This window comes from Mesoplodon bidens, assembly GCF_964165515.1.
Source record: "Mesoplodon bidens genome assembly, chromosome: 15".
In the NCBI taxonomy this organism is placed as follows: domain Eukaryota; kingdom Metazoa; phylum Chordata; class Mammalia; order Artiodactyla; family Ziphiidae; genus Mesoplodon; species Mesoplodon bidens.
The window spans coordinates 21,699,757-21,768,213 of NC_138171.1; the positions used below are offsets into that span (position 1 = coordinate 21,699,757).

General features: G+C 48.4%; 1 protein-coding gene across 1 annotated transcript; it reads left to right on the forward strand.

Moving 5' to 3' along the window:
• Positions 1-16,722: 16,722 nt before the first annotated feature.
• Positions 16,723-49,295, forward strand: TGM2 (transglutaminase 2). Its single transcript, XM_081255752.1, has 13 exons — positions 16,723-16,811; positions 20,236-20,415; positions 25,201-25,443; positions 29,049-29,167; positions 31,863-31,991; positions 33,003-33,180; positions 35,464-35,599; positions 36,247-36,350; positions 38,152-38,394; positions 40,288-40,560; positions 44,884-45,044; positions 46,036-46,172; positions 46,892-49,295. The coding sequence occupies exons 1-13, from the start codon at positions 16,802-16,804 to the stop codon at positions 47,040-47,042; spliced, it is 2,064 nt and encodes a 687-aa protein (XP_081111878.1). The 5' UTR covers positions 16,723-16,801; the 3' UTR covers positions 47,043-49,295.
• The last annotated feature ends 19,162 nt before the right edge of the window (positions 49,296-68,457 follow it).

Consider the following 68,457-nt stretch of genomic DNA (forward strand, 5'->3'; position numbering starts at 1 on the left):
CATCTATATTGTCTACATATATGGGGGGTATTTTAAGGCATTGACTCATAGAGTTGTGGAGGCTGGCAAGTCCTCCATCTGCAGAGGAGGCTGGCAGGCTGCAGACTCAGAGATGAGCTGATGTTGCAGTTCATGTCCAAAGGCCATCTGCTGGTAGAGTTCTCTCTTCCTCAGGGAAGGGCAGTTGTTTTCTATTAAAGCCTTCAACTGATTAAATGAGACCCACCCACATGATGGAGAATAATCTGCTTTACTCAAGGTCTACCAATTTAACTGTTAATCCCATCTAAAAATATCCTCACAGAAACGCCTAGAATAATGTTTGGCCAAATATCTGGGTACTGTAGCCCAGCCAAGTTGACACATAACAATGTTTTACTTCAGTAAAAAGCTATTGGGGGCAGTGTCTTTGGACAGACAGGGTTGAGAGCCACTAATTTAGCTGAAGCTCATAAAGAAATCCACAGTATGATTACAGTCATCAATCATAAATCCAGTTCTACATTAAGTTCCATGAATAGGAGTATTGTAACTAGATCAAGGGAGGTGATTCATTCAGTCTCTCTCTCTCTCTCTGCTGATTAGTCATCACCTGGAGAGTTCTGGTCATTTCTAGAGGTTACACCTTGATAGTGACTCAGGTTTTCACTGGAATAATGTGGCCAAGAGGAAGATGATTGGCATGTCAGTGGAGCATGATTCATATAACAAAGCAGAAGTCTTAAAAAATGGGTGAGTCCTCAATCTGATAAAGGGTATCTATGAAAAACCCACAGCTAACATGATATTTACTGGCAAAAGACTAGATATTTTCATTGTAAGATCAGGAACAAGACAATGATGTCTTCTCTTGCCATTTCTATTTAATATTGTACTGGAGGTTCCAACCAGAGCAATCAGTTAAGAAAATAAAATAAGAGGCATCCAGATTGGAAAGAAGTCAAACTATGTTTATTTGTAGATGACATAATCTTATATAGAGAAAACCCTAAGGAACCACTGGAAAATTATTAGAATTAATAAATGATTTTAGCAAGGTTCCAGTATACAAGATTGATATACAAAAATCTATTGTATTTGTATACACTAGCAATGAACAAATGAAATGCAATTAGGAAAACAATTCCACCTACAACAGTATCAAAAAGAATCAAATATTTTGGAGTACATTTAACAGAAGATGTGCAAGACTTGTATACTGAAAACTACAAAACATTGTTGAAAGAAATGAAAGATCTAAATAAATGGAGAGACATTCCACGTTTATGGACCAGAAGACTTAACATTATTTAAATGGCAATACTCTCCAAATTGATCTAAAGATTCAGTGCAATCTCTATCTAAATTCTAGCTGACTTTTTTTTTTTTGCAGAAATTGACAAGATTATCCTAAAATTCACGTGGTATTGCAAGGGACACCAAATATTAAAAACAATCTTGAGAAAGAAGAGCTAAGTTGGAGGATTCACTCTTCCCAATTTCAAAACTAACTACAAATCTACAGCAATCAAGACAATGTTGGCTGGCATTAAAGACAGACATGTAGATCAAGAGAATAGAATTGAGAGTCTAGAAATAAACCCTTACATTTTTGGTCAATTGATTTTCAACAAGGATGCCAAGACTACTCAATAGGTGAAAGAAATCTTTCAGCAAATGATGCTGGGACAACTGGATATCCACATGCACACCATACAAAAAAAAATCAACTCAAAATGGATCATAGATCTGAATGCAAGAGTTAAAACTATAGGGACTTCCCTGGTGGCACAGTGGTTAAGAATCTGCCTGCCAATGCAGCGGACATGGGTTCGAGCCCTGGTCCGGAAGGATCCCACATGCCACAGAACAACTAAGCCCGTGTGCCACAACTACTGAGCCTGCGTGCCACAACTACTGAAGCCCGTGCGCCTAGAGCCCATGCTCCGCAACAAGAGAAGCCACTGCAATGAGAAGCCCACGCACTGCAGCGAAGAGTAGCCCCACCCCCCACAACTAGAGAAAGCCCGCCCACAGCAACAAAGACCCAACCTAGCCAAAAATAAAAAAATATAAATATAAATAAATAAATATACTTATTTTTAAAAACCGAGAGTTAAAACTATAAAACTGTTAGAAGAAAATACAGGAGTAAACCTTCATGACCTTAGGTTAGGCAAAGCCTTCTTAGATATAACACCAAAAACACAAATGGCACAAAAAAAATAGATAGGACTTCATCACAATTAAAAACTTTTGTGCTGCAAACAATATCATCAAGAAAATGAAAAGACAACCCAAGAATGGGAGCAAATATTTGCAAATCACATGTATTATAGGGGATTTGTATCTAGAATATATAAATAACCCTAAGAACTATATAAATAATGAAAAGATAACAATTTAAAAATGGGCTAAGGATCTGAATGGACATTTCTCCAAAGAAGATATACAAGTGGCCAATAAGCACATGAAAAGATGTTTAACATAGTTAGTCACTAGGGAAATGTAATTCAAAACCATGACAGCCTCTAATGGCTATAATAAACAAAGAGACAATATTAAGTGCCAGGGAGAATGTGGAGAAAATAGAAATTCAACCATTGCTAATAGGAATGTACAATAGTGAAACAACTTTGGAAAGAAGTTTGGCAGTCTCTCAAAAAATTAAAAAGTTACCATGTAATTTAACAATTCCACTTCTAAGTATATACCCAAGAGAAATTAAAATATACATCCACACAAAAACATGCACACGAATGTTCACAGATGCATTATTCACAATAGCTTAAAACTAGAAACAACCCAAATGTCCATCAACTGATGAATGATATATCCACTGATGGAATATGATCCGGCAATAAGAAGCAATGAAATTCTGATATCTGCTACAGCATGGACAAACTTTGAAATCATTATGCCAAGTGAAAGAAGCCTGTCAAAAAGACCACGTACTGTATGATTCTATTTATACGAAATGTTCAGAATAGGAAAATCCATAGAGACAGAAAGTAGATTAGTAGTTGCCTAGGATGAGAAGGAGTGTAGAGAATGACTGCAAATGGGTATGGAGTTTCTTTTGGGAGGTGAAGAAAATGCTCTAATATTAGATTGTGGTGATGAATCCACAACTTTGAATATATTAAAAGCCATGAAACTGTGCACTTTAAATGGATGAATTTTATGGTACATTAATTATATCTCAATAAAACTGTTTAAACAAAGATTGAATCCTTGATTCCATGATTAGAAATTTATCCTGAGGCAATCATTGTCAACAGGCTCAAAAGCATAGTTTATATCATTCAGAGTTCAGTTGCAGGAAGCAGAAACCACATTTTCTGCTTTAAACAGAAAGAGACTTAATACTGGAAGTTGGGTTCTTGAAAAATTATTGAAAGACCTGGTGAGTGGGCTGTGTCTCTGGGAATGACTCGTAAGTCACCACCGTACTGTCTACCTATGGGAGCTGCTGCCCCTACAACATCCTGGAAGCTTGGTAACTGCTGTCTTCAGAAATTTGTCACTTCAGAGAATTTCTCCAAAGAAGACATACAGATGGCCAAGAAGCACATGAAAAGCTGCTCAACATCACTAATTATTAGAGACATGCAAATCAAAACTACAATGAGGTATCACCTCACACCTGTTAGAATGGCCATCTTCAGAAAATCTACAAACAACAAATGCTGGAGAGGGTGTGGAGAAAAGGGAACCCTCTTGCACTGTTGGTGGGAATGTAAATTGATACAGCCACTATGGAGAACAGTATGGAGGTTCCTTAAAAAACTAAAAACAGAATTACCATATGACCCAGTAATCCCACTATTGGGCATATACCCAGAGAAAACCATAATTCAAAAAGACACAGGCACCCCAATGTTCATTGCAGCACTATTTACAATAGCCAGGTCATGGAAGCAACCTAAATGCTCATTGACAGGCAAATGGATAAAGAAGATGTGGTACATATATTACAATGGAATACTACTCAGCTATAAAAAGGAACAAAATTGGGTCATTTGTAGAGATGTGGTTGGATCTAGAGACTGTCATACAGAGTGAAGTAAGTCAAAAAGAGAAAAACAAATATTGTATATTAATGCATATATGTGGAACCTAGAAAAATGGTACAGATGAACCGGTTTGCAGGGCAGAAATTGAGACACAGATGTAGAGAACAAACGTATGGACACCAAGGGGCGAAAGTGGTGGGGTGGTGGTGGTGGTTGTGGGATGAATTGGGAGATTGGGATTGACATATACACACTAATATGTATAAAATGGATAACTAATAAGAACCTGCTGTATAAAAAAATAAAATAAAAAGCCAAAATTCCAATAAATAAATAAAAATAAGTAAAATAGGGCCCAGGGATCATGATAATCACTCAATTCAAGCTCTAAAGTTCCATGATTAATGATTACCTCATTATCTTTCCCAAACTCAGCCCTAACCACACCACTCGCCCATTTAAAAGCTTTCCCATGGCTCCCTTTGGCCTAAACTGAGCCTGGAATTCAAGGCCCTTCCATGTGGTCTGGGCCCTTCCATGCTTTTCAGCCTTAACGTTCCTTCCAAGTACCCCTAAACTCCAGCCACTCCATTTGACATCCCCTTCCCATGAATTTTCCACTCTTCCTCACCCCTATGACTTTGCCCCGGTATGCACAGATAGGCCCCTTTGCATGAAATGCTCCTCTTTACGGTATCTGCCTGACAAACTCCTATTCATACTGCAAAACCCAGATTAAGTGTTACCTCTTCCATGAAGCCTGCCCTGATCTGCCACACAGAGAGACTCTCTCTCCCATCTGGGTTCCCTGAGGCCCCAAGCTTTCCTCCACCACAGCCCTGAACACAGTACATGGGAATTAATGTTTACACAGTGAGTGTCTTCTAACCTGTTTCCCTCACTGACCTGAGAGTTCCTTGACAGCAGGAACTGTGTCTTATTCATGATTCACCCCATAGTAGGTGCTCAATAAATGTTCAATAAATAAAGTATCCCATAAGTAAAGTAATCACTTAAAAAAAAACCCCACAGCTTTGTCTCTAATGTTTTATGGGTCTCAAGACAAAGAGAGCCCTCTCTGGGCCTCAGTGTCCTTAGCTATAAAATGACAAAGCTGAACCGGTTGGCTTCTGAGGACACGACCTCTTCTCTCCCACAAGCTGTGATGAGCCAGAGACCCCAGGGATGCGGTCAGCTCACGTAAGAACTGAAGAGGATTTGAGACAGAAGAGAGTTAAGCAATCTCCAGGGTCTTACAGCATCTAATGTGGGGTTGGGGGTGGGGTTAGGTTTAGGGTTAGGGCCAACTCTTCACCCCTTCTTTCACTGAGTTTCCTCCAAGCTTATCACTGCCCCCCATTCAGATACAGCACACCCTTCTCGGCACCCACATTGTGCCCAGGTCACCACACCAGAGAAGAGCACCTCAGAAAGAGGGAACAGCCAGTGCCAAAGCTCTTAGCTGGGAGCATGCCTGGCAAGCTGAAGGAGTGGCAGGGAGGCCAGCATGACGGGAGCTGAGTGAGCAGGAAGGGAATGGAGATGGTGGATGGAAAGCGCAGGTCCCTACACACAGCGCGCGCTTAGCGAGCGATGGCCGTGCAGATGTTGATGTGGCAGCCATTGTTGGGACATGTGACCCTGGGGTAGATGTGAAGGATAGACAAGCACAAAGAACAGAGGGCAAAGGCACCAAGGCGTGAACAGGGCCCCACCACCTCGCTAGCCTGGGCCTCCATCCTCTCCTGCCTGGACTGTAACACCAGCCTCTTCTCTGCTCTCCCCACATCCTAGCTCCCACCCCAGTGAGCAATTGGCCCCTTGACAAGGGAAAGGTATTTTGCAAAAAGCATGCGTTTCAGAGCTAGGCGGACCTGGTCCTGGGCAAGTGCCTCAGTTTCCCCATCGGTAAAAGGCGCGGGGGGCGGGTAAGGGACTGGCACTGAAAGGCTTTAACAAAAGCCATTGGAGGTGGCTGAGCTGCTGAGCTGGTGCTGGCTGTTCTCTGTGAACCTGGGAGGGAGGGTTAATGAAGGCCAAAGTCCGGCTGGCTTCTTGGTCCTCAGGGCACCGCAGTGAATGTCCCGTCTGAGCTCCAGCAAGGCAGTCCCAGTGGGTCTTGGAGCTGCTGGTCTGGAAAGATGCACTTTTTCCAGGGCTGCCAGATGGCAGCTGAGAAAGGGTGGGAGTGGGGGGTGGTGTGTGGAGGTGGTCCATTGTGTTCAGCTGGCGGGATGTGTCAGAACGCAGGGCTGGGGGACTTCCCTGGCGGTCCAGTGGTTAAGACTCTGTGCTCTGTGCTCCTAATGCAGGGGGGCGTGAGTTTGATCCCTGGTCAGGGAACTAAGATCCTACATGCTGTGCACCGTGGCAAAAAAAAACCAAAAAAACATGGGGCTGGGATCCTGGGATCCACAGGGAATGGGCAGACCAAGTGTGAAACCACCCGACTGACCCCTGGGTTCAGCCCAGCTCCAGAATTTCCATCCAGTGACCGCAGGCAACCTTGCTGCTCTCTCTCAACCTCACTCTTCTCATTGGAAATTGGTGGGTGGAGCCATTCATCACGCAGACAGAGAATTACCGGAGAGAATGACAACTTAGGGTCTTTGTAGGGCCAGACGGGACTGCAAACAAATCAACAAAAAGCAAGAACATGCATAAGTCTTCTCCACACAGAACTGGCACACAGTAGGTGCACAAGATGCTAGCATCCCCTCTCACCCACACCCCAGAGCTGACTTGCAGGTACAGATGGAATTGAGGCACCTGAAGCCCTTGAAAATAATAATGAGTCATTAAAACAGCCAATACTTGTGTAGCTCTTGCTGTGACCTATGCTATCCCATACAATAGCGCATATATTCTCAAGTCTGGGAGGCTGGAACTGTCATTATACCCATTATCCAGGTGAGAAAATTGAGGTGCAGAGACATGAAGTTATTTGCACGAGGTTGGGCAGCTATTGCACCCGGAAGCTCTCCATCACTCTGCCTCTGGGCTTCCTGATAAGCCTGGGTACCACCCAGGTAGAATGGGGACCTAGGAAGAAGGTGGGTCTTCATGCAGGACTTGATCTGAGATGAGGCATCAGCCACTTCCCTCCTCCCACCTCTCCATCCCCCCAGCAAGGCCAACGGCCTGACTGTCGCTTAGGAAAGGACAGGGTTAATCTAATTTGAGCCTCCAGACCATGCACAAGGTGATTCATTTTATTTTTAAAAGCTTAAAAAAAAAAAAAAAGAACTCAACCTGTCAGGTCTTATTTAGAAACCTGAACGTTGCGAAAATATTGACGAAGAGAGGGGACTGCATCCATGAGAAGATTCTCAGTGAGAGGGGTGATGCTAATCCAGTGTGACAGGGGTATTTTTTTTCTCAGGCCAGAAAGGCAGAGAGTGCAAATTGCTCTTCTGGGGGTCAGCTAGCTGGGGTGCAAGCTCAGGAAGCCATCTAGTGTGGCTGTTGTGGGGTGAGCGCTGGGCTCCACTCCCCTACCAGCTCCATTTCCCAGGAATGGTTTATCAGACGACTCCATCTTAGTCACAGCATGTCAAAATCACAGAATCTAGAGCATCAGAAATTCATTATTGGCCCAACCTTGTCATTTCTCAAATGGGCAAACTGAGGCCAGAGAAAGGGAGTAAAGCATTTATTCTACCAACCGTCAGTCAATCAACAGGTGTTAGAACCTGCATTATGAAGTTGTTCCCCTCCCACCAAGGTGACCAGTGATTTAGAAAGGCAGCTATGGCTCCTCCCTTCATGACTTTGATTTGGATTCAAGTCTCTGCTCCGTGGTCCAGGGCAGGTTATTTAGGCTCTCTGAGCCTCGATTTCCTCCGTAAAATGAGGACAACAATCCCTAAACCCCATAGAGTCGCTGGGAGAATTAAATAAGAGAAATGCCCGTTCCAGTCTTTGGTTACATGAACAGGCACAGACTCAGGGCAGCTTAACAATTTCCCAAAAAATCACTTGGAAGGACATGGGAATGGCTTACATGTATTTACACAAAAGAAATGAAAATATATGTCCACACAAAGAGCTGTACCTCTATGTTTATAGCAGCTCTATCTATTATCACCCAGAACAACCCAAATGTCCTTCAGCTGGTTAATGTAGAAATAAACTGTGATGTATTCATTCAATGGAGTATTTACTACTCAGCAACACAAAGGAAGGTACGGCCAATACTTGCAACAACTGGATGAGTCTCAAATGCATTATGCTAAGGGAGAGAAGCCAGACTCGAAAGGGTATCTATTGTATGATTCCATTCATACAGCAATCCGAAAAGACAAAACAGTAGGAACAGTAATCAGTCAGTGGTTGCCAGGGACAGAGGAAGTGGGGAGAGAATTGCCAGGAAGAGGGCAGGAGGGAAATTTGGGGGGTAATGGAAATGTTCTATATCACGGTTGTGATATAGTAACAGGACAGTATATGTTTGTCAGCTCATTGAACTGTACACTCAAAAAGGTGAAATGGATTGCATGTAAATTGTAACTCAATAAATGTGACTTAAAAAAAAGTCAAACAAAAGCTAAAAAGCCTAGCTTCAGAAAAGACAAAAAGTGACGTAGTTTTAGGAATGAACCAGCGAACTTTAACCATCGTTTATAACTTGTGTCAGAGCCAGAAGATTCAAAGTCCCAGGAGAGCATCTGATTGGCTGAGTTTGGGTCCCAGGCCCACCTTAACTAGAGTTGGGCAGGGCCATCTGATTGACAGCCCCATCAAGCCTGTAGAAAAGGGCAGTTTACCCAGAGGCAAATGAGCTGTGTCTACAAAGAGGACTCCATCAACTGCAGAGGCCTGTAGCCTTGGGGTATATTATCCTGGATACTGAGCTCTGCCTTTGCAGGAATGAGACTAAAACTTGCATCTTCTGTGACGATGGGACATGGTGATGGCAGACTCCCTTCAGATGTGAAAGTTGGGTTTCAGACTAATGGGGTCGAGCTGAGTGCTGCTTCAGACCTACAAACACTGGCTTCGGACAATCTCTTGAGTGGCTCATCAAACAGGCGGGAGAAACAACGATTAGTTCAGCCACACAAGTGTTCAATTTAGCTGGACAAGCTCAGCCACTGCCCTAGACGGTTATTTATTTCCATGAAAGAAAGTGTGTTTGATTCTTATTGACTGAGTGGGGTGTGTCAAGCAGACACAACCAATGACCTAGCCTAAGTGGGGGAGAGGCAGGGTAATGCTACCGAATCCAGTGGTTCATCCCCCATGTCTTCACAGCCCCAAACGGCCATGGGGGCTTAACCAGGTCCCCATGCCAAGGCTTAACTCCCCTGGCATGAGTTCCAGCAGTGTGGGTTACAGGTATGGACTTCAGAGCACTTGCTCTGCCGCTTCTAAACTGTGTGACCTTGGGCTAGTCACTTCACCTCTCTGATCCTCCTTTTAACACAGTAAAAATTTTTCAAGCACTTTCTTGGATTTCACTGGGATTAAGCACTCCAGAAGCATTTAAAGACATAAACAGGATTGTGAAGTAAACAGAAACTCAGTGTACCGTTCTCAAAATTCCAAATTTCAGATGTGGGAACACTTGTGAATTTCTCCTTTACTCATGTGCTGTGATCGTGGGTTTGGTTTTGTAAGATTGTGCCAGTACTAACAAAAGTTTTTTTTTTTTTATGGGCTGATTGTGGATTTTGTTTTGTTCTTTTTTTGGAAGGGTGTGGGGGGCAGATTTCTGTTCTTTTTTTTTTTTCCTCAGTCTATATTTTTTCTACCTTCTTTGCCAGAATTTCTTTATTTTGGAGTATTTCCATTTTTATAAAAGCTCAATTCTAAATGTAAACAGGTTATTCTTTTTCTCTTGAAAAATTAATCTTTAATTACCAAAGGGATACATAAAAACACTTCCCCTCTTAAAAATTTTCCACCTTCCAGGAAATACTGAAACCACCTTTAATCACCACTACTTACCCCCTAAATATGGCCACAGTACTCCTCCCATCACCATCAGCAATTTGGAGAGAATTTTTCCAAACCTTCTTTTGTATACTTCTGTTTACATATTTTACATATATTTACTTATTTGTTCTCATGGGAAATGAACAGTCTTGTGGAATCATAACCTACGTAATGTCCTGCAATTTACTTTCTTTGCTCAACATTACGGCTTGGAATTGTTTTCATTGTCCATACACAGAGGACTACTTCTTCTGGTTTTTAACTGCCATATAATATTCCCAGGCATGGCTTATTTATTCATCCCCCTTTGCTGGGCACTTAGGTTGTGGCCAGTTTTCGCCAGAAGGAAAAATGATGTAAAGACCCTCCCTTTACAGACTCTTTGGGCACAAGTGCAAGTATTTCTCTTAGGTTTAATTTGAAAATGGGACAGTATTTGCAAAGGCTTTCAGAGCTTTATTCTTGTGTTTTGTTTTTTAAATCCACTTTCGTTTTAAAAAACCATGTTGTTGAGATATAATTTACACCCCATAAAATTCATCCATTTATAATGTTCAATTCAATGGTGTTTAGTATATTCACATATTTGTGCAACCATCACCACAATCTAATGGTAGAACATTTTCCTCACCCTCCCAAAGAAACCCCAAGCCCATTAGCAGTCACTCTCCATCCCCCCTCCCTTCAGTCCCTGACAACCACTCATCATCCACTTTCTGTCTCTGTGGAGTTGCCTATTCTGGGCATTTCATATAAATGGAATCACAGAATATGTGGTCTTCTGAGATTGGCTTCTTTTCCTGAGCATAATGGTTTGGAATTTCCTCCATGTTGTAGATGCATCACTACTTCATTTTCTTAAATTGTCAAATAACCCTTTTTTGAGTGTTTATTCTCTACCAGGCATGGTGTTAATCCTCACAAAAAGCCTGAGAAGTAGGCACGATTATTATCATGCCCATTTTACAGATGAGGAAACTGGGGCTTGGAAGTGCTGTGACTTAGCCAAGATCACACACAGGAAAGTAAATGGCAGAGCTGGCTTTGAACCCAGGTGTGTTGAGCCCCCATACCTGTGTCCTTGCAGCTGAATTGCACTGCTGCTAAAAGAAGCAGGGAAGGAGTGGTAAGTGTCTCAGGGGCTCAGTGGGCAGAGCAGACAGTTCCTTCTACTCACAGGATGCCTCTGGGTCACTATCATGACCGCTGATGATTGCCCCATGAGGCTGGATTATTTACCCAACTCCAAATGGCCCTAGACCTTACCAACGTCAGAGCTCCTGCACCCGCCTGTGCAGCTTTTCTGTCGTCTCCCTCTCTCTTGGCACTTCCCACCTCTAGTGTTTCTTCTCTCCAGTCCTAATGTCTTAACGTCTAACCTTTAGGGGCTGTTACTTCCGTGACGGTGTTACATCTTTGCTAGGATTGTATGCCAAGTAAGTGATAATTGGTTGTGAGTAAGGGTCTGAAGTGGGTTTTCCTATGATTAAAGCAAATCTTGCTTCCTGAAATGGTCAGGACTCCACTCCCCCAAAATCCTAAAACTCTCCATTCCCCGGGGTGTCTGGAGAGTTAAGAACTGTAACCACATAACTGTGACAACAATAATAGAATCAAGTTACTCTCCTTGGGAGGGGCTTTCACGTCTATTGGGTCTCCTCCTCTGAGCCAGTGAGCGGGGGGTGGAGGGGAGTTGTCCCTTTTTATGGGAGATTAAGACTTGAGGCCACACAGCCAGTAAGAGGGAGAGCAGGGTTGGAGCCTAGTGCTCTTGGACCCCACGTCAGCCCCTGCCACACCAACTCACCCTGGTTCCATTGTACAAGTCTCTTGTTTCACCCCACTCCCAGTTACAACGCAATGCCCTGTTGCCAAGTTAAATAAAAGCAGCTTTCTACCTTTCCAAAATGGAGAGTAGAGGTACAGGCCAGGACTTGTTTTTCTATTGTGTTTGGAGGCCCCACCCTGACTCTGCCCTAACTTGCTGTGTGATCTGGGGAAAGCTATTTGCCCTCTCTGAGGCTCAGCAGTGAGTCTGCCTACTCCTGGGATTGTAGGAGATATGACTGGAGAGTAAGTTGGGCCCAGACTTCTCATCTCTGGTGGAGGCAACAAGAATTGAAAGATGCCCCAGCACCATGCCCTGGCTCCTGATCCTGCCCCAGGCACCACAAATCCTGCCAATCAAGGCTCTGGGGGTAACCCCCTGAGTCTGGCACAAGCTTGAACAAGTCTCTCTCTCTCTGTGTCTCTGTTTCTCTCTCTCTGCCGCAGGTCACTTATTCATTCAACAGACATTGATTGAGCAGCCACTAAGAGCCAGGTGGGCAGTGGGAGACAGACAGACAGACAGACAGACACACACACACACACACACACACACACGCACACATTGGTCCTTATACAACGCAGACTGTGACTGTGTCCTGCAGGTACTGGGCATGAGGGAAGGGAAATCCTGCTCTAGGAGGAGGTGGCCTTTGGAGGGGCGTGAAGCCTGGGTGAAATTTTGATAGGTGAAGAGGGGAGGGCATCTCAGACGGCACACCTTGAGCAAAGACTTGGAGGTAGATAATTGCAGGGTGCATTTGGGGGCCGGTAGTGTGTCTGGTGAGGCTGGAGGATACAAATGTGAGAGATGCGATTGGAGGGTAAGCTGGGCCAGAGCTGCAGGGCCTCGAATGCCAGGCTGAAGAGCTCATACCTTCCCCCAGGGGTTTCAGAAGGAGAGGGACAAGCTCAGATCACTTCTCAGAAGGCTCCCTTTGACCCCATACCTCCTCTCTTTCTCACATCAGCCCCAGGAGGGCTGGGTTGTGATTCCTGCTTTTACAGAAACAGAAACTGAAGTTTCAGAGAAATGAACTAAAGTACTCATGGTCCCTAGAGCTTAAGTGGCAGAGTTGGGGCTGAGACCTTATGCTGGGGGCAGGGAGTTAGGAGGGGGGCACATTCTAAGGGTGGAGCTGAGGACACCATGGCCAGGTCAGTTTTTCCATCTGCAAAATGGACACATTGGGAGGGTCCTCCCCAGTCAGGTGCCCTGCTCTCTGCTCCCCACAGCCTGGGACACCCAGGTCCTATCTCGGAGAGGCCACCCACCATACTCCCTCTCAAAGGGCCTAAAAGGTCATGCCTGCCCCTTGACACTTTCCCTAAGTCCCCTGTCCTAACACCCCTACTTCAGCCCCTCTCACCTCAGGGGATTCTGGCCCTGCCCTCCATGGGCTTCATGCTAGACTTTGCTCATTTGCCATTAGTCACCAGCTGGTAGAAAAGCTGAGACCATGTCCTTATTACGGTCCCACCCACTACCGCCCAGCCCTCCCTCCCCTCCCAGCTCAGCCATCCAGGGCCATCTCTGGTCTGGGGGGTCCCTTGTCCTTAGGGAATAGCTGAGCCCAGCCAGGGCTTGGGAGCCCAGCTGTGCTGTAACCTCAGGCAGTTTCCCCAACCTCTCTGAACCTTAATCCTTTTCCTTTTCTTCCCTTCCTTCCTTCTTTCCATTCTTCCTTCTACTCTGACTCTTCCCTCCCTCTCTCATGCCATAGACATTTATTGAACATCTACAGTACACCAGACACCCATGGGTCACAAGCATGGACCACTGCTCTTGGAGGCCTCACTTGCCAAGAGCTGTAAGATTAGACAAGCCCCAGGCCCCTGAGACCCCACCCCTGGGTGGGCAGGAATGGGGTTGGGGGGTGCAGGATAGGACTGACCTCTGAACCCTGGAAGAGCCAGCCCAGGCTTTTGAACCAAGCCCAAGTTCCATGCCCCGACTTACTGACTGTGTGACCTCGGGCAAGTCACTTCACCTCTCTGAGCCCCAGTTTCCTCATTTAATAAATGACTAAAATCATATTGTGAGATTTAAACAGAATATCTGACTGGTAATGGGTTATTCCAAAGTTCTAAACATGCACCTCTGTCTCCACCTCAAGGCCTGGAAATCCTTATGGAATGAAGGACTGATCCCTCGAATGGGGGAGTTCAGGCATCCATCAGTGACCCTGAGTCCAAGACTTACTTACGAGGCAGGGAGTTCTTCTAAGAAGCCCCCAAATATTAGAGAATATGCAAATATTCTACCTTGTTTGCAACCTGCTTCACTTACGCACGTCAGAATCTCCCTTTTGTGGGGAACGGGAGCCTTGACTCTTGATGACATCATCATAAAAAAGTTTTAGGTGACATTTACTGAGCACTTACTATGTGCCCCCCACTGCACAGACATTATCTCTAATTCCCAGAAGTGGTGATTCTTATTATACCTGCTTTATAGATGAGGAGATTGAGGTTTGGTCAGGTCTAGTAATTTACCCAGGATCACACAGTGAAGAATGACCTCAGCTGTGCCCTGCCCTGCACGTCCCCTGTAAGGGATGATGAAGGGTCACCTCCTGCACTGTCTGGGGACCTTGAGCTCACAACCACCCTCCCTGGGCCTCAGTTTCCCCCTCAGTAAAATGGTTTTTGAGTTTTTACTTGCACAGTAAGGTAAGACAAGGCAGAGTTTCCCAACCCCTCTGAGCAGATGGGAAAACTGTGGCCCAGCGTGAGGCAAGGGTCCCCTGGTCACCAGGCCTGGAATCCAGGTCTTTGGGCTCAGCCTGTGGTCTGGTCTTGACCTGTCACTTCTTGGAAGCCAGTTCTGATTTGGACTTCCCTGGGATTGCTCAAGAGCCTGAATCACTTAGGTGGTCATAGTTCTACAGAAACAGGGAGAGGAAGGAAGAGGCGGAAGCTGGCGTGGTCAGGGATGGGTCTGGGACTCTGTACCAAGCCCCATGCAGGGCACCAGGAACAACCTGATGGGTAAAAAGCTTCCAGTGTATTCCTGCCCTCCAGGGAACTCCAAGGTGGGGGTGATAAGGGGAGATTAGTGCCAAGTGGAGAAGAAATGTCATTTCCAAACGGAAAAGAATGGACAAAGGCAAAACCCATCCTTTCATGTGGGGCAGGTCTGACTCTTGTAGAAACGCTGAGCCTGCAGCCTTCCTTCTGCAGAGCCTGACTGTCCCCGGGGCCTCCTGTTTCTCTTTGAGGTCCCTACTCTCAGAGCCAGGTTCTGGGACACATGGCATTTTTGCTCCAAAACTCAGAGGCCCCAGTTATTGAGTGATCACTATGTACTAGGTGCCCAAACTCAGTCATTATGGTTGAGTCTTCCTCCAGGCCTGTGAGGGAGGAATTCTTGTCCTCATTTTGCAGAGTGGGAGACTGAGGCCTGCAGAGCCAAAATACCTGCCCAGGACTACATAGCGGGATCTCAAACCCTGGCTTCTTGACTGATGTTCGCGCACTCACTCCTTCCTTTGAGCTCTTTTTAGCTGTAGGAAACAGTTTCTACAACAATCTATGAGATGGGGCAATGACAAGGTTCACCCATTGGGCTATCTTATGGGTCCGCAGGGCCCAAAACTGTTGTAAGTTGGTTCACTAAGACCTCAGGCAGGCTCCATTTGACTCAGGGACACGCATCTACGAAAACAACACAGGTTTGTTCCCTGCGCTGTGTCACACAGGAATGGAAACTGGGGCCAATTGTGTAGCCTAATCCATCCATAAATATGGAAAAAGGGCTGGAGGAGGCTCACAGGCCCCTGCCTCTCTAAGGACCCTCCCTGTTCAGGATTTGTGGTGGCTAAGAACCATAGGAGGCTGGGGGACCAGAGGGAGAAGAATGGGTGATCCCCCCACCCCCTAGGGTACTAGGAGTGAGAGGTCAGAGGTTGAGTCCCTGGGACGTTGGCTTTGTTTCCTTCTGGCACAGGCTGGACTTGAAGGAACATCATCAGTAGAGGGAGGGAGTAGGGGAGGGGTAAGTGGATGGATGGATGGATGGATGGATGGGTGAGTAGATGGATGAATGAATGATGAGATGGATGGATGATTAGATGGATAGACGGATGGATGAGATAGAGGGATGTCTCTGGATTTTGTGACAGAGTCAGGTGTATTGTGTCTGTCTTTGTGGGTGTGTCTGCATGTTTGTACATGAGGCCATGTCTGTCTGTGTGTCCGTCTCCCAGTATCTGCACCTTTGTGTGTCTGTAAGTGCCCCAATCTGATTTTGTGTCCACCTCTGGTGGTGTGTGGTCTGTGTGTCTATGAGCTGGGTGCATCCGGACACCTGCTTATTTGTGTGTGGGTCTTGGTGGGTACCTTGTCCGTGTGTGCCTGGCTGTGACTATGTGCAGTCATGTCTCGGATTTTAATCCGATTTTCTGTCCATGTCACCGTGTCTGTGTGTCCAGGTTTATTTGCCGTATCTGTCACGGTGTGTCTGTGTCTCTGTGCGTCCACAACCCTACGTCCCTGACTGTGTGTCTGTGTCTGCTCCATATGTATCTTTATCTGACGGTGTGTGTGTCTTCTTGATCCCGGGTCTGACCTGACTGCGGGTCCATGTCTGTGTATCGAAGTACGCCTGTGTGTCCTGGTGCAATTGTGTGTCTGTATCTGTGTGTGTGTTTCTGTATGCAGGTTTCTCTGTTACCCAAGATCTGACTCTGTATATCCAGGTGCGTCTGGGTGTCCTGGTCTGTGTGTCCCTGTGGCTGCCGTCCCAGCCCTGCGCTGTTTCCCCAGGGGGCGCCCTTGCCCAACCTTCACTTCCTCCCTCGTCTCCTGACCCCTGGGTGCGCCCCAGCCGGCTGGTGGAGAGGAGCGTGGACCCAGACAGGGCACCGCCTCCCCGCCAGGTCCCCGCCTGGTCCCCGCCTTCCCGCGAGGCCCCGCCCCTAGCCCGCCCCTAAACGGGCCATAAGTTCACCGTCGGTCTCAGCCTCTGCATTGCCCGTCGCTAGTGGTCTGCACTTGGAGAGTCCTGCCACCGGTCTGAGGAGCACAGCCACCACCCGACCATGGCCGAGGGTGAGTATCAGGGTCAGCGCAGTATCAGGGTCAGCGCCGCTGCGACCGTTCAGGGGCCCCGGGTCCAGCCATCCTTACCTGGTCTCTGTGGTCCCACCGGTGCAGTGGGGGTCAGGACCGGGATGGGCTCAATCCCTAAGTCCCCGATTTGGAGCGCAACAAGTGGGCTGGGCTGGGTGAGAGGTGCCTGGCTCCCAGTCCTGGCCCAGGGCATAGTCATTAACCTCTGCCTTCCTGGATCAGATGAGGCGATGGAACACGAAGGCGTGCTATGAACGGTAAAGTACTGTGTCAGCAGACCATTGTCACTTGTCCTCCGGCCGTTAGTGGAAGCTGGCTCCCTGCTGCATGCCAGGCGTGAAGCTGTACAGAGGGTGCTGGCCTGGACTCAAGTACTTAGTTTTGGTTAGTCCGTGGTGGTGTGTAACCCAAGCCCGGCTGTCTCCTTGGCCTCGGGGGCCAGAGAGGAGCTCCCAGCATCCTATGGAGGAAAGGCCTGAGAGCACACTTGCTCTCCTAGGTCCCTCCCTGCCCTCAAGTTCTGCAAACCTGGTCCTTGGCCACTGGTTGAGTCTCAGTTTCCCCTCCTGTAAAACATGGACAGTAATGCCAGTCCTCGGTACATCTGTGAGAGGACTGGAGAAGGGGCTCAATTCACTTCCTACACACACACACACACACACACACACACAAACACACACGGGCAGGGCTACCATTTCAGAGGGATTTCTACGATGGGAGACACGCCTGTACTAATGCTGCTGGACTCAGCATCCTGGCTGACTCTTGGGTCAAGTCCATCTGGAGGTGGCCTCTGCACCACCACAGCCCCCAGGAGGGAGGGTGGGCAGAGCGAACATGGAGAGGGACCCGGGGCACGTGGAGCAGGAACAAGCAGGAGGAACCACCGACGTGCCTGACCTACTGTGTGATCTCGGGCCATCTTTGTCTCTCTCTGGGACCCAGCTCCCCAGCACATGCGATCGAAAGCCAGCTCAGGGCTGGCTGTGATGCGTCACCTAGGCGGCCCACTTGTGCCTCATGCAGTTTCCCACCCTGTCCCCAGGAGTGGGGCTCAGTAGACCTGGGGGACGCTGGAGATGCCAATTATGATGAGCCCCCCTGCCCCACTGCCAGAGTGGCCACTTCCTACAGAGGTCCCGGTGGCCTGGAAGACCTCGGGTCCTTTCTCAGTGTGGAAATCCTAAGACCCTAGACCCCAGTGTTTCTGCACCTCTAGAGCTGGGCATGATTTCTGGCAATCTTTCTTCAGACAATAGAGTGAGAAAGAGCTGCATCTGCCCCAGACCAGGGACTGACCATCTCTCTAAGGTCTCCTAGGGGGACAACAGTGGCCTCTTTCTTGCTTAAGCTCTCTGGAGTTGAAGTTTCCCAAAACAGTGTTTCTTCACCCCAGCAGGCCAGCAGGAAGTTGTTCCTTGTGGCTAGCGGAGGTCTCTCTTGCTGTGATTGCAGGGGCCTCAACTTCTCCCAGGTCTCCTCCTAGGCTTGAAACAACACAGGACGTGGGCGGGGGATGGGAGGAGTGGAGGGGGGCAGGGGGATGGACCACAAAGTCTTGAGCTGTGAGTGAGGTTGTTACCAGTGCGGGCTCCCGAATCTACAGCCCTGGATTCAAACCCCAAAGCTTCAGCTTGTGCTTGCCGTGAGACCTGGGGCCGTGTAATGTCTCTGTCTACAAAGTGAAGGTAGTGATAGTAGCTGTGTAGGTGGGTAGTTGTGAGGTTTAAGTGGAGATAATCCATGTCAAAGCCCTCGGCAGTTACTGGGCAATTTGTTCCGTGGCGGGAGGGAGGAGACCTGCATGTATGTCTCTGTGGAAGGACCCACTTGCTGGGTGACTTTGGTAAATCCCTGACCCTGGGCCTCAGTGGGACCACATACTCTTAAGGGTCCCATAATTCTGAGCATCTCCCTTGCCCACTCCTCTCACCCTACGGTCCCCCTAATCTTGACCTTGATTAGGTCAGATTGAGCTTGCCAAGGTTTATGAGATTTGACCCTCTCTCTCCCATCACCCCAATCCCTCCCCTGGTCTTCAGTTCCCTCTGAAAATATGGGAAAAGAGAACTTTCACATATCAAACTTTTGCCCTGGGCTCAGCCCTGGGGAAAGGGTGTCCTCTGCTAGACCTCACAGCAGCCCTTTGACGCTTCAGAAAAGGAGGCACAGAGAGGGAGAGACACCTTCCCCAGGATCACACAGCGGCACAGCAGAACTGAAACTCAGGTCCAGAAGACTCCAAAACCTCTGTCATTGAAAAAAAAATTTTATTATGGAGAATTGAACATACATAAAAGTAGAGAGAACAGTAGAATAAATGCCTATGTTCTCGTCACCTGGTCCCAACTACCACCAACTTATGGCTACTGTTGCCTCCTGCCCTCACACCCCACAACCCATTATTTGGAAACAAATCCCAGGCATCACATCATTTCATCCGTAAATATTTCAATATATCTCTCCAAAGAATAAGGACTCCTTTTTAGACATAAACAAATACAAAATTCCTTAATATCACCATTACACATCAGTATTCAAATTTCTAATTGCCTCATGCATGTAATAAATAGTTTTTAAAATCAAAATCCAAATAAGGGTCACACAGCACAGTGGGTTGTAGTGTGTTTTAGGTTTCTCTTAGTCTATAGGTTATCCCTTCAACTTTTTTTTCTTGTCTTTTTTCTTTTTTGTAAGTTATTGGTTAAAGAAACCGAATACTTTACCTATAGTTTCCCAGAGTATGAATTTTGTTGATTGCTTCCTGGTTCTGTGTTTACATCTTCCTCAGTCCTCTGTATTTTCTGGAAATTAGAAATTGAACCTAAAAGGCAAAGCCTGTGTAATTAATCGATACCGAATACCACCCCCCTTTTTACCAAAAGAGCCCTCCAATCACAGTAGACTAGCTCGTGTTTAGTAGGCATTTATTATGAGCCAGGCACCGGGCTAAATGGCTCACCACAGCCCTGTTAGGTGGATCCTGCTGTCCCCACCTGTGGACACATGGGGAAAAGTGAGGCCCAGAAAAGCTGAGTTGCCTGAGGGCCCACGGCTAGGAGGTGCAAAGACTTCCCCACTTGCCGCAGTGCGCACAACCTGTGATTAAGAGCTGGGGAGGAAATTCCCCGTCGGTCCAGTGGTTAGGACTCCGGGCTTCCACTGCAGTGGGCCCAGGTTCGATCCCTCGTCAGGGAACTAAGATCCTGCAAGCTGCGCAGCACGGCCAAAAAAAAAAGAGTTGGGGAGGTGCAGGCCCAGTTAGCCCCTGGGTGACAGGGTGGGTGGGGATTGGGAAGGCTGGCTCCCGGGGGTGCCCTGAACCCCTCACGTCCAGGGAACTCAGGGCTCACAGCTGACTGAGGGATGGAACCACGGCTCAAGCCCCTCACTGTCTCCACAGATCTTGTTCTGGAGAGATGTGACCTGGAGCTGGAGGCCAATGGCCGTGACCACCACACGGCTGAGCTGTGCAGGGAGAAGCTGGTGGTGCGACGGGGCCAGCCCTTCTGGCTGACGCTGCACTTCGAGGGCCGAAACTACGAGGCTGGCGTGGATAGCCTCACCTTCTGTGCCGTGACTGGTGAGTCCCACGCCCGCACCTCCCTGTTCTGTGATTTTGTTGTCCCCTGACAGACCATGGGACAGGTGACGCCGTTCCTCTTCGCCCCCTGAGAAATTCCCAGCAGTCATACCCCATTTTACAGATGAGGGAACTGAGGCCAGAGAGTGCAGAGATGTCTCCGCAGGCCGCTCAGTCTTGTAGATAAGTCTGTGCTTCTGGACGCCTGGGTTCCTGACAACCTGTTGTCACCAGGGTTGAAGGGGAGGTTTGCCGCCACACGGGTCCATCAAGGTCCTGCCTGCCTTTTCCCACATCAGAACAACTTCCCAATTCTTATCAACAGCCACCCCCGCAAACCCACACAACCTGATGGTATCAGGCCCAAAGGGGGTCTGGTTGGTGGAGAGAACCCCCGCTGCTCCAGCCCTCTGAGTGGGCAGTTTTATGTTCCCCTAGTTCTTTCTCTAAGCCTTCGGAGGCTGCCTCAGGCTCAGGAGCTGGACAGACAGACCTGGGTTCTGGTGTGGACCAGACTGCCTACCCGCTGTGTGACCCTGGGCAAGTTGCTTAGCCTCTCTGAGGTAAAGCACTCCTGGTGGAAGGTCCTTAGGTGAGAAGGGCCTGACATGAGGGAGTGCCCTGCAGATGTTAGCAGCTGTTTGCTGGTCTTGCTCCAGGGACTCCAGTGATGGATGAAGGGACATTGAGGCCCCAACCACCCCATCCCCAGATGCCCAGTGTCCAGTCTTCTTTGCTATTCCCAGGAAAGTGGCCTTAAATGCTAAATCCCTGGGTTTGGCTTCTGATGGGAACCACTCCCTCGAGGTCAGAGAGGGGCCGCCTGGCTGGGACTCTGGCCCAAGCGTGGGAAAGGTGAGCTTTAGCTCTTTCTGAGGTCTCTGAGGCCAGAGAGCAAGCAGGCTGAGGCCCATACTACCTGGGAGGCCGTTTGATAAAGCTTATCACAGCGCCTGCAGACCGGCCACGGATATCCACTTCATCCCTTTCCTCCCTCCCCCTTCCCTTCTGGCAGGAACACACCTACTAGCCAGGATACCCCCCCACACACATACCCAGCATCCTTGGGGTTCTTCCAATAAATCTGAGGGGCCTCCTGCAAGTCTCTGATCTTTCCAGCCTCAGTTTCCCCCTCTGTAAAGTGGAAGGCTGAATCCATGGCAGTTAAGGGCTGGGTGTGGTGCCCTGAGCAGGCTTGGCTTGATGAAAATCACATCTATGGTATGTGCATACTCATCCTGAAACCTTCTGTTCTAGAAGTGTAACTAGCACCCATTTTACAGATGAGAACTCTGAGGCTTAGAAAGGTCAAGTTACTTGCCCAGGTCATACAGTAAGTTAAGGACACAGCAGAACTGAAACCCTGACCCCAGAGTTGAGGCTTTTCATTGATGTGATCTGAGAGCAGGGACATTTACTTGTTCACCACAAGTGCCTGCCGGTCTCAGTTTATTCCTCTGTGAAATGGATGGTCGATGAACTGCCAACTTGGGTATTTCCCATCTTTTTTTCCTTCTTTCAACTTCAAGGCGTCCAAATTTCTTTCTCCTTCTTCTCCATTTGTCTAGGCAGCCTGACACTAGGTCACGAGGCCCCAAGTTCAGGGTTGGGGCCACAGGGGAGGCGGGGAGCTGACCTTTTTACCCCAGCAACTAATCTCTGGTCTCCAGTCTCTGCCAGCTTATCTCAAACCATAGCCAACCTGCCCTGGTAATGTCCACAGCCCCCGGGGCAGCCACAGAAGGCACTGTATCTCTGGGTGCACTCGGCCTCCCTGTCTGAGCTACCAAGACCCTCCTGTGGGCTGGGGAAGCTGAGAAACAATACCAGGAAGGGGGGCCTTCTGCCTTGATGCCTGGCTTTGGTCAGCCCCCGACCCTGGGCCTGGCCTGGGCACCCTGCCCTAGTGTTGGAACATTCTAGCTTATGATCAGCCTGTCCTACCTCTTCAGGGAAACTGAGGCCCAGAGAGGAGAGAGAGCTGGCGAAGGTCACTCAGCAAATGGGGTGTGTGACCTGACCCCACCCATGCCCAGATGCCATGCATTTCACCCTGACAGTTCGAGGCCGGACAGGCTCTGCTGTGGGGTACAGACCACAGCAGACAAGCACCATCCTTGTTAAGGAATAAAGCTCTGCTTTCCCCCAAGGCGGGCCAGGGTTGGGAAGGTGGGTTGGGTGAGAGTGAGGTCATCCTGAAGCAGTGAAGAGAACCCTTATGCAGCTAATAGAAGGCTTGACTCTGGAAGGTTCCCCTCATCCACCCCACTCAGGCCCTCACTGCCGTGGTCGGGGTAGTGGCCAGGACCCCTCAGATCTCCAGGGCCATTTACCCAGGGGGGTCTCTGTGGCACCTCTAGCCCCACAAACGGTTCCGTGTGGAACCGCAGCCAAGGAGTTTTCGAAGCCAGTTTATGTGAGCAGCAGTGGGGCCGGGGGACAGCCCGTCCTCCTCCCATCCACCAGGACCCCTCAGAAGAAAGGGGTGTGTAAGTGCGTGTATGTACACAGCTGCCGCGGGACAGAGAGAAAGGGAAATGTGTTTCCTGGCCTGTCCCCGAGGGTGGTGTATCAACAGTGATGGTGGCTATGGTACCTGGCCCAGGCCATTACCATGGAGACCAGATCATTGATCATCCAGAGTCTTTTCTGAGAATGAAAGGGGTGCCATTAAGAATTATGCTGGGAGAGGGAGGAGATATGCGGATATATGTATATGTATAGCTGATTCACTTTGTTATAAAGCAGAAACTAACACACCATTGTAAAGCAATTATACTCCAATAAAGATGTTAAAAAAAAAAAAAGAATTATGCTGGGACCACAGGCATAAAATGGGATTATCCTGGGAAAACTGGGACGTATAGTCACCCCAACTTTACCCCTTTCGGTCTCAGTTTCTATATCTGTGAAGTGATTCAATTGAACTAGACAATTACCGCATTCCACTCCAGTCTCAAAATCTGTTATTTGGCTTGGGAATTCTGATTTGTAATGGTCTCTTTGGATGACACTGGGGATAGCTCATATTTACTGCATAATTACTATGTGCTAGTCACTGGTTTAAACTCTCACTGATTCCTCTAAACAGCATTAGAAGGTGGTAGTGACAATAATAAATAATAACTATTATTTATTGAGCACTTACTATGTGCCAGGCACCTTGCAATGTGCTTTACAAGCGTCACCTTCTTTGAGCCTCACAATGACCTTATGAGGAGGTACTGCAATTGACCCCATTTTACAGGTAAGGAAACTGAGGCACAGAGAAGCTAAATAGCTTGTCCAAGGTCACAGAGCCAGTTTCAGACCTGGAGTCGAACCTTTCTAGGCATGTAGTCTAAGCCTGTTTTCTTCTTTGATGAGAAAATCGCAGATCAGAGAGGCCTGGTGACTTAGCCCAGGTCACACAGCACTCAGGGTCTAAGTGGTGGAACCAGACCTAGGCTGGCTCTCGGGCCCCAGTGCTGCCCAACTTCTCCCCTAAATACTGGCTCCGGAAGACAGGGAGCATTTGAAGGCTTACAGCTGGCTCCTGGCACTCAGACAGGGCCCCAGAGGCCTGTGTCATGCCTGTTAGCTCATAGTTATATTTGGGCCTGGGAGTGGGTGGGGCTGGCAGGTAGCCCCTCAGTGAGCAGGCCCCCATACTGTCAGTAGTGGTGGGGGGGTAGAGCTGCAGGGAGGGAGATGCAAGAATAAACAGAAACCCTCCCAAGCAGCCGCCCAACCAGGCAGAGAAGATTTTGTTTCTCCTCTGCGCCGCCCAAGTCCAGAAAGAGTGACCAGCACCCCTCACCCTCCCCATGACTCAGACCTGCCTTCATGGGCTAGGCCCTGCCCTCCATCTGAAAAAGAGCCAGTTCAAGGCAGGCTCTCACTACTCTGAGCCCTGAAACCCCCCGACTAGGGAGCATCCCTTTTGGGAATGAGAGGCACCTTGGGGGCAGCCCAGGGCCTAGAGATGTGGGCTCAGATGTTAGCTTTGCTGCAGACCCCTGGGATGTTCTTGGGAGAGCCCTTCTCTCTGAGCCTCAGTTTTCCCTCCTGTACAAGGGGTCTTTGGAGAAGCAGTAAGTGCCAAGGTGCTTTGTAAAGTGTAAAAGGCTGTAGGGAGGTGAGGGATAGTTCTGGCTCTTCGTGGCTGCCTATGGAGATACAGAGGCAAAAAGTTGGAGGGGCCTTGGGAGATAGACACCTAGGTCTGCATTGGCCAGCACCGTCTGCTAGCCAAGAGCAAGCAGGCTTTCAGACAGGCCCCACTGGGGACATCAGAGGACCAAGTTCCCATTCTACTCAGAGTCTCGGCTTCTTTTTCTGAAAGTTAAAGGATTTAGGCAGGAGAGGAGGACCTTCGGGGAGTATCTTGCCTAATTCCTGTCCATGTTACAGATGGGCAAACTGAGCCCAGAGAAGAGAATGGTCTTCCCCAAAGTCACGCCAGTCCAGAACAGTGTGACTGTGACCCTGTCCCAGGCCACGCTGTCCCCTCTTCCAGGAGGAATCTCCCAGGAGATTGAGGACGTGCTGTGTGCCTGCAGCTTTTCATGTATTCCCACAAAACCATCCTGCACACTTTGGGGTCTGATCCCCATTTTACAGATGAAGAAGCTGAGGCTCAGAGAGATGAAACCTGTCCCCAAAGTTCCCTCAATGGTTAGTGACAGAACTAGGCCTCAGACCCAGGCCCAGGGGACCCCAGACATGTGTTCTGCTCCTGCCAGCCCTGGCGCTCACCCTCCTTCACCACCCCTGGCTCACGGCCCCTGCTTTCTCCCTCTGCAGGCCCAGTCCCCAGCGAGAATGCCGGGACCAAGGCCCGCTTCCGGCTGTCCGATGCTGTGGAGGAGGGTGCCTGGGTGGCCACGGTGGTGGACCGGCAGGGCAGTGCCCTCTCGCTGCAGCTCTGCACCCCAGCCAGCTCCCCCATTGGCCTGTACCGCCTCAGCCTGGAGGCCTCCACTGGCTACCAGGGCTCCAGCTTCGTGCTGGGTCAGTTCACCCTGCTCTTCAATGCCTGGTGCCCAGGTGAGCTGTGCTTCATCCGCGGGGTGGGGAGATGGGCAGGGCTGGACCCACCCATGGGAACCACTGAGGGTGGGAGGATGGGGCGGAAGAGGCATCCAATTGAATTGAGTGAGGCCTACTCTATACAGTTCCGTGCTCCAGCCTCCCTAAGACCTTGTGATGTCAGAACTCGCTTATTCCCATTTACAGAGGAGGAGACAGGCTCGCGGAAGCAAAATGACTTGCCCCGGCCTACATAGCTACGAAGGGATCTCACCCTGTGTCTGAGGCCCTGGCACTGTGAGCTGGGCCTGGAGGTGACCCAGGTTCAGAAGCCCCGTTCAGGAAAGGGCTGCCCAGTGGAGGCCCAGGGCCGCAGCTTTATGCCTGGCTCTGTTTCGTGGGGCTCTGTTTTAAATCCCACCGGACTGGCTTGGGGAAGGGAAACAGGGAGGTGGAGGGGTGGGGTACCCAGGAGAGGTGGGCAGGAGCAGTTTGGTCACCTAGGTGTCTCCTTATACATTCTTTCAGTGTGGCTCTCAACAATCCCCAGGGGGAGAGGTTAGCATCCTTGTTTTACAGACAGTAAACTGAGGCTCAGAGATAAATGGTTTTAGGCAGGTCCTTCAGGGAGCAAGTGGGCGATGCTGGACAAAACTAGAGAGTCAGGGAGAGGGCTGAGTCTCTCTCGAGCAGATGGGAGGAGACAGGGGCCTGTGATTTACAAGACAGTGGGCTCTCTTTCCTTCCTGCTCCTATGGAGCCCAGCAGAGAGAGGGGCCTTGTGGGCGGGCCCAACCTGGGAATGGGCTGTCCCTCCTCAAAGCCCGGGCCCAGGGCAGAAATTCTGGCCTCTCCAGCATCAAGACAACCAGCTTCTTACTAGGCCACTGCTTGCTTTCTTTCTTTCTTTTTTCTCCATTTTGGGGCATTTTATTTGAACAGAAAGATTTTTTTTTATTTTCTCCTTTACATACTTTGGCTTTTATTTCTAATTATAACAGTAAGACATGAGAACACCCTCTTTATAAAAGCTTTAAGCACTACAGAGAGACAACCCCCCCTTGACTCTCTTCCTTGGGAAACACCATTATTAGATGTCTTTGGGGGGTTTATCTCCTTAGATTCCAATGTATGTGCCTGGAGACGTCGCTGTATTTTTTTTCTTCCAGTTTTATTGAGATATAATGGACATACAGCACTGTATAAGCTTAAGGTGTACAGCATAAAGATCTGACTTACATACATCGTGAAATGATTATCACAAGTTTAATGAACATCCATCATCTCATATAGATGCAAAATTAAAGAAATAGAAAAAAGTTTTTCCTTGTGTTGAGAACTTTTAGGATTTATTCTCTTAAGAACTTCCATATGTAACATACAGCAGTGTTAGTTACATTCATCATGTTGTACAAGACCTCACTGCATTATGGGTTTCCCTGTCTTTCTTAAACATAAAAGAATCTTACCATATACATCAGCCTACAACTTGGGTTGGTTTTTTTCTCCCTCTACTGTACATCTTGAGGCTCTTTCTGCATCAGTCTGCAGACATCTGCTCATCCTTTTTAAGAGCTGGGAGTGCCCTGGGTCTTGCCGGGTGGTTGGTTCATTAGTCTGGCTCCCACCCACAGGCATGAGTTGGTTCCCAGTGGCTTATCAGAGGGAGGAGCACCCTTGATCACATGCCCTGTGGCCACACGGAATGGTTTCTCAGGACAGAAGTGGCCTTGCTGGACCCACTGTCCGCTCATTTTGATTTTAGTCAATGTGAACTTACAGCTAGTTGGCAACCCTGCCCGCAGGGCAGGAACGTGGCAGTGCTCTCCCCGACCCCAACACCGTGGGGTTTCAGAGTTCAGGGAACAGGGAGTGAGGGTCTGGGGGATGTCCCCTTCCTGTGGCTTGGCCTCCTCCCTGCCCGGAGGGTTGGGCTGACAGTCAGCCAAGCAGCACAGTGACTAAAGGGACCCACATCCCAGGACGGGAACTGGTGATGCGGAGGCAGGAAGTTGGGCTCAGTGGGGGTGGGCACGCTAGGGGAGGAAACTGCTCTCCCTCTGGGGGAAGGGGGGATCTGCCCGTGACCTGGGGGCCTCCCGTCCCTGAGCTCCAACATGGTCGGGATCGGGATCTAGCGGCCCCAAGGCCTCCACCTTTACCAGCTAGAGACCTGAGCGGGGACATCATAGTCCCAGCTTCCTGGGCTGCGGTGGGGACAATTCAACATGTGCTGACGCTTTCACTGGATGAGAAAGTACTGTGGGCTTTTTCTTCTCTTAAATTCTTCCTCCCACGCTGCCCGCTGATTTACAGCCACATAGTTCATTTATCTGAAGGCTGATGTTTATTGCGCAATCTTCAGAGCCACAGGGCAGGATGCAAAAGACACCCAGCCACTTTCACATTTGCTTCCTCCAAGCTATAAGGTTGCTGGTTGCTGTAGAGGAGCCCAGGGGTCTGAGGGGCCGGGCAGCTGCATCCCAGGCACTGGACATGTTTCCCCAGGCTGATTTCAGTAGGCACGCTGCCTGGGCCCGCCATACTTTTAGGGACCCATGAAAATGTGTTAATTTCTTTTAAAATCAGAAGAAACAAAATGAATGTTCAGGCCAGAGAATGTGTTTTAACAAATAATATTAATATGTTCATCATTATACCAATGCAGTCATAAAATATATTTTTGTTTTTTTATTTTTTTGTGGAGGAAGGAGCCCACGGAGACAAAAATGCCCAGAGCCGACCAAAGTCATACCATGGCTCTGGATTTCCCCTTCCCAGCCTCAGTTTCTTCACTTGTGAAGTGAGGATTAGAAAGGCCAGGTTAACCTTTGCCTTCCTGTCATCTGGCCCCACCGCCCCAGGCCCTTTTCTGTCGGCGCTAGCCACAGGGAACTAAGTGCCCTGCGTTTTCCAGCAGGCACACCTCTGCTCTCTCTGGTCCTGTGCTTAGAATGTCATCCAGGCAACCTTCAGATGCCAGCTGACCCCCCAAGCTGGACAAGGACCCTCCTCCCCTGAGCTGCAGTGACCCTTTCTTGGCTTTCTCTCCGCCTGAATGATGCTTCTTCCTCGCACTGGCTCAGGGCTTTAGCTTGCAAAGCACCTTTCAGATCTGGGATCACAGTTTACTCCTAGAGAACACAGTCAGGTGGCAGGAGAAGAAGTGACCTGCCCAGGGTCACACAGCAAAGGAGACTCAGAGCTAGGGGGTTCCTGACTCGTGGCCCAGCGAGTGTGCCTGTCTCTTGTTTTGGCATCAGTTTTCCCATCTGTAATATATTCTTGAGCCTCAGTTTTGCCATCTGTAAAATGGGGGTTCCAAGGATCCCTTCCACATGGGACTTTTGGAGAGATTAAACAAGTTAATATATGTCATACATTTCTCATGGGTCCTGGCACATGGCAAGTGTTGGATAAAAGACAGACATTGTTGTCACTGATAATACCTTATCTCACTGATATGGGATTATTAATTAATTATTAGTTTTTCTGATTAAAAGAGAGAAAGGCCTCTGAGAAACTGACCTGGCCCTGGGGAGTTGGCACCCTGGCTGCCACGTCTGTGGGGAACCTGGGCCTTGCCAGACCTAGAGTTGAGGCCCTTTCCTTTTCACCCACAGCGGACGCTGTGTACCTGGACTCAGAGGAGGAGCGGCAGGAGTACATCCTCACCCAACAGGGCTTCATCTACCAGGGCTCAGCCAAGTTCATCAAGAGCATACCTTGGAATTATGGGCAGGTAAGGCCACACCCTGCCCCTCCCAACCATCTTAGGCCCACTTTGTGCTGGGTCCTCGGTCTGAGACAGTCAAAATCAAAGTCAGAAGTGTGAGCAGGTCTGAGTCACCTACGCCATGCTGTCAAAGATTCAAGGGCCCTGAAATGGTTAGAGGCTCAGAGAGGGCCCAGGCCAAGCCTGAGGTCATACAGCAAAGGGTGGCCCTAACCACTGTGGGAGCAGCAGCTCTGGATTCAAGGTGGGAAAGAATAAGAGGGCCTCTGAGAGTTATGGGGCTGGCAGGTGCTCCATGAGGGAGAAGGGGAACATTCAAGGCCATATATCAAAATAATGGGCAGCACTGGAGAAAGCTTACAATATGCTAGGCATATGCTGAGAGGGGCTTTAAACCATTATCTAGATCAGTGGTTCACAAACTCGAATATATGTCAGAATCACCTAAAAAAATGGGTTAAAACACAGGTTCCTGGGTCCCATCCCTAGTTTCTGATACAGTAGGTCTGGGTATGGGCTGCGAATTTGCATTTTTAACAAGCTCTCAGGTGATGCTGATGCTATTGATCCAGTGATACTGTGAGAATCACTGTTGTATCAACTAGCTACTGCTGACTAACAAACAAGTCCAAAACTTGGAGGCTTGAAAAAACAATCATTCATTATTTCTCATAAATCTATGGGCCAACCAGGACATGACTGTCTAGGCTGGGCTTGGCTGATCTCAGCTGGTTGGCTCATAACTGTACCATGTGATTCCTCCTCTTTCAGCAGGCCAGCCTGGGCTGGTTCTCCAAATCAATACTCTTATTTCCTCTGCTATCCAGCACCCCATAAAAATTCATTGAGATATTGCTGAGAAAACTCATGAAGCAAGAACCATCACACCCCTCGCCCTTCAACCTCCTGCTGTATTAGTGGGTGTTGGCCTCCTGGGGTAGGGTTCACCTTGAGATTTCTCTTAGCAGCCCCTGGATCAAGGTCCATGTTCAAGACTAGGGAGTCCTGCCCTGGGATCATAAGATGATCCCTGAGATCTGGGGCTCTGGCCTCAGTTTCCTCTTCTGAATATTGGGGATAATAATTGCAAAACTGTCTGCCTCCAAATAACTGCAGAAACCCTGTAGCCCTCTGTGGGATATAAATGAAATGGTGATATGACTGTGATGCATAAAATACATCAAAAAATGAATTGGCTCTTATTTCCCAGGGCTCTGTATTCTCCCCTGAGAGACAGAACAAAGCTAACTCCTCCCTTTCATTTTCTGAGTTCCTGGTCTGTGTCCAGGTTGTGCGGGGCCGTGGGACATGGCCTTGCAAACTTCCAGAAGTCATCACTAGCCAGGATGATAAGACCTAAAGGAAGGAAGGGAATCAGGCAGTTCCTGAAGTAAGCAGCATTTGAGCTGAGCTTTGGAAGAGGTGGGTGCCTGGTATTCCAAGCAAAAGGAACAGCATGAGCCAAAGTTCAGAGGTGGGAAAGTTTATGTTGTACCTAAGAAGGATGTTACTGTTTGGGGAGCACTTATATGAGAAGGGGCCCCAGGAGATGACGTGGGAGAAGTCAGCAGTGTTCAGGTTGTGAACAGCCCTGAATGTCAGGCTGATGGCAATAGGGAGCCACAAAATGAATGGTTCAAGCCAGGGAGGGCTATTCTGCATCACGGAGGGAAACCTGCGATAAGGCCTGGTTTGGGACAAGACCACAGAGATGGGGAGCAGGGGGCAGACAGGAGAGCCCTTGAACGTGACAGATGGGTGGTCCGATGGAAGGTGACATGGAGAGATTTTGAAAAACCTAACATCTGAGTTGCAAGGATGAGGAGGTGTGTGTCACACAGAGAGAGGCAGGAAGAGCATTCCAAGCAAAGGAAATAGCAAGCACAAAGGTCCTGAGGCAGTGAGCCTGGAGCAGAATGAGTATGGGTGAGAGCGGTGAGAGATGAGGTCAAAGATGGGGTGGGACACAGAGCTTTTTTTTTTAAATTAAATTAAATTTATTTTTTATACAGCGGGTTCTTATTAGTTATCAATTTTATACACATTAGTGTATATATGTCAATCCCAATCTCCCAAGTCATCCCACCACCACCACCACCTCCCTTCCTCCGCCTGCCCTGCCACGTTCCCCCTCCTTGGAGTCCATACGTTTGTTCTCTATGGGACACAGATCTTAATGGGCCTTGCAGGCCACAGGGAAAAGTCTAGATTTTACTCTGGGTGCATCTTTACAGTCTATACTTTGGTTCCAATCCGAACGGTGTGTGGTGATGGGATGGGGAAGGAGGGGAGGCTCATCAGCTCTGCAGGGTGAGTCAGGCTTTAGGGAAGTGAAGACTTGGCGGTGGGGGAGTGCAGTGGCTGGGCCTGAGGTGAGTCGGAGGGGAGGGACGCTCCAGGGACGCTGGGCTTTTCACTCTGGGCTCTACTCCAAGCTCCTAGGACCCCCCCAGCCTGGATGCAGTCACACCCCCTCCCCCTTTCTCACACACTCAGTCATTGTCCCACCTCACCCCCCCTTTCCTGGGCCAGGAAAAGCTGGCACCACGGAGTTGTGACAGACCCAGCCCGAGCCTCCGAGCCTCCGATCTGGTGTGTGAGACAGAACAGAGGGGTCCCACAGCTGCTGACTTCAAGGCAGGCTTCCCGGGGGAGGTGACTTCTCAGCTCCCTCATCCTCCCCTTGTTTCCTCTGACACAGTTTGAAGACGGGATTCTGGACATCTGCCTGATGCTCTTGGACGTCAACCCCAAGTTCCTGAGGGACGCTGGCCGCGACTGCTCGCGCCGCAGCAGTCCAGTCTACGTGGGCCGGGTGGTGAGCGCCATGGTGAGTGAGTAGCAGGCCTGCCAGGCCCCGCACTAGGCATGGTGGGGGAACCCAAGAGATGGGTGAGTCCCAGCTAGGAGACCTTGTATTTGGAGAGACAAGGTACAAATGCGGGTAATGCCATGTGGTCCCTCAAAGCAATCCATTCATTCATTCATTCACTCACTCATCCAGCAAGTATTCGTCAAGTGCCACCCACATCCTAGGCACCAGGGAAAAGCAGGTGTAAGACATGAATGGTCTCTAACTTCATCGAGCTTCCGTTCTAGGGTGTGTGTGGGAGGAGACAGGCGGAACCACAGTATCACATGAGCGCACAGTCGTAAGTTACGATGCACTCACCAAAGCGGCCAGATGTGTGACAGTGTCTGAACACAGGGCCTAACCCCAGCAAGGGGCTGGGGGACCTCCCTGAGTGAGGAGTCCCGACTTGACGTAGTAACTGGGAGGACAAGAGCATCCCAGGCGGAGGGGACAGCTTGTGTGCAAAGGCTCCCTGAGGAGGGACGACTGTGGCAGGTTTGAGGAGCAAAAGGGGGGCCAGTATGGCTGGAGCAGGGCACAAGCAGGAGGGTCGGATGCAGGTGGGCTGCAGGGGGGGCAGGGCCAGACGGTGCGGGCCTCAGGGCCACAGTCAGGAGGCTGCATTTTATTCTCGAGGTTCTGGGAGTCTGGGGGCAAATGACACAATCTGGGCAGGGGCCAGAGGGGGTCTTTGTAAAACTCAGGTCACGCCGTGTCACTCCCCTGCCACCCCGTGGACAAATTCACATCTCCAGCATCACCCTCACGACCTTGACCCCTCTCTGCCTCCTCCCTCCCGCTTCTCTCTCTGGCGCCAGCCGTCTCTAACCTCCCAGTCTGTCACACCTTGGGATCTTTGCACCTGCTGTTCCTTCAACCTGGAACGCCCTTCCCTGCCTTTCACCATGTGCTGAACTCATGCCCACCCTAGTGCAGCCGTCACCCTTTCCCCAGGCTTGGTCCCTCTGACACTCTCGCTGGTTGCAGGTCAACTGCAATGATGACCTGGGCGTGCTGCTGGGACGCTGGGACAACAACTACAGGGATGGCATCAACCCCATGTTCTGGATCGGCAGCGTGGACATCCTGCGTCGCTGGAAGAATGGCGGCTGCCAGCGCGTCAAGTATGGCCAGTGCTGGGTCTTTGCTGCTGTGGCCTGCACTGGTGAGCGGCACACGGGATGTGAGAGGGCCTGGAACCGCCCTTGGCTTCTGTGAGCCCGGGTCCCTGCAGCCTTCTCCCAGGCCTGATGTGTAACGGAGCCAGGGAGATTCGGTCAAATAAGGGGGCGTCTGACCCCCGTGGTCACGGGGTTTCTGCAGGGAGCTGAATGGTGGATCGGCCCAGGGACTTGAGACGGACCGCCCGGGGTGAATTCCAGCTCTGCCTCTGACCCCCGGAGGACTTGGGCAAGAGAACTGGTGTCTCCAAGCCTAAGTTTCCTCATGTGTAAACTGGAGAGAGCAGAAGCTGACCCAAGTCCCAGGGAGCGCTTAGGACCTGGGGAGATGTCACTTAGCACAGTCTCTGGTTCAAGTTAGGTGGGGTTTGTGGGTTTCCGGGGAAGCTGGGATTCCTCAGCTGGATCTTGGGGCATTTTCTCTGTGTCCATAAGTCGGCTGACAGTGATTGGATGGACGTTTGCAGTGACGGGCACAGTGACACACTTTTCTGTTTGGCCAGCCTGCCCATACCCATTCCTCTCTGAATCATTACAAGCCGCTATTATTAGCTCCCCTTAGAGGAGGAAATGGAGGCTCAGAGAAGAGAAGTGGCTTGGCCAAGGTCGCACAGCTGGTGAGTGGCACAGCCAGGCTTGGAACGAGGTGGGCCCGCCTCTGGCACAGCCTCCTGGCCTTAGACTGTGATGATGAGGCCTCCCGGGACACCGCCCCTGGGACAGGAGTGGAGCCTTGCTCCCTGGGCAGTGGGGACAGGCCTCCCCAAGCCTCAGGTCTGTACTCTGAAGCCTGTCACATGGTGGGGCAAGGCCTGGGGTTGGGACATCAGCCCTTGCCATGAGCAGCAGAGCGTCCAGACTCTACCCAAGTTGAAGGGCACAGGAACCAGGCAAGAGGTGAAGGGTCACAGCTGCTCCTTCCTTCCTCCTCCCAGTGCCCTCATGTCTCCCGGCCAGAATCCAGGGCCATCGGGGAAGCTCTTGCCCTGGTTGATGGTGGGCACAGGGCGAAGGTCACATCCCTGCCCCTCCCCCGTCTCAAAGACTCAACCTCAATCAAAACTAAAAGTAAAACAAAGGTCCTACTGATTATATTTAGTAGGACTTTCTGTTTCACTTCTTTTTTTAGATGTTACTTTCTTTACCTTACCCTGAGACTATGTTACTTTTACATTTTACATAAAAAGTAACATAAAAAACTGAAGGAGGAAGAACACCCATAATTCCCTCTGTCAGGAGCATCTAGCATCACCATTCGGGCAGGATTCGTGCCCGGGGTCTTCGTCCCTCCTCTGCGGTCTATAGATGCCACTTGACATCCTGCCTCTTTGTCACCTATCATTCCAACACCAGTCCCTTTCCCAGTTACTCCGGGCCCTCTGTAAACTGTGCTGAGGCACAAATGCAGGCCCTCCTGGTCCACGATGGAGTCCCAGTGCACCTGAACCCCGGGCTAGAGAGGAGGAAACAAGGCCCAGAGAGGCGAAGGGACTGGCCTCAGGCCACACAGCCTGAAGCAGCTGGGGCTGGAACGGAAGGGCTCCTGACCTTTGTTCCCTCTTCTGCTTGCCCCGCTGTTCACTCCTCACTCTGAATCTCTGTCATTACTTCTTTCCTTCCCTTCCTCCTTTTCTTTCTACCTCACCCACTCCTTCATCCCATTTGACAAATTAGTCTGTGCCAGGCCTGTGCTGGGCTCTGGGGATATAAAATAAGACAGCTCGCTCACTGCCCTCAGAGGATAAATTAAAGAATCCTTCACACACCTGTCTATTGAGAATGATGATGAATCCCCAGTTTTGCTATGAATGCAAATGATGGGGTAATCTAAACCTGGCCGGGTGGCATTCCTGGCCCAGGGAACAGCATATGCCAATGTCCTGGGGCTGTTGGCAGCATGGAGTGCTGGAGGAGCAGTGAGGCCAGTGTGGCTGGAGCAAAGTGTGCAGGAGGTGGTCAGGGGCCAGACCCTGCAGGGCAAGGGCCACGGTGGAGGTCTGGCCTTTGACCTCGAGGGCTGTGGGGAGCCATTGAGGGTTTAGCAGAGGACTGTTAATGTCAAATTTGCATTTAGAGTCTGTTGTTAGCTGTGATGTGAAAGGGAAAGAGTGGACATGGGGCAACCAGCGAGGTGGGTGCCATTGTCCGGGCAAGGGGATGGCACACCCTTACCAGTGTGCAGTGCTCCCACGTGGAGGCCCAAGCAGAGCAGATGTCTCTAGGGCCTCAGCTCATCTAAGCTCTCTCCACCGTGTCCCCCGACCCAGTGCTGCGGTGCCTCGGCGTCCCCACCCGCGTCGTGACCAACTATAACTCGGCCCACGACCAGAACAGCAACCTGCTCATCGAGTACTTCCGCAACGAGTTTGGGGAGATCCAGAGTGACAAGAGCGAGATGATCTGGTGAGGGGGGCACTCAGTGGGAAGGATCCCCTGGAGAGGAAACTTGGGGCCATTTCTCAGAGGAGGTCACATTTGAACTGGGTTAAAAGTTGAACAGTGTTTGGACAAAAGGAAGTGGGCCTTGGAGAGGCTCCGGGAGGGGGACGGCAGGAGCAAAGGCCAAGAGGAAGGAAAGTCAATGCAGGGAGCATGAAAGGGCGTCAGGGAGAACACACCGTCCGGGGTCTGCACTGCCGGGCTAGGGGTCTGGTCTTGATTCCAAAGACTTCAGACTGGAGAGGGGTGTGCTGGTGACCGTGGGGACAGATCGGAAGCAGGGGGCGGGGCTGTGGTCCAGGTGAGTGGTGGTGGGGTCTGAATCCAGGCAGAGCCTGTGAGCTGAAAAAGAAGGAAGAGTCGAGAAATTAGGAGGTCCGGTCAGCTGGGCTTGCAGAGCCACTGAGAGGGGAAAGGAGGAGGGGAGAGGGGTTGAGGACTCCCAGTGTAGGAGGGAGCACCCGACTGGGGCCCCCAGAGGAAGAGCAAAGTGTGTGGGGGGATGTTCCGGGGTCAGCTTAGGACAAGGCGAGTGTGGACAGCCCGCAGGAGGTGACCGTGAACGTCTGCGTGAGAGTCCTGGTCCACGTTCTGCTTTGTTTCCCCAACAGGAACTTCCACTGCTGGGTGGAGTCGTGGATGACCAGGCCTGACCTGCAGCCGGGATACGAGGGGTGGCAGGCCCTGGACCCCACGCCCCAGGAGAAGAGCGAAGGTGGGTAGGCAGGTGTGGCCCCATTACCGAGATGAAGAAACAGAGGCTGGAGGGGACCCACTCAGCAGAGGGGCTCCTCAGCTGGAGAGGGGCAGAGCTGGGATGCTAACCCAGCTCTGGCTGACTCCAAAGAACATTGAGTGTTGGGGGACCTCACTGATATTTTATAAAACACCTCTTTTATAATTAGAAAAGGAATTCATGCACATTGTGGAAAACAGAAAATATGGAGAAGCACAAAGAAAAAAAGTCAAATAGCATCTTTGTCCTCTTCCCCCCAAGAAATTTCATTAACATTCACACACAGCTTCCAATAATTTCAAATGAATCCTTCGTCAGAATAATAGTTTAAATACACACAATATAACACCTAGGGTTCAATTACATTGCAATATAGTTATCAAAATTTTTTAAAATAAATTTGTGATATAGTAATATATGCTTTATATAACAAGATTTATTAGTAGAATCAATAAGTTCCATAATTTTGTGGTAGAGATGAACGCAATCTATATTTCCAGTTATCTGTAACAACTATAAAGAGATATAAAAATATCTGTGGTTCTTATGAGTGACAAGTCATAAGTGCACTTAAGACTGTGGTTTTTGGTCTTCTTTCACAGTCGAAGGAAGTGAAAATAATGATGTAATTTTTTCCCATCCAAGTTTATGAATTCCTGAATTCTATTTGCTGTGCCTTGGGGGTTCCATGGACCCCAGGTTAAGAACTGTTCCTGGGCTTCCGTGGTGGCGCAGTGGTTGAGAGTCCGCCTGCCGATGCAGGGGACATGGGTTCGTGCCCCGGTCTGGGAAGATCCCACGTGCCGCGGAGCGGCTGGGCCCGTGGGCCATGGCCGCTGAGCCTGCGCGTCCGGAGCCTGTGCTCCGCAATGGGAGAGGCCACTGCAGTGAGAGGCCCGCGTACCGCAAAAAAAAAAAAAAAAAAAAGAACTGTTCCTGCACATGGCCTTTCATCCTGGCCCTGTCACTTCTCCATATAGCATTAGCATTTCTCTATCAGATAGTTTTCTGTGATTTTAATTTAATGTTACCACATTCCATCAAATGGACGCACTGTAATATAGCTACCAAGCCTCTAGTCCTCAACGTTTAAATCTGTGACCAGGCAGTGGTAAACCACACCCAGATAAACATCTAGCTCTCTTGTTCATTTCGTTAGCACACACTCCCTGAGTCAGTGTCACACACTGACTGCTACTCTCAGTCTGGGCAGGAAACCAGACAGACACACACCCTTGTAAAGTATTGCCTACTGTTGGCTTCCTCATTTCCTTAAGTGCCTTGGGATACATTTCTGTTTATCAAACACATAGCCATAAGTGTTTGCCAATCCTCATTAGGTAGGTACAAATATCCCCACGTGAAGCCAGGACTCAGAGAAGTTAAGTGACTTCTCCAAGGTCACACAGCTAATAAGAGACTGAGCTGAGATTTGAACCCCAGAAGCTGGGTTCCAGGGTCCCCTGGAATTCTTTTTTTTTTCTTTCATTTTTTGTCTTGTTGCATGCCTTGTAAGATCTCAGTTTCCCAAACCAGGGGTTGAACCCCAGGGCCCCGGCAGTGAAAGCGCAGAGTCCTAACCACTAGACCACCAAGGAACTCCCTCCCCTGGAATTCTTAATTCTTACCTGATGCTGCCTTCTTAGAAATGGAATCCCTGAGTCAAAGGCTATATGGTCTCCAGGTTTTCAGCTACGTGTGGTTGAATTGTGGAAGATTTTGGAGGTACCACCCTCCCCTCAGCCCAGGCTTGTCTTACCCTCCTCCTCCTCCCAACCAGGGACATACTGCTGTGGCCCGGTTCCCGTTCGTGCCATCAAGGTGGGCAACCTGAGCACCAAGTACGATGCCCCTTTCGTCTTTGCCGAGGTCAACGCCGACGTGGTGGATTGGATCCGGCAGGATGATGGGTCCATGCACAAGTCCATCAACCGCTCCCTGGTCGTTGGGCAGAAGATCAGCACAAAGAGTGTGGGCAGAGATGAGCGGGAGGACATTACCCACAGCTACAAGTACCCGGAGGGTAGGGGCCCTCGGCTCATCACTGCCTTGTGGATAAGCAGCTTGTTTACCAGCCCAGAGGGCGTGTGTGTGTGTGTGTGTGTGTGTGTGTGTGTGTGTGTGTGTGTGTGTGTGTGTGTGTGTGTGTGTGTGTGTGTGTGTGTGTGTGTGTGTGTGTGTGTGTGTGTGTGTGTGTGTGTGTGTGTGTGTGTGTGTGTGTTTTCTGGCAGCTTGCAAACAACAATGATCTGTAGGTTACTCTCCATTTCAAGAAATTCCTTAGAATCAGGTGCAAACTTGACAAACACACTGGGGGCAGGGGGACAGTGGTAAAGGATTATTCATTTAGGAAAAGAATTCCACAAAAATATGTCATTTGGTTTTTAAGCCTCACTTTCTTTGTTAGTTTGACTCAATAAAACTGAAAGGGATGGCTGTTATACAAGAGAGGCTTTCATCTTAACAGAAAAATCATGATGTCCATGTTGTTTAACAGAGCTTATTAGTGGTGGGAGCTCCAAGAATAGATGGTCAATTCCATGCTTTTTTTTTTTTTTTTAAATCTTTATTTATTTATTTATTTATTTGGCTGCACTGGGTCTTAGCTGCGGCATGCGTGATTTTTAGTTGTGGCATGCGGGATCTTTAGTTGCAGCATGAGGGATCTAGTTCCCTGACCAGGGATCGAAGCCGGGCCCCTTGCATTGGGAGCACGGGTCTTAACCACTGGACCACCAGGGAGGTCCCTCCATGCTTTTTTATTGCAACCTATTTGTGCTGAAGAGGCTTGGAAGTCCAGAGAGGCCACGGAAGAGAAGTTCCTGGAACTCTGTAGTGTTAATTGTTTTAGCATTTCACACACAGGTGGGGAAGTGGGCATGAAGGTAGATTGGAAAGGTTTAAAGAGAAATGGACCAAAAGAAACTTAAAGATAATAAGATGGGCTCAATCAGACACAAAGATGAAGCTTCTTTCTGCTACTAATATTAAATCAGTAGTGGGAAAAAGATGTGGTTTACTTTAAAAATTGAATTTGAGCACATCCAATGGCCAATTCAATAGACAGATATTTTCTAAGCATCTACGGTCTGTGCCAAGCACAGTAGGGTTCACAGAAGTGACTAAGAAACCACAACCTTTATCTGACCCCTGTTGACTCTCCAGGGCTGACTGGGGATTGGGTAATAAGTGGCTGTGCTCTAGTGGGAAGGGCTAAAGCAGAAGGAAAAGATGCTTTCCCTGGCCTCTGAAAGGTCTAGAGCTGATGATTTGATAGAAGAAATAAATATGTACCCAACAACACCGGGGACAAAAATAAAAGGCACATGGGGAGAAGTAAATGGAATATAAAGCAGGGGGCAGTCATTCCTGCTGGAAAGCTCAACAGGTAGAGAAGGGAGGGAAAGGATTTCAGGTAGAAGTGGTCCCTGTGCAAATGCTTAGAGGTGAGAAAGTTCTCATTGTATCAGTGCCTACTAGGCACCAAACACTGTTGTAGGCATTGGGTATGACTTAAGATTAAGTAAAACACAGTCTTACTCCTCAAGAGGCTTGAGAGTGTAAGCATATGAACAGAAAAAAAACCTGGTGGGCCAAAACACCATGACAGGCAATAGGCAGCTATGAAACTCCAAAAGACATTGTGACTCTTTCATCCTGGGAAAGGAGGAGTCAGAGAAGGCATCCTGGAAGAGGGGTCATTTGGGGATGGGTCTTGAGGGATGTATAGGAGTTCACTTGTGGAAAGTAAATAAAATACTCTTTCCTCCTCCTGGCACAGTAATGTAAAGAAGGGGCTCCCTCAGGGGTGCTTTGAGTCACCAGGACTCTGAGAAGCCAGCTTGCCCTGCTCCCAGCCTCCTTCTCATTGGTTCCCCTTCCAGCTGTGATGAAGCTCTCTTCCGTGTCCCCACAGGGTCTGCAGAGGAGAGGGAAGCCTTCACAAGGGCCAACCACCAGAACAAACTGGCTGATAAAGAGGAGACAGGGGTGGCCATGCGGATCCGTGTGGGCCAGGGCATGAACAGGGGCAGCGACTTCGACGTCTTTGCCTACATCACCAACAACACTGCCAAGGACCACACTGGCTGCCTCCTGCTCTGTGCCCGCACCGTCAGCTACAACGGGATCCTGGGACCCGAGTGTGGCACCAAGAACCTGCTCAACTTTTCCCTGGAGCCCTTCTCTGGTAAGGCCCTGTGTTCCTGGAGCAGCTGTTGACCACCCTGACGACATGCTAGGTCGTGCCCTGAGAGCTGAATGTGTGCCATCTACCTCACAGACACTCCCATTGCCCTCACTGTGGGTCAGGCCCTGTCCTCGCACTTTATAAATAGCAACCCAGTTCCTTCTTATAACAAAAGTAGGAGGTGGATTCTTTTATGGCCCCATTTTCCAGATGAGAAGACTGAGCACAGAGAGGTTAAGTAACTTTCCCAAGGCCACACAGGAAGTGACAGGACAGAGACTTGAACCTGTACTCGTAGCAACTATTCTATTTCATTCCATCTCATCTTCACAGGACCCCTGACTGCTTTCCCAGACTCTCTGCTGCCCCTTCCAGCAAATTCCTTTCCTCCGTCTCCAGCAACTCACACTACAGGTGCCTCTCCCCAGAGCCCCTTTGAGAACCTCTCCTATTTCTCTGGAGGTTCTCAGGCTCAGAGAGAAGAGATTCAAGACCAGCACTACCCAGAGAACTTTCTGTGATATAAGGATGTCCTGTATCTGCGTGGTCCAGTGCAGTGGCCACTAGCTCCATGTGGCTATCGTGGGCTTGCAGTGTGGCTGGTGTAATTATGGGACTAAAGTTTTAATTTCACTTAAACAGCCGCATGTGGCCGGAAGCTGCCATACTGGACAGTGTGGCTCTAACAGTGATAGGAAAGGAAAGGCTCTGATCTTTTCCTCTTCCATGGCTCCAGTGCCTGGCCCGGCCTCCCTGGGAGCAGATTCCCTTCCCCGTTTGGGGCTGAAATGATGTCAATAGCTCACCCAGCCCTCAACCCTGGGCAGAGCCTCTGTCGCTCTGGCTTCTTGGTCGGACGCCTGCACAGTCATCGTCCCCTTGATCCCTTTCACTGCTGGCTTTGTCACCACTACTGGTTATCTCCCTAAAATTAAGCTGGAGACCCTGAGAGGGGCTGTGGCTGCCGAGGTCACTTAGGGAGGCAGCACGGAGCCCAGTCTCCTATCCCCCCCAGCAGCCCATTCTCCGTTCCTGCACTTGGAGCCTGTGGGCATGTGGAGGGCAGGGGGGTCTTCGAGTTGGGAGAGGACCTGGGGTCAGCATGATCTGAGTAGAACATCAGTCAACCCTGGAGTCTCTATCTCAGGCCCATCTCAGGCACCCTGGAGCCACACACCAGGACAGAGCAGACCCTCTGTCAGGGTCCCTGAGCAGCGGCAGACTCTAGGGGCAGAGCCACGTGGCACCAGGGCTGGGGCCCCAACACTTAGGCGTGTTCGGAGGCCAGACTTGGCTTTGAATCTGGCCTCTCCCACCTTCTATTATTATTATTATTATTATTATTATTAATTTTGGTCACGCCATGTGGCGTGTGGGATCTTAGTTCCCCGACCAGGGATCCAACCTGTGCCCCATGCATTGGGAGCTCGGAGTCTTAACCATTGGACCACCAGGGAAGAACCTCTCCCACCTTCTAGATGTATAACCTTGGGCCTTGAATCACACTCATCCATCAAATGGGGCATTAGCATGCCCCTCATGGGCTGCGAAGGAGATGTGTGCTCAGGAAAGATCTGGAAAGTGTATAATGGTGCCTGGACACGGGGGAGCTCTTCACTCTTCGCTGAGCAAGGGCCGACAGGTGTGGGGAGGCCGAAAAGCGTCTTTCCTGAACCCTGCTGTGCCAGGCAATGGTCTCAGGGCCGGGCTCAGTGCTTCCTGAGTCACTGCCAACCTTGCTGGTATGCAGAGGACCCAGCTCTCATCTCCACATCCAGGCCCCGAGGCAGGGGCAGGGCTCCATCCCTATAGGTGTGTGGGGTGGTCGGGATACCGAGGTCCTAGTTCCTGCAGTTCTGCCCACAGGCTGTGGGCTCCTGGGTATTTCTCTTCTCCATTCCAGGCCCCGGGTTCCCTATTTGTACAAAGGCTGGTTCATCTTTGAAGAGCCCTTCCAGCCCCTTTGTGTGAATGCACACGTGTCAGTTCTTCCTCAGGCTCAGAACCGCTTCAAAGGGAGGAACTGCCTTTCCTGGAATGTGTATCGTAAGGTGAACTCCAACCTGAGCCAGGGATGCCAGAATAACTTCCACCCAGGCTGCTGTTGAGTCACCCTTTGCCTCCCAGATACCCTCAGGTCTTTCGCAGCATTCTTCTGCTTCAGCCACAGCCGCCAGGGTTTCTTCCTGAGGATGTGTTCGCAGCGGAGGGGTCCCTCCTGCTACGGAGACCTCTGCGGGGCACAGCCTGTTGGGAGAGGGCAGAGGAGGGCAGTGGTCCTGCGTGTTGCCCTCAGGTGGGGCTAGGCCAGGATGCCCTATTGAGGCCTCCAAGGCCAAAGTCAACCTGAGAGTGATTCTCCCACCCTGTGAGACCCTGAACTTTGTCTGACTTGCTGGTTATTCTTTGATGATAAGATCTGGGGGATTTCCATGTGCTAGCGGACAGGAAGCCAGGCCTAGGACAGCTGAACTGAATCCAGCTGACCCCCACCCCGCCTCCTTGCTCTCTCCCTTCCTGCCACCGCCCCCCCTTCTCTCTCTCTGGATACCCTCACCCCTCCAGGTGGGTCATGAGGAATGCAGGCAGCGTGATCTCTGTGATGATCAAAGGAATCATCTAAGGAGTGAATAGACACTAACCGCAAATGTTTCCCTCTTTCAGCCAGCATCTGGCCCGAAGCCAAGGCCAGGGCCCCTGGCCTGTAGATGGCAGTTCTCAAAGGTCCAGCCCCACCCTGGCCTAAGCCTCCTGGAAAAGTTCACAGCTGGGGCCCCCTCCTCCAGGCCCCTGGAGGACAATGGTTTCCGTCTTTCCTGTGGAGCTGGTCAGAGTTTCCACTGTGCTCCACCAGGTCCTGACCCAGGAATTCTCACTCCTTTTTGTCCTTTTTGGCAGAAGCTTTGGTTTCCCCCCCACACACACATCATCTGAGCAGAGGTTGGGGCAGATCCACCCCAGGAATGAGTGACTAGAGGGCTGGGCACACATTTTCCACAGAGTGGGACGGGGAACACCAGTGTGCCCAGCCAGGACCTGGACCTTGACTCATGCAGAGAGAAGGTGACCGTCTGCTCAGGCCTTCACGGCCCTAGAGATGACCTCCCAGCGGGTGCTCACTGGCCCGGGCACCCCAGACCCTTGCTTAACCTCCCTCTTTAACAGTAAGCTCGGGTCTCAAACTCAGAGCCCTCAGCAGGTGAGAATATTGGCCCGAATTGAATAAACATGACTTTGTTTGCTGGTGTTTGTTTTTACCAGCTTCCTGCTACTTATGGTAAATGAGACAGTTTTTCTGCAAATAATGATGAAAAGGTTCCCTAAGCAAAGAAGGTTAAAAAGTGTAAAGCGAGGGGACTGAAAGAAAAATTATTTCATGAGGAGTTAGTTACTCAGACATGTGAAAAACCACATGAATGGCTGGAGTTTGGGAAACGCTGGTCTAGTGCAGGGACGGAGGGACAGATGGCAGAAAAAGAAGAAATAGCATCTCCCGTCGTGGCACTGGGACAGTGAGGAGAGGTTGGCTGGGCTCCACGGAGCCCCAAGACCATCCCTCCAACACTTGTTTGATGGGGGGAAGCCCGAGGAGCAGAAGGGATTTTTCCCAAGGTTCCCTGCGACCGGGTGAACAAGCAGGGCCTGTGGAGAATCAGTCCTGTGCCCTTTTCACTGCTCCTTTCTGCCTCCTGTAAGCTGACCCCTGGTGCCGTAAGGCTTCAGTGTTCTTGTCAGAGAAATGGGGCTGCAATCCACACTTTGCTTCTCTGCAGCGGGAGGGGTTGGCCCTGCCGGCTTTTTTCTCACCCCTATCACTTGTGTGGCTTTTGCTCTGAAATGACCTCTGGTCTTAGCTCTGCCCAGCGGGTGCCAGATGTCCCAGGGAACAGAGGGAACAGAGGAGAAACAGAGAGGGGAGGTCATCTTCCCAGGCTCACACAGTCAGACAGTGGCCAAGCAGGGCCAGCTCTCCTGATCTGAACACTTACTGGCAGAAGTGTTTCTTCATCTGTAAATGGGTGCAATTCTACCGACCTCATGGGGGGAAATGGAGGTCCTGAGAGGTGGAGTGACTTGCCCAGCATCCCCAGTTAGCGAAGGGCAGAGGCAGGATTAAAGCCCAAGCCTCCCCTCCCCACTTCCTCCCTGGGAGCCTTGGAGCCAGGGCAGGTGAGGGAAAGTGCTGGGACATGCCCATCCATTCACCAGCTGTGTGACCTCGAGTTCATTCCTTGCCCTCTCTGTGCCTTGTGGAGATGCCATAGGAGAGGTGGGGGCCACGATTCAGATGTCATGCGTGCTCTCCCCTCTCCCCTCCTGCAGAGAAGAGCATTCCCCTTCGAATCCTCTACGAAAAGTATTGTGACTGCCTGACCGAGTCGAACCTCATCAAGGTGCGGGGCCTCTTCGTTGAGCCAGCGGCCAACAGCTACCTGCTGGCTGAGAGGGACATCTATCTGGAGAATCCAGAAATCAAGATCCGGGTAAGGGCTGGCTGGGTCCCTGGACAGGTGCCCACACGTGCATGCACCTCCCTCCCTACAACCTCAAGATCTCTGATGCCCCAGGTCCCTCAGATCCTAGGTTCATCAAAGAAAAGCATCATGAAGCAGAATTTGGGACTCACAGCCTCTAGGAATGAATCCTAAAATTCCAGAGTAGTAGGATCATGGCACTTAGGGAGGGATCTCAGACTCATGGACCCTTAAAAGCTAAACTACTAATGCTAGATTCCCAGGTCCTGGGGCCCTGGTGGGGCAGGAAGGGATGTGTTGTTAAGGGCACAGACTCTGGAGTCTATTTATTCATCTATAAAATGGGTGTTGTAAGGATTAAATGTGCATCTACAGGAAGCACATAGAACCATATCCAGCACATTATGAGGGCTCAATAAAAACTGACTATTCTTATCACCACCTTCATGGTCATCGTAGTGATTCACTTGGAGGAGTCACAGCCCCAGATCCCCAAACGCTGCAGTTACAAATAAATGGTAAAGAGCAGAGAAGGAGGGAGTGAGCGCTGTGTGCCAGACAGTCTGCTAGGAGCTTGCACATATTAGCTCAGTTAATCCTCAGGAGAGCCCTGCAGTCAGGCATTTCTCTCCTGTGAAGAAACCAAGGCTCAGAGAGGGTAGTAACTTTGCCAAGGTCACACAGTGAGAAAGGGGCAGAGATCAGCCTGGCTCCAAAGACTCTGATCTTTCCACCCTAGACCCTAGAATGAGGGAGGCATTTTACACATCCTGTGGGTTGCGTGGAGCCTCACTTCAGCTCCATGAAGGAGGCCTGGGCAGGTGTCATCATCTGTGTTTTCCAGATGAGGCGAGGAATGTTAGCGGCGGAGCTAGGCAGGCATTGGGCCAAACTGCAGCAAAGATGGAGATGGCCCCGTTGGGACCCTGCATGCCCTTGAGGGGCTGTGGACTGCTCTCCCTCCGTGCTGCCCCTTACATCTGCCCCATGCCTCCTCTAGATCCTGGGAGAGCCCAGGCGGAATCGCAAGCTGGTGGCTGAGGTGTCCCTGCGGAACCCGCTCACCGTGCCGCTGTCAGGCTGCACCTTCACCGTGGAGGGGGCGGGCCTGACCAATGAGCAGAAGACAGTGGAAATGTAAGTGCTGGTCCCTCCAGCTTGGGGGCCTGGGAGCAGAGGGCAGATGCTGCGGGGGGAAGGGCACCCTCCGGCACTGAACCCAGGCCCGTAACCCCCTCTTCTCCCTTCCCACACACCCACCCACACACCTGCCTAATATTCCCCCGTGTCTACGCCCCAATACCCACACGTTAGCTGCGTTCTGTGCACATGTGTTCACAGACCTAAACAGGTACACATTCACTAAGCACCCACCTCGGGACACCCGAGTCCTCACATACACACAGGTGTACATGCGTGCCTGTGTGGTGTACCCTCATGGATACATATTTATATATACGTACACTTACGAGCATACACACTTCTTCTTTGTCACTTTTTCATTGTAATTTACAGAGTAAAGCATACAAGTCACGTATGTACAGCTCAATGCATTTTCATGCATGTGGTCACGTGAGCATCCACACTCTTACCCCCAAGCACACCATCCACTTTCATGTACACACACACACACACACACACACACACACACACCAGCCCCTCTACACATAGGAGGGCAGATGGCCCAGGCCTTCGGAGAGTGGTGAGCGGGACCCGTTTTATTCTGTTGGCACAAAGCTATACATCCATGGAGTTTCTGGGCTAAGATCTCAGTAGTCACGTGTCATCCTGGCCTGTCCCCCTCGTGGGGACGAGGCCAGGGCCCTGACCTCGCCCTCTTTCTCTCTCCCTCCCAGCCCGGACCCCGTGGAGGCGGGGGAGGAAGTCAAGGTGAGGGTGGACCTGGTGCCTCTGCAGGCGGGCCGCCACAAGCTGGTGGTGAACTTCGAGAGCGACAGGCTGAAGGCCGTGAAGGGCTTCAGGAACGTCATTGTTAACACCTCCTAAGGGCCCCCGTGCCAGCCCCACCTGAGCCAGCCGACGGCCCCCAACTTGACCCCAATCTTTATCCCAAGCTAATGAGCAAAATTTGCCCCTTCTTGGGCCCCAGACCCCAGGGCAGGGTGGGCTGCCTATGGGGGCTCTTTGGAATCGAATGTACTTCTGGCCCATCTGGTCCCCCTGAGCCTGGCTCCCCACCTCCCTCACCTGTGAGGAATGTTTTGTGCCTCCACAGTAGGAACCCTGATCTTGGCTGACTGGGCCTGGGGGGTGGGCCGGGGAGGAGGGACTCCAGCCTCCCTTCCCAGCCCAGATGCCATTTGGAAAGCCACTGACCACCCGCCATATTGTTTCATCAACTCCAGAGCCCCTTCCCTGGGAGCAGGCAAAAAACAGTGTGCCCAGTGACCAGATCAAGGAGCTCAGCTCCCTAGGGTGTCCTGAACCCCTTCCCCAGATTGTGCCCAGGCCCCAGGGGCCGTTGGCAGAGCCTGAGCAGGTGCAGATCGGGAGGGTCCCAGGAATAGTCCAGACCCAAGCTCTCCCCACATCCCAGCAGCCCCGGCCCAACAGTACCCCCACACCCTGCAATTGTGAGGCACCTACTAAGTGCTTCCTGGGCTCACACGGCCACCAACCCATTTAATTTCCATGGGAAACTGCAGAGTGGGAGCTGCTTTCTCGTTGAGGAGACTGCAGCTTGGAGAAGGGAGGTGGCCCGCCCTGCACCACTGGATATTTGCAAGGCTGCTTAATATAAAGGTGCAGGAATGGAGCCAGGCCTTCTGACTCTTGAGTCCAGGGCCCCGTTCACCACACCAGCCCTGACCTGACTGTCAGAGGGGCCATTTGGGGCCTGATCAAAAAGGATCCAGTTAGGATGAGGAGGTGGGGAGGAAATTGGAGGGGTTAGAGCCCTGGGTTTGAGCCCCAAGTCTGGCCCGCCACTGCCTTCCCCTCTCTGGGCCTCAGTCTGCTCATCGGTCACAGAGTGGTTGAACCAGCTCATCTCCAAGGCCCCTTCAGCTGTGCACTTCTGGTGCCTTATATGACTCAGCCTTGCCAATGACATTGAGTCTTACTCCCTGGCTTCACAGAGCCTTAGGTCACAGGCCAGGATGTTTCGGAGAATGAGACCATGACCATGACCACCTTCCTGCCCCCAGCCCTGTCCGAGTCCCCCACCTGTGCCCAGGCATCTTCCTTCAGAGCCCAGTTCTAGGGGAAAAGAGCCCCACAGCCCCTGTCCTACCCATGACCTCACCCACCACAATGCGTAGACTTCACAGGAGGCTTAGTTGCCTGTGCTGGTCACTCACCAACAAGGCTGGCATCTCAGCCACCCCCTCTTTGAAGAGCCAGGGCCCTGGAACACAGCCCTTGCCCCTGACTAAGCTCGGGGACCCCACAAGTTGCCATCTCTGACTTTACCCCTCGCTCTCTCCATGTGACTGGGCCTCCCTCAGCCTGGAAAAGGGAAGCGGGGAGAATTCTGTATCTGGAGTGGGGTCAAAGCCTCCAGAGTCCCCCAAATCGCAGAGAGGGATTTGGGGAAAGTCACGCTGATGCACTTAGAACTTTCTGCTTTGCACAGGAAGAAGCACTTGAGCCAATATATATATGTTCTATTCTATATACATATTGCTCAATTTCTCTATGGTTTTATAAATACTTTTGGGTTCCAAGCAAGCCGTAGATGTGCTTTTGAGCCACACAGAGCAAGTACTGAAATAAAAGAGCTTATTTTTCACATTCAAACCAGGTCTGTTCTGTTCGCTGCCTGCTTTTGAGGAGGGTGGGTGGGTGAGCTCACTTAACATCTGGACCAGCCACTTCCTGCCTAAGAGCCTTTCCCTAGCCTCAGCACCTCCCTCAGATCGAAACTTTACTGGCATTCAATGCTCTACAACTGTCCAGCTCCACCTCCAGCCCCTTCTCCAAACAAACCACGTTCAGACCAGAATGAACTGCCTGTATCTCTTCTAACATCCTGTGTACTTGTCAACCTCTTAGCCTGGAATCCCCCTCTTTTTCCTTACCCAGCTTGTGAACTCCTATTCAAAGTCACCTCTTCTGTGAAGCCTACCCAGATTTCTTCTCAGAACCCTGGAACATGGACAACTCAAACATTTATCACAGTGACTTTTAGTTCCATGTTGATATACCTGTCCCGCTCCCCATCCTGTCTGAAGTCCCCAAGGGCAGAGACCAAGCATCTCTTAAACAGACACTAATAAATGCTGGATCAATGTGTTTCAACTCAGCTCCCATAAGACCAGTGCTGTCCAGTAGAAATATAACGTGAGCCACAAATGCAAGCCATATATGTAATTTAAATTTTCTAGTGGCCATATAAAAAGAGAAAAAGAAACAGGTAAAATACATTTTAATAATGCATTTAATTTCATATGTCTGAAATATTGTATTGCAACACATAATCAACATAAAAATTATGAGATATTTTACATTCTTAATTTTCATACAAAGTCTTTTAATGTGGTGTGTATTTTACACTGACAGCCTGTTCCAATTCGAACTAGCTGCGTTTCAAGTGCTCCATGGCTGCAGGTGGCTACTGGCTACTACATTGTGTTACCGAGCAAGGGCTCATGTTCCTGCCACACAGAAAGCCAAACTCTGACAGTGGGTGTTTGAAGCAAAGTAAGGTTTTATTTGCAGGGCGCCAAGCAAGGAGAATGGGCAGCTCATGCTCAAAAGACCTGAACACCCCGATGGCTTTCAGGGGAAAGACAGTGTGAGGGGATATGGTCTGGCTTTCAGGGGAAAGACAGTGTGAGGGGATATGGTCCCAGGATGCGTGATCAGCTTGTGGACCTTCTTCTGATTGGTGGTGAGGTAACAGGTTACGTTTCAGGAATCTGAACCTTCTAGTTCCAACCAGTCTGGGGTACGTGCTTGTGGTCAGCATGTATCCGCCATCCTCCACCTGGGTGGGGGGGCGGTCTTAGTTTCTACAGAACAACTCAAAGATATGCATCAGATCGTTATCTATATCCTTTCAGGAGGAACTGGGAGCCCTGTGACTCTATGGTCTTCATCATTAACTGCTTGAATCTGCTCTTTGGAACTCAGGGAAGGCCTAGGAGACTAAAGCCTTTTTTTTTTTTTTTTTTTTTTACAAATAAGAAACAGGGGACACAGAGGGACTTTTGAACCTGGCAAGACCCCACAAAGTCCTGCTTGGTTTCAATCCACTCTTTTCATTGATACTCTTCAATCCTTAGGGGAACAGGGGTGGGACAAGAAAGTGAATAAAGTTTTGGACAGAGAAAGATGAATCATAAACTCAGCAGGGGAACTCAGTTTCAGGGGACTCAGTTTCAATTGAATGGTTCCACGTCTAGACTGATTCCAGGAGTGTGGGGATTTGGTCATTCATCTCATTCCCCACCAATGAAGCACTAATCAATGTTTGTTGATTAAATAGATGATGAAAGACAGTCTCTGCCTTCAGGGAACCCATGTTGAAACATCTGACATGCACGCAAAAAATAAATCAAACTCAAAGTGTGACATCACATTTTCGGGGTGCTAAATCCTTCTGTTCCTTAAAAACTACACCTGGGTCTGGCCTTGATGACCTGAGCATTTTATCAATTAGTGACCAGCAAGAAAATAGAAAACACTCGGCTATTTCAGGTGGAGAGGGAGTTTACAAGGGAAACTGACTCCAAAAACATCTGAGGTGCTGGAAAAGCAGAGGGAGGAGTGGTACCCAGAAATCGGGAAGCAGCTGCCACCCAGGATGCTCAGGAGTCCGGGAGCTGGTCCCCACCACCCAGCTGCTGGAGGCACTGTCACTCCAGCTCTGGAACCAACAGAGCTGCTGAATCTACAAATCCTGCTGAAGTCAGCCCTGGTAGGAGCCAGAGGCAGGCTGGCATCTCTCATCCTCCTGCCTTCTCCCCACTGGCAGATCCTCACCAGAAATAGCTGGCGAGGGGCTCTGGCAAATATCATTTTCAGGCTTCCAGCCCCTGAAAAACAGAGATGGCAAGGCAAGGGTTGGGGGGCATGGAGTTGAGTAACCGATACCTATGGCTGCTCCCTTTGTAAGAACACCCTTCCAATCATCTCTACCTAAGGAACTCAGCTTTCAAAACCCTGCTCCAGAGAGACCTCCTCTGTGAAGCCTTCCTGGACTGCAGCCAACTGCTTCAAGCTCTGTTCCCCTTGGCATATGGTAGAGAGCCCTTTACAATACTCAGGTTAGCCTGGATTAGGACCAGCTGCTGATGTGCCTGGCCCATGCTCTGGAGCACCCCAAGAGCAGAGTCAGGGCACACCTCACACAAGGGGGTCACCAAGTGGACGCGGTACTGCCAACTCTAGCTCCCAGGCCTGACTGCCTCGCCTCCTAAAGAGAGACAGGGCTGCCCCGGCCAGGTCTGCCAATGCTGGACAGATCGGGAGGACCCTCCTGACCACCCACTAGGCCTGCCCCACCCCTGAGAGCTCACTAGCCAGGAACCCAGGAAGGAGGAAGGCTTTGCTGGTCACATGGGCCCATTAGAGACAGGGGAAAAGAGCCTGAGCTCCTTCTCCACAAACCAGAGGCAAGGGTTGAGTCTGGGGCCCTACACAACAGTGCTGGGCACAGCTCCGTGGCAGCTCAGAGCTACTGGGCCCACACCAAAGCTCGGCTCATAGCCCGGGTGTCCGGGGCCTGGATTCTGGAGCCAAACAGACCTGGGATCAAATCCTGGCTCTGCCATGGGTTCACAGTGTGGCTTCAGGCAGGTTCTCAACCTCTCTGTGCCTCTGCTTCCTCATCTGTCCAATGGGGATGATTTGGTGTCTACTTTCATGACTGGTGTGTAAGTTCAATATAACAGTGTCCATAAATATTCAGCTGGCTCCCAGCACATTCTAACCATAAGAGCCAACTTTCCTCCAGGTCAGCAACATTTATATGCCCTGAGTTATTCACTCCTGAAACAATCCTATCCAGTTTTTCCCCCCATTTTACAGCTGGTAAGGTGCAGAGTGGGGAGACTTGAACCCAGGCAGCCTGCCCTCCCCAGGGCACAGCCTAGCCTAGAGGAGGCCCGATTTCTGCTGGAACCCTCCCTTCCCACCAAGTGCTAGGGTGCACGGGGCACAGGCCTCCACAAAAGCCCTCGTGGAATGTAGGTCTGATCAGGTCTATCTTTCCACTCCCAAAAGTCCCTCTCCTTTCCAGCTGCTCTTGTTTACCTGGGAGACCTGCCAGCTCCGCCCCTTGGCCTCAAGTCAAACCCAGAATAACAGAACTTTGACAGAGTCCAAGAGGAGAGGCTTAAGTCGAAGGGCCAGGTAGGGGCCTCCTAGAGGCACATGCGCCTTGGGGCCAGGACTAGGTCATCACATACACTTTCCCAGCCTCCCCACTTCCCTCCCCGACAGGCCTGAGCACACACACAGAGACGCACGCCCACGAGACCGTGAAGCCCTGTGTCTTGTTTCAAGATGCAAAGTCCGAAGTGTTCCATTAAAAGCAGAAGGAATGACAAAAAAGGTGGTGCATACAGCCTTGAGAACGCAGCATCTCTAACGAACTGAAGTTGAGCAAGAGAAGCAGACATGAAAGACCATGATCCACATAATTCCACTCGGACAAAGTTCATGAACTCATCTGTGGTATTAGAAGTTGGGGTCATGTTTTCCATGGCAGGGGAAAGACCGGACAGAAGCACGAGGGGGCTTTGGGGGCACTGGGATGGCTTTGATTTTTTACATCTGGGTGCTAGGTAAACAAGTACATTCAGCCTGTGAAAATGTGTCAAAGTTCAGAAAGCATAGTCCTTGAAGTTTCTAAAATTAAGTCCAAAGTGGGGTGGAGACTTGATCCACAGACCCTGGACACTGGGAGTTACAAGTCTCCCATCAGCACTCCCCAAGGTCTGAGAAAGCCAGAGCTAAAAGGCTGGGCTCATAAACATAGTTACCGTATGACCCAGCATTTCAATTCCTAAGTATAAGTCCAAGAGAACTGAAAATATATAACCACACAAAAAGTTGTATGTAAATGTTCATAGCAGCATTATTCATAATAGCCAAAAAGTAGAAACAAACCAAATGTCCATCAGTCAACGAATGGATAAATAACATGTGGCATATCCATACAATGGAATATTATTTGGCAAGAAAAAGGAATGATGTACTGATACATGCTCCACCATAGATGGACCTTGAAAACATTATAATCAGTGAAAAGAAGCCAGTCACAAAAGACCACATTTGTATGAGTTCATTTATATGAAATGTCCGGAAGAGGCAAATGTATGGAGATTGAAAGTAGATTAGTGACTGTCTGGGGCTGGGGGGCTGGAGGGACTGGGAGGGGGTCTGGGGTAATGAAAATGTCCTAAAATTGATTGTAATGATAGATGCACAATTTTATACCAAAAGCCATTGAATCGTACACTTTAAAAGGGTAAGTTGCAAAAAAAAAAAAAAGGGTAAGTTGCAAGGTATATGTACTATATCTCAATAAAGCTGTTTAAAAATAATTAATAATGAACAGGGGGAAAAAGGAGAAGGCTGAGCCCCAGAACCTGGCTTGATTCAGATTCAGGAGGTCTGCCTGGGTGTGCTGGTGACCTTGGGTAAAGCTTCTCCCTTCTCTGGGCCTTAGTTGGCCCTGCTATCACAGGGGAGAGGAGAGAGTAGCAGCAGAGGAGTGCTGAAACACCGCTGATGTGGGCATCATATCCATGACCACATAGGCTCCTGGCCCAGCCTGTGGAGTCTGGGGGTCCCCCAGGGCTAGGAAACCCCTCACCGTTCATGAGATCTTTGCACTCTGGTCACAAGTGCAACGTTTCCTCAACAGCCTTTAAAAATGGGAGAAGAGATGCTTTTCCAAACATTGCTTTCAGGCACTGCTCCATGTCAAGGATACCAGAGGTGCAGTGGAAATCCCAGTTTCTCTCTAGGCCCTTAGTCAGTTCCCAACTCCACGTCAGCTCATTCCAAAGTCATCTGGAGTAAACATACAGAGAGACCAAGGAGAAATGCCAGCCAGACCTGGTGAGACGGGGATCTGCCTTCACTTGGTAAGTGAAGCCCATTTACAGATGGGGAAACAGGCACAGATGGGGCAGGGGCAGGTCCACGGTCCCAGATCCAAGGCTGAACCCAAGGACTTTCCTCTTTCCACTTGTCTTGAACAAGCCTAAGAGCCTACTATGTGCTCAGCCTGAGGTGCTCTCCAGAAGGGATGAGAGAGGGCCTCTGACCAAGTGTGGGCAGCCCCTCCCCAGGAGTCCTGGGCCTGTGTCCCATCTCCCCTCTCTTCTCTTGCTGTGTGACTTTGAGGAAGCCACTTTCCCTCTCCAGGCCTTTGTCGCACTGGAGCTCCCAATTACTGCCCTGTCACCCAACCCAGGGATGTGATTATGATGGGAACAGGCCTTATAAACTGTAAAGGGCTGTAGAGATGGAAGCCAACAGGAACTGCAGCCATGAATGAGAAAGGCAAGATCAAGGCGAGCGACTGAAGCTCATTTATTTAACCAGTGGCAGCTATGGGGTCAGCAGAGGTGGCTGCTGCCTGAAGGGAAAGGAGGAGGTGGCCTGGACCGGGGTGTGGCTGTCTTGGAGTCATCGGAATGGATTTGAGGTACACAGAGGAGATTCATTCATTCAACATCTTTTTTTGCCCCAACTGTGGACCAGGTGCTGCATTAGGCCCTGGGGATACAGTGATCACCATGGCAGGCCTGTCCTACAGAGCATTCAAGCAGATCACCAGTGTGAAGTGAGATGTGTCAGAAAAAAAGACTAAGGCTCAGGATAATGGGGCCGTCAGCACATCCTTTTAAATGCATCACATGCCTGAACTTGCGAGGTCCTCATTACACCCTGTGAGGTGGGAGCTAGTATTACCTTCTCCACTCTGTGGGCGAGGAAACTGAGGCCCAGAGAGGTTACGTGACATGTCCAAGGTCACACAGCTAGAAAACAAGGAAGCTGGGATGCCAACCAGGCAGGCTGGGTTCACAGCAACTGCTCCTAACCTCCTGCTCTGTTGTCATCTGTCTTGTGATGTGGACTTACAAAACAAGAGGGTCTTCTTCGACAAGGAGGTCAGGGAAAGCCTTCTGAGAAGCTGATGTGGAAGCCGAAACCCTGGGGAGGAGGAGCCAGCCCAGGGAAGAGTTGGGGGCAGGTTTGGGGGTGGGGGAGGGGCAGAGGCCATTTCCCAGAAAGCTGATGCTCTAGGTTCTGGGACCCTCACTTGTGTGGGGGCCTTGTTCACATAAAGATCACACGCAGCTGTGAAGTATTGCAGGCAGGGAGGGGAGCCAGATTGCTATCAGGAAGCATTTCAATGTAAACATTTCTGGGAAATAGCTTGAAAAACGCCAAGAAGGGAATCTGAAGCTAGCAAGTCTCCAGCGATTTATTATGATTTCTTTTCACATTCTTCATAAATAATCACTTTTATACTCAATTTTATATTTGTAATTTTATCTTATATTCTTTGTATTAAAGATGGTCCCCCTGCCCCAAATTAAAACTAAATCCATGGTGTGATAACACAGCCTTCTCACCAGAATGGTTAAAATGCAAAGCAAAAGAAAAAAAATCCAAATTGTTGGCGAAAATATGGAACAATAAGAACTTTCCTATGTGACTGTGAGGGGAATGTAAATAGTTATAACCACTTTGGAAAACTATTTGCCATATCTTCTAAATGTACAATCATTTATCTTTATGAGGCAGCAATTCCACTCATGGATGTTTACCCAACAGAAATGAGTCCATATATTCTCTGAAAGACATGTGCAAGAATGTTCCTAGCAGTCTTTTTTTTTTTTTTCTTCATAATATCCCAAAGCTGAAAACAGCCTAAAAGTCCTACACTAGCAGAATGGATATATAAATTGGTATAGTCATTCAAAGTAACACTACAAGAATGAGAAAAAAATAAATGACACCTACATGCAACAACTTAGTTGAATCTCACAAGCATGTTAAGGAAAGGTGCCAGATGCACAGTACACTGAATGATTTTATTCATATGAAGTTCAACCCCAGGCAAAACTCATCTATGATGTGAGAAGTCAGATAGCGGTTGCCTTTAGGGAATGGTTAGTAACTGGAAAGGGGAATCAGGGAGGCATCTGGGGTGTTGATGCTGGGCTGATTGTTGAGCTGGGGGCCGGCTTACATGGGTGTGTTCAATTTGGGGGAATTCATCCAGCCATACGCTTATGACGTATGTTTTTCTATATGCATATTGTACTTTAATGAATGCTTCCCTCTCCAACGGTATAAGCTTCAAGCCCCTTGAAACCTTGACTTGACCTTGAGACCAGAGAAGGAGGTGATATGATCTCCTTGATTCTTAAGGAAGCTCCCTCCAGCCACCCCAGGGAGGGAGTGATAACGCCAGGGTAGTAGAGGGGAGGCTTGGGAGGGGCTGCAGAGATGCCCAGTGATGGGGGAAGGGCAAAGAATTCTTCCTGGGCGGGACCTCAAAGGCAAGACAGGGGTGGGGAGGTGGAGGTGGCTGGGGAGGATATTTTGGGCAAAGACAGGGAGACTGAAATGGAACAGGGGCACCCAGTGTGGGGAGCTGAGGAGGAGAGGGAGGGCTGGTCTCTGATCATTCCAGAATGAGCTTCCTTGCCCCCTGCCCGGCCAGGCTCAAGCTCCAGCCCTGCCCAAGCCTGGTACACCCAGCTCCACATGGAAGCCAACTCTCTGTCAGCCAACTCCCCCTTCATTCCTTCCCAGGCCTGGCCAGCTCTGCTCATGGAAACTCTGAGAGGCCCACAGTCAGCTCTTGGCAGCCACCCAGATGCTCAGAGCGCTGCCAATTTGTCTCTCCTCAGTCATGACTGGTTTTTTTCCCCCTCTTCCCCTCTTCTTTGAGTCTTATTGACTCAAACCTTCGTGAGGGCATCCTTGGGGCAGATTTAAAGCTCGATGATGTTGTATCTTGTATCACTGAGGCACCTGGTGGCCCTGGTGAAGTGGGTAGTACTAACCCATTTTACAGATGAGGAAAGTGAGGTCTGATGAGGTGAAGTGACTTGGGGCCAAGATCACCCGCTCAATCAGGGGCAGAGCTAGATTTTAACAATAACAGAACAATAACAGTTGCCGTGTATTAGCACTGAGGGGAGCCAGATGCTGTGCCGAGCACTGTGCAGGCATTTGCCCATTTGGTCCCCACAATGACCCAGGGGGAGAAGCTGCAATTATTATTATCACCCCTTAACAAAAAGCCTTAAGTACATGTGCAGAAAAGTCCACAAATCATAAACTGAACCCAGCCATGAAACCAGCATCCAGGTTAAAAAATAGAACAATTGACACACCACTAAAAGCACAAGTGATAAAAGAGAAGATTGATAAATTGGACTTTATAAACATTTAAAACTTTTGCATTTCAAAGGATACCATCCAGAAGTGAAAAGGCAACACACAGGATGGGGAATATATTTGAAATCATCTATCTGATAAGAGTCTAGTACCCAAAATATATAAAGAACTCTTACAACTCATTAATAAAAAGTCAAATAACCACATTTTAAATAGGCAAAGGACTTGAAGAGACACTTCTCCAAAAAAGATATACAGATGCTAATGAACAAATGAAAAGATGTTCAACATTATTAGACATTAAGAAATGAAGATTAAAATCACAAAGAGATGCCACTTCAGAGCAACCAGATGGCTATAACCAGTAAACAGATAATAAGTGTGGGCAAGGATGTGGAGAAGTTGGCACACTCATACACTGCTGCTGGAAACATAAAATGGTGCAGCTGCTTTGGAAAGCTGTTTGATGGTTCCTCAAAAGGTTAAACATAGAGTTACCATTTGATTCATCAATTCCATTCCTAGTGGAATTAGAGAAAAAAACCATATGTCCACCCAAAAAGTTGAACATGAATACTCATAGCAGCATTATTCATAGTAGCTTAAAAGTAGAAACAACCCCCGCTCCCCCACACAAAGTGGAAACAACCTAAATGTCCACCAACTCATGAGTGGGTAAATAAAATGTGGTATATCCATACAATGGAATATTATCCAGCAATAAAAAGGAATAGAGAACTGATACATGCTACAACATGATGAAACCTGAAAACACTATCTTAAATGAAAAGACCATATATTCTATGATCCCATTCTATATCACACGTCCAGAATAGACACATAGACAGAAAATAGATGAGTGGTTGCCTAGAGTCAGGGGATGGGGAAGGGTGAGGTCAAGAGGATAGGCAGTGACTGCTAATGAGTATTTTCTTCTGGGGATGATGAAAATTGTTATAAAATTATATTATTATGTTGGTTGCACAACTCAAATATACTTAAAACTACTGAATTGTACACTTTAAATAGATGAACTTTATGGTATGTAAATTATATCTCAATAAAGCTGTTTAAAAATAAAAAGATACTCCATGCCTTTTTTTCATGCAATACCTGGATTGCCCCTACGTTCTCCTTGCTATCTGAATGCCCCCAAAATAGCTGATTGTTAAGGCCCAACTCAAATGTCATTACAAAGATTTCCTTGATCCATTCTCATCAGAAGTAATTTCTTTCTCCTCTGAATTGCCACATTGACTCACATCATTCACTCAGAGATAATTTACAAGGCATCCATCATTTGTCTGGCACTTACTACATTTCACATGATTATTTAAGACCTCATTCCATCTCTGCTACTACACTGTAACCTTCTGGAGGGAGGAGATTGTATTTTGTTCCGTTCTGTGTACTCAGAACCCGCCAAGTGACTGGCACAGGAAAGGCATTCAAGAAAGGTATGTAGATTTCATTCTACATTTCCTTTTTCTCTACCAGCTTCCTCCCAGGACACAGCTTCTCAATGGCAGGTTCCAGGCCTGATGCATCATTGTATCTCCCATAGAAATTGCCTAGCACTTAGTAGGTTTTTTTGTTGAGTAAACACAAAATGATTAAATGATGAATGGCTTTAATTTCCATCATAACTGTCGGCCAAAGTTTCTGAAAGGAGGTGAGACTTACCTCCAGGTGTGGAGGATGGGTAGGGATAAGTGAGGATTTGCAATCCAGATAGGGAACAGCAAGAAGGAAGGAGTATGATCTTGCAAATATCTGCATGGTACAGGAAACCATAAATGGTGCCTAGAAGAATTAAAAGAGAACCAAACAGAACTTCTAGACATGAAAACTATTAATAACTGAAACTTAATACTCAGTGATTGAGTTTGATAGCAGATTAGAGAGAACTGAAGAGAGAATTAGTGAAGCAGAAGATAAATGATCCAGAATATACCACAGAGAAATAGATAGACGTAAAACATGAAAGATAATTGGGAAGGCATTGAAGACAGGGAGAGAAAGTCTAAAATACATTTATTAAGAGTTTCAGAAGGATGTAAGAGAGAAAAAGAGGCAGACGCAATAATTGAAGAGATAATGACTGAGAACTTTCCAAAACTGATGAGAGCTAATAATCCACAAATTCAAGAATCCCAACAAACCCCAAGCTAAATAATAAGAATAAATCCATGTCTAAATACATAATAGTAAAGCTGAAGAACATCAAAGACAAAGAGAAAAATCTAAGGAGCATCTAGAGAATAAAATAAATTACCTTCAAAAGAATGACAGGTGATGCTGACTTCTAAATAGCAACGATGGAAGCCAGGTAATGGTGAAATGCTACACTTGATGGGCCAAAAGAAAATAGCTACCCAAATAAAATTCTATACCCACCAAAATGTACTTCAAGAACAAAGTTTAAATAAAGACATTTTCAGACAAACAAAATCAGAACTTTCTGCTCATAGAACCTCATTAAAGAAAATTCTAAAGGATATACTTTGCGTAAAAGGAATATTAACCCTGATGGAAGGCTTCAGATAAAAGTAGAAATGAAGAGCAAAGAAACTGATAAATACATCTGCAGGTCTATTTGAACGTTAACTATATATAAACAATAATATGTCTGGTAGAATTTCTTTCTCTCTTTAGTATTTGATAGAATTATAATACATGAAAACTATGGCATATATGTCAAAGTAGCATTGCAGTGGCTGGGAAAAGATAAAAGGTACTGATTATATAAATTTAAATATTCATGTTGTAATTTCAAGGACAACATTTAAAAAATAGAAAAAATGTATAATCTCCAAGCTGGTGGAGAAGGGAAATAGAATTAAAAAATAATCAATTCAGAATAGCCAAAAAGAAGAGAAAAATAACATAGAAAGGGTGAGATGAAAAGAAAACACAAAATAAGCGAGTGGATTTACACCCATATACATCAATAAGTATATTAAATATCAAAAGACTAAATGCTTCAGTTAAAATATAAAGATCGTTGTATAGCTTGGATTTGAAAAATCCAACTATATGTGGTTTACAAGCAGCATACAGGAAACATAGGATATACAAAGATTGAGAGTAAAAGGATGTAATAAAATATAACTTACAAAAGAATGGTGGTGTGACTATATTAACATAAAATAAAAGAGACTTTATCATTAAAAGTATTATTAGAGATAAGAAGGCTGCTGTATAATGTTTTAATGTAATGTAAATGTTTTAATTTATAAGAATATATAGCTATTTTAAACCTACCTAAGGAGACAAAAGACCTGTATGCAGAAAATTATAAGACACTGATGAAAGAAATTAAAGATGATACAAATAGATGGAGAGATATACCATGCTCCTGGATTGGAAGAATCAATATTGTGAAAATGACTCTACTACCCAAAGCAATCTACAGATTCAATGCAATCCCTATCAAACTACCACTGGTATTTTTCACAGAACTAGAACAAAAAATTTCAAAATTTGTTTGGAAAAACGAAAGACCCCGAATAGCCAAAGCAATCTTGAGAACGAAAAATGGAGCTGGAGGAATCAGGCTCCCTGACTTCAGACTATACTACAAAGCTACAGTAATCAAGACAGTGTGGTACTGGCACAAAAACAGAAAGATAGATCAATGGAACAGGATAGAAAGCCCAGAGATAAACCCACGCACATATGGTCAACTTATCTTTGATAAAGGAGGCAGGAATGTACAGTGGAGAAAGGACAGCCTCTTCAATAAGTGGTGCTGGGAAAACTGGACAGGGACATGTAAAAGTATGAGATTAGATCATTCCCTAACACCATACACAAAAATAAGCTCAAAATGGATTAAAGACCTAAATGTAAGGCCAGAAACTATCAAACTCTTAGAGGAAAACATAGGCAGAACACTCTATGACATAAATCACAGCAAGATCCTTTTGGACCCACCTCCTAGAGAAATGGAAATAAAAACAAAGATAAACAAATGGGACCTAATGAAACTTCAAAGCTTTTGCACAGCAAAGGAAACCATAAACAAGACCAAAAGACAACCCTCAGAATGGGAGAAAATATTTGCAAATGAAGCAACTGACAAAGGATTCATCTCCAAAATTTATAAGCAGCTCATGCAGCTCAATAGCAAAAAAACAAACAACCCAATCCAAAAATGGGCAGAAGACTTAAATAGGCATTTCTCCAAAGAAGATATACAGACTGCCAACAAACACATGAAAGAATGCTCAACATCATTAATTAGAGAAATGCAAATCAAAACCACAATGAGATATCATCTCACACCAGTCACAATGGCCATCATCAAGAAATCTAGAAACAATAAATGCTGGAGAGGGTGTGGAGAAAAGGGAACACTCTTGCACTGCTGGTGGGAATGTGAATTGGTACAGCCACTATGGAGAACAGTATGGAGGTTCCTTAAAAAACTAAAAATAGAACTACCATATGACCCAGCAATCCCACTACTAGGCATATACTCTGAGAAAACCATAATTCAAAAAGAGACATGTACCAAAATGTTCATTGCAGCTCTATTCACAATAGCCCGGAGATGGAAACAACCTAAGTGTCCATCATCGGATGAATGGATAAAGAAGATGTGGCACATATATACAATGGAATATTACTCAGCCATAAAAAGAAACGAAACTGAGCTATTTGTAATGAGGTGGATAGACCTAGAGTCTGTCATACAGAGTGAAGCAAGTCAGAAAGAGAAAGACAAATACCGTATGCTAACACATATATATGGAATTTAAGGGAAAAAAATGTCATGAAGAACCTAGGGGTAAAACAGGAATAAAGACACAGACCTACTTGAGAATGGACTTGAGGATATGGGGAGGGGGAAGGGTAAGCTGAGACAAAGCGAAAGAGAGGCATGGACATATATACAGTACCAAACGTAAGGTAGATAGCTAGTGGGAAGCAGCCGCATAGCACAGGGAGATCAGCTCGGTGCTTTGTGACCGCCTGGAGGGGTGGGATAGGGAGGGTGGGCGGGAGGGAGACGCAAGAGGGAAGGGATGTGGGAACAGATGTATATGTATGACTGATTCACTTTGTTATAAAGCAGAAACTAAAAAAAAAAAAAAAAGAATATATAGCTATTTTAATTTTATATACACCTAATGACATAGTTTCAAAACATACAAAACAAAAATTGATAGAATGATAATTCAATACCATCTCTCTCACTGTTTGACAGAACATGGAGACAAGTCAGTATGGATATAAAAGATGTATTTATTAGATAGGGATAGGTTATGCCTCAGTAACGAAAAACTCCGAAGTCTCAGTGGCTTGGTACAACAAAGGTTTATTTGTCAGTCACACAAAGTCCAGTGAAGTCAGGCAATTCTCAGGACAGTTCTCCTCCAAGGAGTGACCCAGAGATCCAGTCTGCTCTCATCACATGCCTCTGCGATCTCACTCTGTGGTTCCCACAGATGCTTCTAAAGAAGGGAAAGTGTGGAGGAAGCACACTGGCTCTTAATTGCCTTGGCTCAGAAGTTACACATATCATTTTCATTCACATCTCTTTAGCTAGAACTGGTCACACATTCTCTCCCATCTCTAAGTATACTGAGAAGTGTAGTCTGCCTATGCCTCCAAAAAAGGAAAACCAGGCAGGAGTGAGAATCTATAGTCTCTACTCAGAGGATTTGAACAAAACAGTGAAAAAACTTGACCTAATAGACATACATAGATAACTCTTGTGTCCAACACCTTATTTTCAGACACATAAGACAATTCACAAAATTTGACTATAACCTGGGCTATAAAGCCAGTCTCACCAAATTTCAAAGAACCAAAATCATATAGAGCATATTAGCTAACCAGCTATTTCTTATAACTAAGGTATAAATCAATAATAAGAGATAATTAGAATTTTCCATATGCTAGGAAAATTTTAAATACTCTTCTAAATATCCTATGGGTTAAAGAAGAACTGATAAAGGAAGCCAAAAAATATTCTGAATGAACTGATAGCAAATTAATTCATATAAAAATTTGTGAGTGTAGGTAAATCAGTACATAGAGAGAAATTTATAGTCTTAGATACATAAGTCAGAGAAGAAAAGAAGCTGAAAATGGATAAAATAAACATCGACTTCAAAAAGTTGTAAAAAGAATGTCAAGGCATGGGACTTCCCTGGTGGTGCAATGGTTGGGAATCTGCCTGCCAGTGCAGGGGACACGGGTTCGATCCCTAGTCCGGGAAGATCCCACATGCCACGGAGCAACTAAGCCCATGTGCCACAACTCCTAAGCCTGCGCTCTAGTTGTGGCCCACGAGCCACAACTACTGAAGCCCCCACGGCTATAGCCCGTGCTCCACAACAGCCAAAGCCACCATAATGAGAAGCCCGTGAGCTGCAATGAAGAGAAGCCCCCTGCTTGCTGCAACTAGAGAAAAGCCTGCGTGCAGCAATGAAGACGGAACGCAGCCAAAAAAAAAAAAAGGAATGTCAAGACAAATCCAATAAAAGTAGGAAGAAGTAAATAATAAAGGCATGAACAGAAAATAATAAAATAAGAAAGCAAAGATTAAAACAGAGCCAAAAGACAGTTCTTTGAAAAGGTAGTAAAATTGATAGACCCCTGAAGGAAATTGGTCTAGAGAAAAACAGAACTGGCACCAAAAAAAACAATATTAGGAATAAAAAGTGGGACATCACTACAGAGGCTGCCAGCATTAAAGAAAAAAGAGGGTATTCTGAACAACTTTGAGTCAATACATTTGAAAGTTTAAATGAAACGGACAACGTGGAAAGGTGTAATATACCAATTTTGACTCAAGACAAAATAGAAAACCTAGAGAGTCCTCTAATAATTAAGAACACTGAAAATCGCTTTCATTAACAAAACTTTAAGTCTAGATGGTTTCACTGGCCAGTTCTATCCAACATTCAAAGAAGAAACAATTTTAGTCTTCTAGAGAATAGAAAAACAGTAAATAAGCCCCAATTCATTTTATGAAATTAACATAACCTGCCTACCAAAACAGCAAAAGGATACAGCAAGAAAAGAAAGTTACAGACCAATTTTACTCGTAAATATAAATGAAAAATCCTATATAAAAGGATACCACAAAAGTGGGCTAATCCCAGGAATACAAGGCTGATTTAACAATAGAAAATCTATTCATACAATTCAGCACATAAACTGATTAAAACTGATAAAGGACAAAAACTACACGCAGAGAACCATTTGATAAAAAATTAATATTTAGTCATGATTTTAAAACTAAAAAAATGATAATCTACATTATGAACAGAAGGGAATTGCCTTAATTTGATAAAGATTATGTCTGTGGCTACCATAATTAATGGTAAAATATTGCAAGCTTTTCCTTTTGAGATCAGGACGTCAAAGATGCCCACTGTACCCATTTTATTCAACATTTTACTGGCAGTCTTATCCAGTGCAGTGAGGTGAGAAAAAGAAATAAAAGATGTAAGATTTGGAAAAGAAATAAAAGTCATCTTTCAAAGGTGCTATAATTAGTATGTATAGAGAAACCCCAGGGCTTCCCTGGTGGCGCAGTGGTTGAGAGTCCGCCTGCCGATGCAGGGGACATGGGTTCGTGGCCCGGTCTGGAAAGATCCCACATGTCACAGAGTGGCTAGGCCCATGAGCCATGGCCACTGAGCCTGAGCGTCCAGAGCCTGTGCTCCGCAACGGGAGAGGCCACAACAGTGAGAGGCCCACGTACCACAAAAAAAAAAAAAAAAAAAAAAGAAACCCCAAATGATCTACAACTATGTTATCTAAATTAACAAGAAAATTTAGTATTTTTATTGGATTCAAAATAAACATATTAAAAATATGTTTCCATATAATCAATCACCCACTGAATTATTGAAAGAAGCTACTGGGGGGAAGATCTGCACTTGGGGGACAAGAAGGTCTTCTGAACGTTCAGAGATAAACCTGTTGGAACAGGTTACCGTGTGTGTGAGTGAGCTTCCCGTCACCCTGTGTGTGAGTGAGCTTCCCGTCACCGGAAGGGTTCAAGCAGGGACAGGATGGGCTGCGTCCAGGGGTGCTGGAGAAAGAAACTGGGCCCAGAGCGAGAGACTGGTTCTCCCCATGCTGGACCTCAGCTCTTCTCACACTTGTCCCTGGGAGGCAGCCTCTCTCCTTTCTTCTGGTTCCTCTCAGGATCAACTTAATCCTTCTGGTAAAGTGGGTAAAATAAACCAGGATTTACGGCTCCAGAACATGTTGTAACAATCCCTAATCTTATCGCTGTCCACTTCCCTCTCCTAGGCTTTCCTTTCAGAGAAAACCCACAACGGCATTTCTCTTGCCCTGCCTCCTGCCCCCGCCCCCGGCCCCACCAGACTTATCTACCAAGTTCAAGGTCTGTGGCAAACGGAACAGCTCCCCTGATGGCTGTAGGTGCCGGCCTAGGGGTTTCTCCACAAGCACAAATTTGAGTGGGTTCACCCTGTTCAAAGCCTTCAAAGTCTTGCTGCCTAGAGTCATGGTTTTTTTCCACCACCACAGACCCCTTTGATAAAGGCAAATCTTTCCTTGCAAATAGCACCCCACTGAGTATTTATTTGGTGCCCAGCACCGTGCTAAGGCTTTACGGGCTTGATTCATGGAATCCCCCATGAGTCCCCATGAGGTAGGACCTATTCTTAGCTCCCCAGGTCACTAAGTGGGGACTTGGGACTGGGACTTTCTCAGTTCAGGCCACACACTCTGAAACACCATGCCATCTGGTTTGGTTTGGTTTGGTTTGGGTTTTGTAACTGTTTTTCAAGTGAAATTTAACATAGTCCCTTAAAGGCACAACACAAAGGCACAACACAGAACAGTGGAGCTGCTTTCACTGGAGCAGGGATGGAGGGCCTGGACTTCTCAGCTTTGCCACCTTATCCCCCAAAGCAGCTCCCCCATACCACTCAGCCACCAAATCCATAATCCTCACCAGAGGGGCCCAGGAGGTAGAGCACATAAGCATGCAGACCTGGGTCAGTCCTGTGCTCTCTAGCTACCTGACCTTGAGCCTTGGTTTTCTCACCTGCAAAATGGGGCTAATAGGCCTTCCTACTTTCGCAGGGTTATTGTGAGGATTAAACAAGATGGTGAATGTAAGGGCTCATCATCCAGAAGGTGCTGCATACATGTTGTCTGCGATTATTGGCGGTCTCTGGGGATTGGGGTAGCCCCTCGGCACCTCCCTTTGGACTCTCAACATGGCAAACCGGGGGCCACGAGCTCTGGAAGATGCCGCAACCCAGGTTCACGTCACCTGTTGAAGACTCATCTTCTGGTCATAGCACTTTGCCGGGCCCACTGTGCCTTTATCTGATCGGTCGCTGTCTGTCTCCCCCCAAGACTCTAAGTGCCATGAGGACAGGGATTGTATCTGGTTTTGCTAGCTGCATCCATAGTGCCTATCACCAGGGGATGCGTAAGAAACACCTGTTGAATTAAAAAAAAATTAAAGTCCTTGGGAAGATGATAAAACTATAACTCTGAAACATAATTTGTTAGAATCACAGAACTCCAGGGCTCAGAAACCAGCCAGCCAATTTCCTCAGAGGAAACTGAAACCCAGAGACAGAGAAGGACTTCCCGGGATGCAGAGTGAGTGAGAACAGGACAAGAAGCCAGGCCTCCGTGTGACCCCCTCATCTGCCATTTCCCATCTGTCATAAGCCCCACTTACCTTCACCATTGGTACCTGACGAATGCTAACAGATCACTTCCATCAGCCCTAAGGTCTTGGCACAAAAACTCCAGAAGCTGCTGGCAAAGCCTCCTTTCCGGTAAATTCTTTTCTAGCTCTGGAACTACTGGTTCCAAAGGTGCACAACCGGTCCTGAAAATAGCCATTTCACCCCAAATTAAGAATAAGCCCTGTTTTTGAGGATTCTCAATTTGGGGTTCCTCTCAAGCGGAGCTCTAGACCATCTGAGTTGGCAGGGACCTGAGATATTCTGGGCCAATTACAGAAGGGGAAACCGAGGCCAGAGAAGGACAGAGACTTTCCCAAGTCACACAGGGAATCAATGACAGGGCTGGGACCAGAACCCAGGCTCTCCACGCTCTGGCCAGTGCTCCTGTCTCTACAGCAGGCTGTAAGTAGTCGGACTGGATTAACTTGAAGGTACTTGCAGGCTCTGATCTGAGGCTAACAGATTCTTCTTCGAACAGGGGTGTGGTCTTCTTCAGACTGTGGTCAGCTGTGCAAATTCCTGTCACTGGTCCTCAGCACAGAGTAACATTCTACATGCAAAAATGACAATATGGCATTCCAAAACAAATTGGCATTCCAAGAACAAGCTGATATTCCAAAAAAACAAAATTCCAAACTGGTATTCAAATTAGTTGCCAACATTAAAAAACTAAAGTATTTTTACATGCAAATCCAGATTCCACATTCTCTTAGAAAAATCAGACAATCTGGTAAGACTGATCTTCCCTTCCAGCGTGCGACACTTGGCTGAACTACACAGCGGTTGTCACACGTTCGCCTGTCCACAGCTGGCCAAACTGCCTCCTTCCTATTGCCTCCCCAGGTCCTGAAGGCATTTGAGTTTGCAGTCCCTGTTCTATTGAGATTTGCGAATCCCTTCTGTAACTATTCCCCAGATAAGGGGTCACATAGGCACTGTTTGTTGCCTCTAAGGAGTTTGCTTCCAATCTGTTCCGTGGTTGGCCACTTAGATGGTGGTGGTGAAGGAGAGCTTGATTTGAACCATGGCCGATCTGAATTCATGCATAACAGGTCATGCTGCAATGTACTTCCAAAGCCTAATGAACTTTAATTACCTCAGAACCAGGACCGAACACGCTTGTTTTGGCTGAGGCAGATAAGAAGGCCCCTCTTGGAAATGACTTCATAGACTGTCAAGCCATCGAAATGAAGTCCAGATGCCATTGCATTCTGGGCAAAATAGCGGTCAAATCTGGATGGCCCTTTGGAAGTTCTGAAGGCAACCAGTGCCGATATCAAAAGAGGGTTTGGAGGCCTGTCTTCAGGTTCTTGAGCAATGACAGCACTCAGATAAATTGCCTTTCTATGACCTTGCCAGGAGCTGTCACCACCAACCCG

What these genes read in the sequence shown, in the direction of transcription:
- TGM2 (XM_081255752.1), top strand. An exon ending in TACCTTGGAATTATGGGCAG is followed by an intron (nt 29,168 to 31,862) that starts GTAAGGCCACAC and finishes CCTCTGACACAG; the next exon opens with TTTGAAGACGGGATTCTGGA. An exon ending in ATCCAGAAATCAAGATCCGG is followed by an intron (nt 45,045 to 46,035) that starts GTAAGGGCTGGC and finishes TGCCTCCTCTAG; the next exon opens with ATCCTGGGAGAGCCCAGGCG.